At 38.5% G+C, this 72,089-nt stretch overlaps 1 protein-coding gene and 2 pseudogenes across 1 annotated transcript; all 3 read right to left on the reverse strand.

The window, feature by feature from the left end:
* Positions 1-6,586: 6,586 nt before the first annotated feature.
* On the reverse strand, positions 6,587-7,503 carry LOC126071010 (putative gustatory receptor clone PTE03). The gene has a single exon (XM_049875321.1). It carries the CDS (start codon positions 7,424-7,426, stop codon positions 6,587-6,589), a length of 840 nt encoding a protein of 279 aa, XP_049731278.1. The 5' UTR covers positions 7,427-7,503.
* Positions 7,504-29,786: 22,283 nt separating this feature from the next.
* Positions 29,787-30,724, reverse strand: LOC126074061 (olfactory receptor 7G2-like; annotated as a pseudogene).
* A 24,860-nt stretch (positions 30,725-55,584) lies between these two features.
* LOC126074066 (olfactory receptor 7G2-like) lies at positions 55,585-56,572 on the reverse strand (annotated as a pseudogene).
* Positions 56,573-72,089: the final 15,517 nt, after the last annotated feature.

Raw genomic sequence — 72,089 nt, forward strand, 5'->3', positions numbered from 1 at the left:
TCTATGTCCTGAGATCAGATAAGTGGTTTATGCCACTCTGTGACACTGACAGCATTCTGTCTCATAGTATCATAATTCACCTAAAAGACTGAGGCTTCCTTTCACCCAAGAGGGGCTGGTGTGTGCCCTATTGATGTAATTACTGATTCAATGAATTAATCTCAAGTATCTTCCTTCCTTGCACACCTAAGCTTTCACCTACTTACTTTGGCACTTCATGTCCTTTCACAGCTCTTAAGAAAACTTTTAGGTGTCAGGAACTGGCAGATTTAGTTGTTTACTTCATCTTATTGATGAGGCTCTACATAAGGAAGCATCACCCCTATCCCAGTACCCCCACAACTTGATGACCAGGGCCTGTCATAGCCTACAGAAATAAGGTGTGAATCTCTGTTCTTTGAGGAGCTCAAGTGAATCAGATACTAATAACTGTGTTACATATCATGGGCTTTGGAAAGGCCTGGCTGGCATCAGAGATCTTCCACCAGGGGCAACAGAGAGCTATAACTGAATCCAGGGAACGGAACTGGGGGAGCAGCACTCCATAATAAGTCCTGCTATGAACCCCAGAAGCCAGGGGGACTGGAGCCATCTTGAAGCCATCTTAGAAAACCGCTGCATGTGCACCTTAATTAACATATCCCCACCCAAATGGGCCACTTCCTGGAAAACCCCACCTATGCCCATGAATAAACATAAATCCTTTCCCCACTCAAAGACCTTTAAAAACCTATGCAAGTTCTTAGTTCAGGGAGATGGCAGTATGCGTTGCCTAGGCCCTCCTCATCTCCGCTTGCAAGCCTCTTTTAATAAAGCTTTGCTTGTATGGAAAATTCTCCATGCCTCACCTGTTCGTTCTTGATCCGTGAAAGGCAAGAACCTCCTTCAATTAAAGGTGAAGAGGTGCTGGCAACAATTTCACATTCCCATTAGGAATACACAAAATTTTTAATTTCTCCACATTTTCACCAACACATACTTTTTTCTTTTTTTTAAATAGGAGCTATCCTAGTGGGAATGAAGTGGTATCTCACTGAAGTTTTGATTTGCATTTCCCTGATGACTAATAATGTCGAGTATCTTTTTTCTTGTGCGTTTCTTCTTTGTAGAAAAGTCTATTCAAGTCTTTTATTCTCTTTTTAATTGGTTATTTGTTTATTTTGGAATAAAACTATAAGAAATATGTTTGATTTGCAAATATTTTCTCTAATTCTATGGGTTTTCACTTCTTTAATGTGATCCTTTGAAGCACAAAGTTTTCAAATTCAATTTATCTATTTTTTTTCCCTGGTTGCATGTGCTTTTGGTCTACATTTAAGAATCTTTTGCCAAATCCAAGGTCAAGATTTGTCCCTATGTTTTCTAAGCATTTCACAGTTTTAGCTCTTACATTCAGGCCCTTGATTCACTTTGAGTTTTTTTTTTTTTAAATCTCATTTGAGTTAATCGTCCTATTTTATCCTTTTGCATGTGGCTATCCATTTGTCCTAGCACCATTTATCAAAAAGACTATTCTTCCACCATTGGATGATCTTGGCACCTTTGGTGAGATGAGTTCTACATATATGTGTGTGTGTGTGTATATATGGAAACCCTGGTGGCGTAGTGGTTAAGTGCAACGGCTGCTAACCAAGAGGTCAGCAGTTCAAATCCACCAGGCACTCCTTGGAAACTCTACAGGGCAGTTCTACTCTGTCCTATAGGGTTGCTATGAGTCGGGACTAGGACGGCAGTGGGTTTTTTTATATATATGTATATGGGTTAATTTCTATGCTTTCAATTCTAATCTTTGATTTATATGTCTATTCTTGTGCCAGTACCACATTATCTTGATTACTGTTGCTTTGTAGTAGGTTTGAAATCAAGAAGTGTGAGTTCTCCTACTTTGTCCTTCTTTTTCAAGATTGTTTTGGTTATTCTCTGTCCCTAGTAATTCCATACGAATTTTAGAATCAGTTTGTCAATTTGTGTAAAGAAATAATCTGAAATTCTTATAGGGATTGTGTTTAATCAGTAGATCAGTGTGGAGAATATTGCCATCTTAAAAATGGTAATTTTTCCAATTCATGAACATGATGTATTTTTTCCAATGATTTAGATCTTAAAGTTATGTCAACAATAGTTTTTACTTTTCAGTATATGTCTTACACTTCTTTTCTAAAACTTATTCCTAAGTAGTTTATTCTGTAATTTTTGATGCTTTTGTAAATGGAATTATTTGCTTAATTTCATTTTTTGATTATTCATTGCAAGTATATAGAAATACAATTGATTTTGGCATATTGATCTTGTATCTTACAGCCTTGCTGAATGCATTTATTAGTCGAAATAGTGTTTTAGCGGATTAAGATTTTCTCTACATCATCTCTCATGTCATCTGCAAATATAAATAGTTTTACTTTTTCCTTTCCAGTTTGGGCACCTATTATTTCTTTGCCACATAGAGTTTCCAAGGAGCACCTGGTGGATTCAAACTGCCGGCCTTTTGGTTAGCAGCCATAGCACTTAACCACTATGACACTAGGGTTTTTTTTTTTTTTTTTTTTAACTTTTTAAAGAATCTTCTAGGTAGCATTAAAATTTAATCTTATAATTTGGAGGCAGTAATACACTTAGATCTAGACAAAAGGAGTCCCTATCCTGGGTCCCTGCTCTAGAGGCCCTCAGTATTTCATGTTATTTTTCCATCAAGTCGGTTCCGACTCATAGCGACCATATGAGTGACAGAACTAAACACTGCCTGGTTCTTACAATCGTTGTTATGCTTGAACTCATTGTTGCAGCCACTGTGTCAATTCATCTTGTTGAAGGTCTTCCTCTTTTTTGCTGACCCTCCACTTTACCAAGCATGACGTCCTTCTCCAGGGACTGATACCACCTGATAACATGTCCAAAGTAGATGAGACATAATCTTGCTATCCTTGCTTCCAAGGAGCATTCTGGTTGTACTTATTCCAAGACAGATTTGTTCTTTTTTTTTTGCGGTTCATGGTATATTCTTCACCAACACCACAACTCAAAGGCGTCAATTCTTTGGTCTTCATCATGCATATGAGGCAATTGAAAACATCATGGTTTAGGTCAGGCAGGCCTTAGTCTTCAAAGTGACATCTTTGCTTTTCAGGGCTTTAAAGAGACCTTTTGCAGCATTCCAATTCATGAATATGGTGTATTTTTTTCTAATTATTTAGACCTTCTCAAATTTATTTCTACAATATTTTGCACTTTTAAAAATGTGTCTTACAGTTCTTTTAATATATTTATCCCTAAGTATTTCATTGTATTTTTGATGCTTTTGTAAAGTGAATCGTTTCTCTTAATTTCAATTTTTGGATTGTTTATTTCAAGTATATAAAATTTGATTGGCTTTTGCACATTGATCTTGTATCCTGCAACCTCGCTGAGAGTGTATATTAGTCCAAATAGAATTTTAGGAGATTACTTAGGATTTTCTCTATGTCATCTCTCATGTCATCTGCAAATAGAGGGAGTTTTAACTCTTCCTTTCCAAGTTGGTGCCTTTTATTTCTTCTGCTTCCTCTTCTTATTCTTCCTTTTTTGCATAATTGCCCTATGTACAACCTCCACCACAAGCTGAACAGACATAGAATGAGTGGACATCCTTTTTTTTTCCTGATCCAAAAGGAAAGTATGCAGCCCATTAAGTACAACGTTAACTGTGGGTTTGTCATAGATTCCATTTATGAAGTGGAAGAAAGGGATATATGTGAGGTTCTAAAACTATTATGTTAAAATGAAAAAAAAAAAAGAGCAGTTTTATATGTCAAAAAGAGTGAAATGCTGGGAATTTCATAGGATTCAACCCAATATAAGGAATAGCTAAGAAAATGTTAAATACAAAATTCAGGATAGTGGTTATTTCTTGGCAAGAGGGAGGATGATTAGACTGAGAGAGTCTCACAGGAGGATTCTAGATGACTGTAAATGTCATTTTTCCATTTAAGTGGTAAACATATATGTTTATATTATATGAATATTCTATAAGAAAACAGTTAAATTACACACACTTTTTATGTGTGCTATAGTTCACAAATAAAATTTTTAAAAACTTTCATGTATCATATTTTAAATACATTCCAGCATTAAAGATATGTTTCCAGAATATAGAGCTCATCACTGTTTCACAAGGGTCTTTTTAACCATGTTTTCTCTAGGGGCTTATCCACAGGGTCCAGAGTCAGTGGTCCTTGAATGAGGGGCAGATAGCTGCAGATTTAACAAAGACCCAAGATGCTGCAGGTGGCTAAGGCCATCACTGGGTGAAATCCTGCCCTAGCAAATGCCATGGAGGCCTGTCCGGGAGCTGTCCCCAGAAGTGGTGCTGACAATAATGGAAGTCAGTGAGGATGAGAACAAAAGGCTCTCTGGCATTCAATTTTCCAGGGAGTCATCCATTCTCATCGTGAATTATCTCCTTAGATTAAAAAAGATCCTTGATAAAACCAAACTTTCTCCTTGCTTCCCTATAATGTCACATCCAACACCTCCCCTATATGGTTGAGTCCTTCAAAGACTACAGTGACCATATTGCCTTTATTCAAGCATATTTAATGTGTGGATTTCATCTGAAATGAATAAGAAACAACAGAAAAGGTGACACAAGGTATAAACAAGAAAGTCAAAGCCATTGCTCGCAGGTAATCAATGAGAAGGAATCAAAGCAAATTAACTCTCAGGGAAACATAATTCGCCTCAGCCTGTAAAACCCATAATTGTGTCTTTGATTATATTACTAGATTCACTCAAAATGCTGATACATATTTTTTATAAAATGAGGAAAACTAACTGCTAAAGCAAATGCTAAAAAATGTGTGAAAACAAAAGGATTGTAAGGTCCAAGAATAGATGGATATATATACAGAATACAATATTAGCTAAATTTCATTGAGTACTTACTGTATGCCAGGCATTGTGCCTATTGAGTTCCCAACAGTAATTACATTCTTGATCAATGTCACTCCAACTGTAATAGTTGGACTATCCACAGTGGAATCACCTATGATCTTGTCAGACATGCACATTCATGGGCCCACCTCACAGTAACCAAAGCCAAACCCATTGCCACTGAGCCAATTCTGACTCACAGCAGCTTTATAGGACAGAGTAGAACTGTACCTATAGGGTTTACAATGAGCATTTGTTGGATTCAAAATCACTACCTTTTGGTTAGCAGGTAAATGCTTAACTACTACACCACCAGGGCTACCAAAATCACTGAGGATGAGTCCAGGAATCTGTGAATTAACAAGTTCTCCAGTTCTCATACACATTAACATTGGAGAACAACTGCTGTAGGCGATATGTCAAATCCACTCATAATAATTCCATTCCCCTCACCAGAGAATGGTTTATGAAGGGTTCTGCATGTCCCAATTCAGGCATATCAGCTGTGAAAGGATGTTTTCTGAAAGAGTCATTGGAAAAGTAACCTCTTTATTAAAAAAAAAAAAAAAAAAGGCATAGTCAGCTTTCTGGTATACAATGCCTGTAAGTGATGCAGCCATCTGGTGACCTTGAGGGAAACCTGTCCTAGTACACAATCAGTCAAATATCACAAAGCTAGAGAGGAACAAAGTCAGTTTCCATACCTATTTTGCACTACTGTTAGTCACTAGGAGACCCCTGTGACGTAGTGTTTAATTGCTACAGATGCTAACCAAGAGGTCGGCAGTTCGAATCCACCAGGTGCTCCTTGGAAACTCTACCTGGGAGTTCTACTCTGTCCTAATGGGTCACTATGAGTCAGAATCAACTCGACGGCAGTGAGTTTTTCTGTGGATTAGTCACTATGGTATAAACCATTGTACCAAAAGAATTGAAAACAAGAACACAGATACTTGTAAACCAATGTTCATTGCAGCATATTCACAACAGCCATAAGGTGGAAACAGGCTAAATGCCCATCAACAGATGAGTGGGTCAGCAAAATGTCATAATACAATGGAGTACTACTTGCCATAAAGAGAAATAGCCCTGATACATCCAACAACATAGCTGAACTTTAAAATATTACGCAGAGTGAAATGTCAGTTACAAAAGGACAAATACTATATGATCCCTTATAAATGAAATACCTAGGATAAGGCAGTGTAGAGAGAACAAAGTTTATTGGTAGTTACCAGGGTCAGCAAGTAAGAAAAAAGAAAGGGAGACTCATTGCTTAGGGACACTGCTAAGGGTGATGGAAAAATTTGAACATGAATACTGGTGATGATTGAACAACATGAAGAAAGTAATTAATGCCACTAAATGGCACATGTAAAAAATATTGAAATGGCAAATGTGTCAGTGTATATATATAGTTACCAAAATAAACATAAATAAATAAATGCTTTAACACGCCTTGCTAATAAGGTAAAAATTATCACAAGAGAGAAGCATGTGTAAGTAAATAAATATACTCATAAGTAAAAATGAATTTGAATTGATAAACATATAAAGTTTTTTATCATCAAAATGAAAAAAAAAAAAGAACTTGTTAATAAAAGGGTCTAACATTCTCATTCACCCAGTATTCTTTCACTATGACTCCTCTAGAAGTCCAAGCCTAAGGCAGATAAAACAATCATGAAAAAGAAAATAGTCTCCACAGGAGTTTCTTCAAGGCTCCCTTCATGTCCCTGTTCCTCAGGCTGTAGACAAATGGGTCCATCATTGAAGGGACCACAGTGTACATCACTGAGGCTACTGCTGTCTTCTTGAAAGAACAAGTAAGTGCAGAACTAATGTACACCCCAAAAGCTGTCCCATAGAATAAGAAAACCACTGACAGGTGAGAACCACAGGTGGAGAAAGCTTTGTAGATTCCACCAGCTGATGGTATTCTCAGAATGGAAGAAACAATTTTAAAGTTAGAAAAAATAATCCCAAGGAGAGAAACACTACCCAGTACACTAGTTAGTAAATATGTCAGGATGTTATTGACAAGAGTATTGGAGCAGGCAAGTTTGATGACCTGAGCAAGCTCACAGAAGAAGTGAGGGATTTCCCTGTCTGTGCAGAAGGACAGCCTTAGTATCATGAGACTGTGGAGCAGGGCATCCATCAAACTAATGAACAAGGAGAGGAGAATCAGCAGGCCACAGAGGTGAGAGTTCATGACGACTGTGTACCTCAGTGGTTGGCAGATGGCCACATAGCAGTCATAGGCCATTGCTGCAAGGAGAAAATTTTCCATGCCTGCGAATATCATGAGGAAGCAAACCTGGGTGAGGCAGCCTGTGTAACTGATGGATTTGCTCTGTGTCTGGATGTTCATCAGCATCTTGGGGACCGTGGTGGTGTTGAAACAGATGTCAGTGAAGGACAGGTTGGAGAGGAAAAAGTACATGGGGGTGCGGAGGTGGGAGTCTGAGCTGATGGCCAGGATAATGAGTAGGTTCCCCAACACAGTGACGAGGTACATGGTCAGGAATAGTCCGAAGAGGAAGGGCTGCAGTTCCGAATCCTCTGAGAGCCCAGGAGGGAGAATGCTGCTACACCAGTTTGGTTTTCTGATGTCATGTTGTTGATGAGTCTGATGATGGAAGTGATAGGAAAGAGATCTAAAAGAGGTGCTTATTTCAGAGAAACTCTCACATCTGTATTGTGAAACGAAGTGAATACTACAAATCTTTCTACTCTCTGTCTCCTACTCCCTCCCCTTCTTTCTATTCCTTCATCTGTCTTTGTCCCATCCTTCCTTCCTCCCTCCTTCTGTTTCCTCTCTTATCCATTACCATATCTCCCCCCAAATTTCCACCTGGATAAAGACCCAAATAGTCTCCTTGATTTTTTTTTTCTTGTTGTTGTTCTGTGCCTTGAGTCAAATCAGACTCATAGCAACCCTATAAGACAAAGTAGAACTGCCCCCTAGGGTTTCCAGTGAGCAGCTGGTAGATTTGAACTGCTGATCTTTTGGTTAGCAGCCAAACTCTTAGACACTATGACACTAGTGCTCCTTGCTTTAAAAGTCTTCAACTCTCTGACCACATAGGTAGTATTTATGTGTTTATTGAATATCTATTCTTTATCCACATTGTGCCAAGTAATAGGAATAAAAGAGAAAATATACATGGCTTTTTCCTTGGGAATTTTCCCAAGCCTTTGAACTAGCAGAAAAACAAACTCTACATCCGTGTTTTAGAACAATGGTTCTCAAACTGCTTTTTGTCAGAACCAGTTGAAGGACTTGTTGAACCCCCACACTCAGACTATTGGCTTCAGAATTTGGGGTCTAAGGCTCTAAAATAGTTCTTTCTAACAAATTCTCAAGTGCTATTGCTGATGGCCTGGGACTATACTTTGAGGTCTACTCTTCTAGAATGTCAACCATTGTGGTTCATGTACAATCAACTCATCTGCAGGGAGGAAAAGATGTGGTGCACTTCATGAGGAGATGGGGACCTGGCTCACCAGGCTCTGCAGAGGGACTTGGGGAGGAGTTCAAGCCCTCGACTCAATCAAGCTTCTTCATTTTCATTTTTTCCTCAAAATTTGTCCTTTCAATTTTCTATTTCCATTGGAATGTCCCATCATTTAGGTTCTTATCCCTTGTTGTTATTGTTCTAATTAATAGTTGTATTATCAGAATTGATAATAATAAATGTCAAAATTGTCAAAACTGCTGCCATTACCACTACTAACACTTACTGAGCTCTGGCTATTCCAAGCCATTTTTAGGATTTGCTACAGATTCCATCACTTGCCTCTTGAAAAGTTCCAACTGAGTTAAAACCCAGTTGCTTTCCATGGTATTCAAAGTCACCTAAACTCTGACCATGTAGGTAGTGACAGCATCAAAACAAGACCCACAGTCAGGACCTGAGGTCAAGACAGAGTGTGCTACGTGAAACTTCATGCTATTATCCAATTATGGCAATGAGACTCTTTTCTTCCAATTATTTGAAGATGGAAACATTATTCCCATAAATGATATATACCCATTGCCATCTAGGCGATTCCAACTCATAGCATCCCTACAGAACAGAGTTACACTGCTGTATAGAGTTATCAAGGCTGAAATCTTTGCAAAAACAGACTGCCACATCATTCCCTGATGGAGAAGCTGGCGGATTGGAACCACCAACCTTTCAGTTAGCAACAGAGCTCTTAATCACTGCACCACAAGGGCACCAAGGTGATATGCGGGACATCTTTTTTTTCCCCAAAACAGAGGAATGGGGGGAAAAAGAAAATACGTGGTCTTCAAAAACTGGTGAAGAAAAAAGCGCAACAATTTGTTAGTGTGTCCTAAGCAGAATCTGGATATCTTTGCTTTTTAACACTTTAAAGAGGTCTTTGGCAGCAGATTTCCTCAATGCAATATGCCATCTGATTTCCTGCCTGCTGCTTCCGTGGGTGTTGATTGTAGACCTCAGTAAAATGAAATCCTTGACAACTTCAATATTTTCTCCCTTTATCATGGTGTTGCTTAATGTCTGAGTTGTGAGAATTTCCGTTTTCTTTATATTTAGGTGTAATCCATGGTGATGAAGGCTGTAATCTTTGATCTTTATCTGCAAATGCTTCAAGCTCTTTTAATTTTCAGGAAGCAAGCCTGTGTCATCTGCACATTGCAGGTTGTTAATGAATCTTCCTCCAGTCCTGATACCCTGTTCTTCTTCATAAAGTCCAGCCTCTAAGATTATCGCCACAGCATACATGTGGAACCAGCATGGTGAAAAGATAAAACCCTGACACACACTATTCCTGATTTGAAACCATGCTGTGTTCCCTTGTTCTGTTTGAACAACTGCCTCTCAGCCTATGTACAGGCTCTGCATGAGCACACTTGCGTGTTCTGGAATTCTGGTCTGTCTCAATGTTATCCATAATTTGTTATGATACACACAATTGAATGTCTTTGCATAATAAATAAAACACAGGTAAACATCTCTCTGGTATTCTCTGCTTTTAGCCAATATCCATCTGACATCTGCAATGATATCTCCCGTATCACATCCTCTCCTTTGTTCCACATCCTCTTCTGAATTATCTTCAGCAAAATTTTACTTACTTGTGATATTAATGAAATTGTTCAACGATTTCTGTATTCCATTGAATCACCTTTCTTTGCAATGGGCACAAATATGGATCTCTTCCAGTCAGTTGTCCAGGTAGCTGTCTTCCAAATTTCTTGGCATAGACAAGCAACCACTTTAAGCATTAAATCTGTTAGTTGAAATATCTCAATTGGTATTCCATCAGTTTCTGAAGACTTGTTTTTCACCAGTGATTTCCGTGCAGCCTGGACTTCTTCCTTCAATAGAAATGGTTGTCATCATATGCTACCTCCTGAAATGGTTGAGCATCGATCTTTTTTTTTTTTTTTTTGGTGTAGTAACTCTGTGTATTCCTTCCATCTTCTTTTGATACTTCTTGTATTGTTCAATATTTTGCCCATAGAATTCTTCAGAACTGCAACTCAAGATTTGAATTCTTTCTTCAGTTCTTTCAGCTTGAAAAATGCCAAGCATGTTCTTCCCTTTTGGTTTTATATTTCCAGGTCTTTGCACATTTCATTATAATACTTTGTCTTCTCGAGCTAACCTTTGAAGTCTTCTGTTCAGCTCTTTTACTTCCACATTTCTTCCATTTGCTTTAGCTACTCTGTGTTCAAGGGCAAGATTCAGAGTCTCTTCTGACATCCATTTTGATCTTTTATTTCTTTTCTGTCTTTTTAATGGCCCTGTGCTTTTGTAATGTATGATGTCTTTGATGTCATCCCAACTTGTCTGGTCTTCAGTCACTGGTGCTTAAAGTCAAAAATGAAAGATGTCACTTTGAGGATCAAGATGCGCCTGATTCAAACTATGGTATTTTCAATGGTCTCATACACATGGGAAATATTGACAAAAAATAAGAAGATTAAAGAAGAATTGATGCATTTGAATTATGGTGTTGGCAAAGAATATTTACAATACCTTGGACTTACAAAAGAACGAACAAATCTGTCTTGGAGGGAGCAGAGCCAGAATGGTCCTTAGAAGCAAGGTATGTGAGAATTTGTCTCAGGTCCATTGAACATGTTATCTCCAGTCCCTGGAGAAGAACATAATGCTTGGTAATGTAGAGAGTCAGCAAAAACTAGGAAGACTGTCAGCAAGATGGATTAACACAGTGGCTATAACAATGGGCTTAAGCATAACAAGGATCATGAGGATGGTACAGGACCAGGCAGTGTTTTGTTCTGTTATACATAGGGTCACTATGAGTCAGAGCTGACTCGCTAGTACCTAACAACAACAACAACAATCAGAATTGAGAATAAGAAAGACATACTCTATCAACACAACCATCTAGGCTTCTTACAGAAGGTCTCAATGGTAGTAGAAAAAGAAGAAAGTTTGCCAAGTCACCTTAAAGGAGAAGAAAGACACTGAGCAAAGTATAAGAGGACACATTAAATACTTATATAGTTGTAGGCCTTAAAAAATTTAATCAATACAAGTTGCTTAGCAAGGAGCCTGGCATCTGGTGAGTGTGAAGTACTATTTAAGACTATCATGATAATTGAATACAGTAACAGAACTTATTTTTAGTAATTCCTTACCTTCTCAAATGCAGCAATGTATGAAATAAACACATATACACTCTTTTCTGTTTAACTGCCACTCCCATGTTTACATGTAAATCAATGGAAAAAGAAACCACAGAATTTCAAATTTCAAATGGAATAATTAGTTTCTTATTAATAGATTTTTACTTCTAAATTTATTTTCCTCTTCCTTTCCTCTCTTTTCAGATAGCGTATTGTGATCTGTCATTCTCTTCCAGTTTATGCCAGAGGATTGGAATAATCCCTCACTGCTCAGTAGCTTCGTTCATCCCCTCTTCCTTTTGTGTTTTGACTCATAGTCTCCATAGTATAAGTAGCAGGTGTCAGGAAAAGAAATAGTGAAAATCGATCATGGAATTTTGGCTCTTCTTTCCTTCTGTTTCTGGCTGGGCCACATCAAACCTGAGTTAGGAAACATGGGCACTGGCTCTTATGAGAATCCTGAGGTTGTATACCAAGTTAAACTCTAGTACACTTCCATTTCTGATGTTAAAATGAGCCTCCTGAAAATACCTGGATCCCTAAAACCAGGTAAGAGTTGATTGACTACAACCTCGATGCATTTTCACATTTTTCTGATGAGCCAATGCTTTAGAAAAAGTCATGAAAGTGCCTATTTCTAGGGTGAACAACTCATTAGGAATCTTATATTTTTCTCTTAATTGTACAAGGCGAACAAACTCTGCCCCCTCAACACAAATATCCAGGCAGCTTGACAGGAGGGTCTGACCTTAAGCATGGGGTCCTGACAACAAGCAACCTTAATAGCATCAATTAATTGGTGTAATATTTGGACTCTGACAGACCCGACTTTCATCCAGTCTCTAGCACTTGCTTTATCAACAAGAATATTTCTAGAACTCTTTGAGAATCTTCCATTACCTCAGTGTATAGTGGGAACCATCACAAAACCTTACAGGAATTTTACAAGGATGAAAAATGAACAGGTAAAACCCTCAAACAAGATGTTCAGCATATGACACCCTCTCAGTATTTCCTGTTGTGTTTTGTTCTGCATGGGCACAACCTGATGGTTCATTACAGAAGTGAGTAATTGGTGCACCAAAATAAAAGAAGTATAAAGAGAGAAAAAACATCCGTAGCAAGATAACTACAAATTTTAGGGAGGAATAGATATGCTAAAACTCTCCTGGGACTCTTCCTCATGTAAAAAAGCATGGGAAAGAAAGAATCCGAGTGAATACGAATGATATCAGTGTTCATTTCTAATGATATAAAACGTATAGAAATTAAAATGAATAAAGTACACCTAGATGTATCCACACAAAGAATGAAAACCCAAAAGAGAAAAGTACCACATCTATAGTAAGGAAAAATTTAAATAAGTTTTAAAATTACATAGATATAAATTTACACTTTTTATTCTGAAACATTTCAAGGATCTGAGCAGTACAGAGAAAAACAATAAATGCCTAGTTTTTCACCACGCTCCACCATCAAATTAAAACCAATGTCACTGTATAATTTCTGTAGAAATTATTGAATGGGAACCTAAACCACCATGTAAATCTTCAGCAAAAACACAATAACATATTATTTAAAAAAATATGTTCCCATGCTTTCATTGTTTTCTTTAATAAAATAATGTGTACTTACTTGAAATACTCCTTTATTTTTCACATTCTCAATATTTTTCCCTCTTTCAGGAAAACTAACATAGAATTTGCATGTGTTAATCTCCTGTGTTTCCAATACATCTATTATGATTCTATCCATAAATAATATTTTAGTTTTGCTTTGATACTTTTATATACAGTAATTGCTTCTTAAAATGATACATTTAATGATTTATCAGTCTTGGTATACTTTGTTTTGGTTCATTAACTCCAGCTACCTTAAGATATTCCATTTTTGTTTACATCACAATTTATCCTTTCTGTAGCTGATGGACATTTTTATTGTGGTACACACACACACACACACAGTTTAAAATGCACCGGAGACCAACGAAATTCAAGACCATGGTTGTCTTTTAGGAAGGGAAGAAGAGAAATGAAAGGAAATATAAAGGATGTGTCTTACTCATGCACATTATTTTGTTACTTTTAAAAAAGAACTTTAATGGCAAAATGTCAGCATCTTTTAATTCTGGAAACATTGATACATGGGTGTTTGCCCTATTACTCTGTGCTCTGCTACATTTAAAATATTTAAGAGAACACTGGTTCACTTGGGATGTAGCTAGTGTAGGCTCCCTGGTTCTCCGTCTACTTTCTGAGTCCTCATATCATGGTAATCAGGTCAAGACCAAAGATCCCCCCTACTAAAGTGTGTCAAGGCCAAGGAACTGAAAGATATGGAGAAGCTGACCATATGCCCCAGCCCCCTGCCAAATAAATAAGAGAATATTTTTGAGAATTCTAAAACATTCATAAAATTTGAGCAAGGACAGTTTTGTTTTGGGGATGAAAAAAAAAATCTCTCCAACTTCAGGGTCAGAGTAGGTGATTAGGAGACTGAGAGCTGCTGAAGTACTTATGCAAAAGTACAAGGAATTATGTCAAGAAGATGATGAACAATTAGGCAGGGACCTCACAGATGATCCCATTTGGCTCCTCTTCTACCTGTACTTAACTCACTGCTGCCCCAAATAGGCTCATAGACAACCACATCTCCCTATTTGCAAAAGATAAACTAGAGGATACCAGATTACCTGGGTGTCGTCACTAAGGAATGACATTCAGTTCTCCCCTGAAGGTTGAAGGATAAAAATGGAAGCTCTGTATTGAGGGAGCACAGAAGACAGGGGAAGGACCAGGTAGGATCCTGTGGAAAGTGATGGCCCCTGGGAAGAGTTCCAGGTGTGCTGCCTACTGACCTGGGCCAGCAGTTGAGTGGGTGGTCACAGGCAGACTATTTATAGTCTCTGTGGCCCTTTGAGGGTTCAATATCCAAAGCTCCTCATTAGTCAAACTTGTTTGCAAATCCTTATGGAGCAAGTCTAAAAGGAGCAAGAGCATCACTTTGGCTGACTCCTTCATTCTGAAAGGCCAGGACTATGCGTTGGTATGCATCACTTCCTCTTCCCTCCACCTCCTTCTTCTCACATCCATCTCAAATACCTCACACACATGGACACACCTGCATTTGTAACTGATGCTAGTCTTGTTCCATTATGTACATTGAAAGTAATCGCTATGCTAACTACAACATCAGGAAGACTGACACCACATTTAGGCTAAAAAATATAGTGTATTTATATAGTGATATGAATTCCTAATAGAAATACAAGAGATAATATATCAAATGTATCCTAAAAATGCAAATACTAACAACTATTTCTGTATATATTGCTCACTGAAGTTTTATCTGGTTTCTACATATTATATTCAGCATTTTCTAAAATACTTTCAGGAATTAATATGGACTGAACATGTAATGGATATTTTATTCCCTTTTTTAAAGTTTTACTACCAACTTTTCCCAATGTCAAAGTAGTAGCTGCAATATACGTATGTTTTCCACGGTGGGTTGAGATTAGCACATTTTCTTATCGATAATGTTGAAGTAGATTACAGATGATCAGATAACCAGTCACTGTCATACAATGTAACTTGGTGGTTGTAAACTAACAGTTGTTTGGGGTGTGTTCCTTAAGACAGCAAACTTATTTTTTTCTGACTGGTATGCTACCATAATTAAGACCAGCAATTCTGATACAGGGATAGATAAAACAGGTCTCTTGGTTTGAAAATAGAGTCCTCTCAAAAAGATCAACACATAAATGGAGAGTTAATGTATGAAGTGGTGTTACAGAAAATGGATCCATTATTTAATAAAAAGAAAGAGCTCACTAGAAATACCATAAACATATACTTCCCAAAAGAGCTCTCAATCTCATAATAAATATTAGCATGTGAAAGATCTCTCAATCTCGTAATAAATATCATTATGTAACAATAGTTTTTTGAATAGTTATGGTGAAAGAATACAACCCTGGTGCACACCTTTCCTGACTTTAAACCAATCAGTATCCCCTTGTTCTGTTCGAACAACTGCCTCTTGATCTATGTAAAGATTCCTCATCAGGATTATTAAGTGTTCTGGGATTCCCATTCTTTGCAATGTTATCCATAGTTTGTTATGATCCACACAATCGAATGCCTTTGCATAGTCCATAAAACACAGGTAAACATCCTTCTGGTATTCTCTGCTTTCAGCCAGGATCCATCTGACATCAGCAATGATATCCCTGGTTCCACGTCCTCTTCTGAAACTGGCCTGAATTTCTGGCAGTTCCCTGTGCATATACTACTGCAACCATTTTTGAATGATCTTCAGCAAAATTTTGCTTGTGTTTGATACTAATGATATTGTTCTATAATTTCCACATTTGTTGGATCATCTTTCTTGGCAATAGGCATAAATATAGATCTCTTCCAGTCAGAATGGGGCATCAGGATTGGAGGAAGACTCATTAACAACCTGCGTTATGCAGATGACACAATCTTGCTTGCTGAAAGTGAAGAGGACTTGAAGCACTTACTAATGAAGATCAAAGACCACAGCCTTCAGTATGGATTGAACCTCAACAGAAAGAAAACAAAAATCCTCACAACTGGACCAATGAGTAACATCACGATAAACAGAGAAAAGATTGACGTTGCCAAGGATTTCATTTTACCTGGATCCACAATCAACACCCATGGAAGCAGCAGTCAAGAAATCAAAAGACGCATTGCATTGGGCAAATCTGCCACAAAGGACCTCTTTAAAGTGTTGAAGAGCAAAGATGTCACCTTGAAGACTAAGGTGTGCCTGACCCAAGCCATAGTATTTTCAATCACATCATATGCATGTGAAAGCTGGACAATGAATAAGGAAGACGGAAGAAGAATTGATGCCTTTGAATTGCATTGGCGAAGAATATTGAATACCCGGTGGACTGCCAAAAGAATGAATAAATCTGTCTTAGAAGAAGAACAGCCAAAATGCTCCTTAGAGGCAAGGATGGCGAGACTGTGTCTTATATACTTTGGACATGTTGTCAGGACGGATCAGTCCCTGGAGAAGGACATCATGCTTGGCAGAGTACACAGTCAGAGGAAATGAAGAAGACCCTCAACGAGGTGGATTGACACAGTGGCTGCAACAATGAGCTCAAGCATAACAATGATTATAAGGATGGCTCAGAACCGGACAGTATTTCGTTCTGTTATGCATAGGGTCGCTATGAGTTGGAATCAACTCAATGGAAACCCAGCAACAACAACAATAAACTTAGATTTAAGCAAAAGGAATCCCTACCCTGGCCCTACTCTAGAAGCTCTGCATATTTCATAAAGATTCAAAAAAATAGATTTATTAAAGAATACATGAGCCTTGAGCACTTCCAACACTTATAATCTTGTATGACTCATAACCTTGAACTTCCACTCTTGAGATTTACAATACCATGCAGGGCCCCAGCAAGAATATTTCATCATTTTTAGCCTAAATCATTGAGACAAAGGTGAGTACATCCAAATTCCATGAAGCTCTATGGGTTGTGATGCTGATGACATCAGTGAGAGATTAAGCTCCAGAAAGCAGGTAGAATTTGAATGGAGGAAGTACTTCATCAGAGAAAACACAAATTAGCTAATTTATCAAATCCTTCTCCTCAGATAGCATTAATGTTTAGTTTTTATGAAGTTTCTTTTCTCAGTATTGTGTAGTCTCTTCATGTTCCAAAAGGTATTGCAGTGTTAATCACAGCAAACTCAATACTTGCAACTGTTACACATTTTGCAATTCATTTTTAAATTTATATTTCAACATAAAATATATATATTAAATTATATTTATATTACAATTTATATTACTTTTAAATCTGTACCTATGCAGGATGTAATATATATGAAACATGATACTATGTTTACATTAAGAATCTATACAGTGCTTTAAAAAAGGTGTATGATAAAAGTAAAAGTGTTTATAATTTTTTTCTGCAATAAAACCATATATAACCTGTTGTAGGGTAAAAACGTCACAAAGTTTAATAAAGCAAAATGAAAATTTTATTCAGCATATATTCAAAAAGGCAAGAGCGGGAGGTGGACAAGCATGCTGCCAGAGCTCATGTCTACCCAGATCCAAGGAAATATTGCAGAATAGGAAAGAAGGGAAAACAAACAAGCATGTTGCTAGACTCATGTCTATCTGAGTCCAAGGAAATATTACAGAATAGGCAAGAATGGGAAAACAGACAAGCATGCTTCTAGAGCTATGTCTGCCAGAGTCCAAGGAACATTACAGAGTCATCAGTATATATTAACATTACAAATGGGCAAAACCATTGAAAAACCTTCATCTTTTCAGAAATTAGCTAGAAAATGTGATCTACAATCATTGGTACAGGTTTCACTAATGACAGTCAGAGGGTCTTCATTGGTCCAACAAATTTTCTATTCACTAAATGCTAACAGAAAAAAAGAAGAGTGGAAAGTCTTTTGTGTTCTGTTTGATTGGTTTATGTGAAAGGATCCCTAAAAGATAATTTCCAAAGTTGTCTTAACTATTGTCTTTATAACTCAGGGCCCAGTTGATGTGTCCTTGTGAGTCCTTGTGTGTCCAGGTCCAGCTGGGTCATATTCTGCATGCTCAAGAAAAGGGAATAATGATTCCAATAGTATTTCCTAAATCGATTCCATTACAATGTTTGCATGTAATATCCACATTTCATAGCTAATTTCTGGGTCGCAATATGGATTTAAAACTTCTTATTGGTAATTTCAAATACTGCTCTCTGAGCAGAAAGTTTCCTCTGAATAGATTCTAATTTTTTAACAACTGTCATGGATTCAATTGTGTCCCACCAAAAATGTGTGTATCAATTTAGACGGGCCATGATTCCTGGTATCATATGATTGTCCACAGTTTTGACATCTGATGTGATTTTCTTATGCGTTGTAAATCCTGCCTCTATGATGTTAATGAGGCAGGATGGGCGGCAGTTGTGTTGATGAGGCAGAACTCAAATCTACAGATCGGATTGTGTCTTGACCATGTTTCTTTTGGAATATAAAACAGAGAAGCAAGCAGAGACACAGGGGGACCTCAAATCACCAAGAAAGCAGTGGCTGGAGCACAGTGCGTCCTTTGGACTCGGGGTTCCTGTGAGGAGAAGCTCCTAGTCCAGGGGAAGACTGGTGAGAAGGTCCTTCCTCCAGAGCCCACAGAGAGAGAAAGACTTCCCCTGGAACTCATGCCCTGAATTTGGACTTCTAGCCTACTTTACTGTGAGAAAATAAATATCTCTTTTTTAAAGTCATCCACTTGTGGTATTTCTCTTATAGCAACACTAAATAACTCAGACAACAACTTCATTAAGGTATAAATCAAAGCCATACAGTTTACTCATTTAAAGTGTACAATTCAATGGTTTTTAGTAAATTCACAGATATGTGTAACCATCGCCTTAGTCAATTTTAGAACATTTTCATCATTTTAAAAAGAAACCCTGTACTCTTTTTACACTTAATTGTGCTCATGAGGAACCTGTATATAGACCAAGAAGCAGTCGTTAGAATAGAACAAGGGGATACTGTGTGGTTTAAGTCAGGAAACGTGTGCGTCAGGGTTGTATACTTTCACCATACCTATTCAATCTGTATGTGGAGCAAATAATCCGAGAAGCTGGACTATATGGAGAAGAATGGGGTATCAGGATTGGAGGAAGACTCGTTAACAACCTGCAATATGCAGATAACACAACCTTGCTTGTTGAAAGTGAAGAGGGCTTGAAGCACTTACTGATGAAGACAGAAGACCACAGCCTTCAGTGTGGATTACACCTCAACATAAAGAAAACAAAAATTCTCACAACTGGACCAGTAAGTCACATCATGATAAATGGGGAAAAGACTGAAGTTGTTAAGAATTTCATTTTACTTGGATTCACAATCAAAACGCACAGAAGCAGCAGTCAAGAAATCAAAAGATGCATTGCATTGGGAAAATCTGCTGCAAAAGACCTTTTCAAGTGTTGAAAAGCAAATATGTCACCTTGAAGACTAAAGTGTGCCTGACCCAAACCCTGGTGTTTTCAATCGCCTCATATGCATGTGAAAGCTGGATGATGAATAAGGAAGGCCAGAGCAGAATGGATGCCTTTGAATTGTGATGTCGGTGAAGAATATTGAATATTCCATGGAGTGCCAAAGAACAAACAAATCTGTCTTGGGAGAAGTACAACCAGAATGCTCCTTAGAAGCAAGAATAGTGAGACTAGGTCTCACACACTTTGGACATGTTATCAGGAGGGATCAGTGCCTGAAGAAGGACATCATGCTTGGTAAAGGAGAGGGTCAGTGAAAAAGAGGAGGACCCTCAATGAGATGGATTGACACAGTGGCTGCAACAATTGGCTAAAGCATAACCATTGTCAGGATGGCACAGGACCAGGCAGTGTTTCGTTCTGTTGTGCACAGGGTCGCTATGAGTTGGAATCAACTCAATGGCACCTAACAACAACAACAATCATCTCATTCCGCTCCCACTCCCAGCCCTGAGGAAACTCTATAGATTCCCCAGTTCTGGACATTTCATTTAAATAGAATCATATAATATACGGTCTCTAGTGACTGACTCGTCTCACTTGGTAAAAAAAAAAAAAAAAAATTTCTTTTTTTTTTAGTGACTGACTCTTCTCACTTCATGTAATATTTACAGGGTTCACCCATGTTGTAGCAGATAGCATTCCTTCATTCATTCTTATGGCCAAATAACATTCCATTGTACAGATATGTCACATTTTTTTATCCATTTGTTACTTCGTAGCTATTTGAGATGCTGCTGTAAACATTTGTTTACAATTTTTGCATGGATATATGTTTTCTTTTTTTAGATATATACCTAGGAATGAAATTACAGGGTCATATGGTAACTAAGTTTAATAATTTGAGGGACTACCAGAATATTTTCCAAAAGGGCTGTACCATTTTAAGACTGGGGATCCAGAGGCCCCTGAGGTCAGCTCTAACCTTGTAGTAACCCAAGCTGCAAATAGACAAGGGACAAACAACAACAGACAAAACACATCCTGGAACAATGAGTCAAAGCAACCTAATGATAGAGCTCACAGATTTCCTCAAAGCTGTCTTTTTTTCAAAAGCAGCCAGATGGAACCAACCTTAGGGACATGCGCAGAACATCCACCTCTGACTGCTATGTGATCTTCCACCAGGGGCAACAGAGAGCTACAGCTGAATCTGGGGAACCGAACTGGGGGAGCAGCACTCCATAATAAATAAAAAAAAAATTTTTTCTTTTTTTGTGAACCCCAGAAGTCCGGGGGACTGGAGCCATCTTGAAGCCATCTTAGAAAACTGCTGCAGTTGTACCTTAATTAACATATCCCCTCCCAAATGGGCCACTTCTGGGAAAACCCCGCCTATGCTCATGAATAAACATAAATCCCTTCCCCACTCAAAAACCTTTAAAAACTTATGCAAGTTCTTAGTTCAGGGAGATGGCAGTATGCGTTGCCTAGGCCCTCCTCATCTCCGCTTGCAAGCCTCTTTTAATAAAGCTTTGCTTGTATGGAAAATTCTCCATGCCTCACCTGTTCATTCTTGATCCGTGAAAGGCAAGAACCTCCTTTTAATTAATTAAAGTAATTAATTAAAGGTGAAGAGGCACTGGCAACAATTTCACGTTCTCATTAGGAATACAAAAAATTTTAATTTCTCCACATTTCACCAACACATGCTTTTTAATTTTTTTTAATTAGGAGCTATCCTAGTGGGAATGAAGTGGTATCTCACTGAAGTTTTGATTTGCATTTCCCTGATGACTAATAATGTTGAGTATATTTTTTCCTGTGCATTTCTTCTTTGTAGAAATGTCTATTCAAGTCTTTTATTCTCTTTTTAATTGGTTTTTTGTTTATTTTGGAATAAAACTATATGAAATATATTTGATTTACAAATATTTTCTCTAATTCTATGGGTTTTCACTTCTTTAATGCGATCCTTTTTTTTGGAACACAAAATTTTCAAATTCAATTTATCTATTTTTTTCCTTGGTTGCATGTGCTTTTGGTCTACATTTAAGAATCTTTTGCCAAATCCAAGGTCAAGATTTGTCCCTATGTTTTCTAAGCATTTCACAGTTTTAGTTCTTACATTCAGGCCCTTGATTCACTTTGAGTTTTTTTTTTAATCTCATTTGAGGTAATTGTCCTATTTTATCCTTTTGCATGTGGCTATCCATTTGTCCTAGCACCATTTATCAAAAAGACTATTCTTTCCCCATTGGATGATCTTGGCACCTTTGCTGAGATGAGCTCTACATATATGAGTGTGTGTATATATATATATATATATATATATATGCATATTATATATATATGGGTTAATTTCTAAACTTTCAATTCTAATCTATTGATCTATATGTCTGTTCTTGCGCTAGTACCACATTATCTTGATTACTGTTGCTTTGTAGTAAGTTTGAAATCAAGAAGTGTGAGTTCTCCTACTTTGTCCTTCTTTTTCAAGATTGTTTTGGTTATTCTGTGTCCCTAGCAATTCCATACAAATTTTAGAATCAGTTCGTCAATTTGTGTAAATAAATAATCTGGAATTCTTATGTTGTTATTGTTGTTAGGTGCCGTCGAGTCGCTTCCGACTCATAGCGACCCTATGCACAACAGAACGAAACACTGCCCGGTTCTGCGCCATCCTTACGATCATTGTTACGCTTGAGCTCATTGTTGCAGCCACTGTGTCAATCCACCTCGTTGAGGGTCTTCCTCTTTTCAGCCGAACCTGTTCTCTGCCAAGCAAGATATCCTTTTCCAGAAACTGATCCCTCCTGACAACATGTCCAAAGTATATAAGATGCAGTCTCGCCATCCTTGCCTCTAAGGAGCACACTGGCCACACTTCTTCCAAGACAGATTTGTTCCTTCTTTGGGCAGTGCATGTTATATTCAATATTCTGCGTCGACACCACAATTCAAAGGCGTCAACTCTTCTTCAGTCTTCCTTATTCATTGTTCAGCTTTCACATGCATTTGATGTGATTGAAAATACCATGACTTGGGTCAGGCACACCTTAGCCTTCAAGGTGACATCTTTGCTCTTCAACATTTTGAAGAGGTCCGTTGCAGCAGATTTGCCCGATGCAACACGTCTTTTGATTTCTTGACTGCTGCTTCCATGGGTGTTGATTGTGGATCCAAGTAAAATGAAATCGTTGGCAACTTCAATCTTTTCTCCATTTATCATGATGTTGCTCATTGGTCCAGTTGTGAGGATTTTTGTTTTCTTTATGTTGAGACGTAATCCATACTGAAGGCTGTGGTCTTTGATCTTCTGTTAGTAAGTGCTTCAAGCCCTCTTCACTTTCAGCAAGCAAGGTTGTGTCATCTGCATAACGCAGGTTGTTAATGAGTCTTCCTCCAATCCTGATGCCCCATTCTTCTTTATATAGTCCAGCTTCTCAGATTATTTCCTCAACATACAGATTAAATAGGTATGGTGAAAGAATACAACCCTGGTGCACACCTTTCCTGACTTTAAACCAATCAGTATCCCCTTGTTCTGTCCCAACAACTGCCTCTTGATCTATGTAAAGGTTCCTCATGAGCACAATTAAGTGTTCTGGAATTCCCACTCTTCACAGCATTATCCATAGTTTGTTATGATCCACACAATCGAATGCCTTTGCATAGTCAATAAAACACAGGTAAACATCCTTCTGGTATTCTCTGCTTTCAGCCAGGATCCATCTGACATCAGCAATGATATCCCTGGTTCCACGTCCTCTTCTGAAACCGGCCTGAATTTCTGGCAGTTTCCTGTCGATATATTGCTGCAGCCGTTTTTGAATGATCTTCAGGAAAATTTTGCTTGCGTGTGATATTAATGATATTGTTCTATAATTTTCACATTCGGTTTGATCACCTTTCTTGGGAATAGGCATAAATATGGATCTCTTCCAGTCAGTTGGCTGGGAAGCTGTCTTCCATATTTCTTGGCATAGATGAGTGAGCACCTCCAGCGCTGCATCTGTTTGTTGAAACATCTAAATTGATATTCCATCAATTCCTGAAGCTTTGTTTTTTGCCAATGCCTTCAGAGCAGCCTGGACTTCTTCTCTCAGTACCATCTGTTCCTAATCATATGCTACCTCTTCAAATGGTTGAATATCGACTAATTCTTTTTGGTATAATGACTCTGTGTATTCCTTCCATCTTCTTTTGATGCTTCCTGCATCTTTTAATATTTTCACCATGGAATCCTTCACTATTGCAACTTGAGGCTTGAATTTTTTCTTCAGTTCTTTCAGCTTGATAAACACCCAGCATGTTCTTCCCTTTTGGTTTTCTACCTCCAGCTCTTTGCACATGTCATTATAATACTTTACTTTGTCTTCTCCAGAGGCCCTTTGAAATCTTCTTTTCAGTTCTTTTACTTCATCAATTCTTCCTTTTGCTTTCACTGCTCGACGCTCAAGAGCAAGTTTCAGAGTCTCCTCTGACATCCACCTTGGTCTTTTCTTTCTTTCCTGTCTTTTCAGTGACCTCTTGCTTTCTTCATGGGTGATATCCTTGACGTCATTCCACAACTCATCTGGTCTTCAGTCACTAGTGTTCAATGTGTGAAACCTATTCTTGAGATGGTCTCTAAATTCAGGTGGGATACACTCAAGGTCATATTTTGGCTCTCATGGACTTGCTCTGATTTTCTTCAGTTTCAGCTTGAACTTGCATATGAGCAATTGATGGTCTGTTCCACAGTCGGCCCCTGGCCTTGTTCTGACTGATGATATTGCTCTTTTCCATCATCTCTTTCCACAGATGTCGTCAATTTGATTTCTGTGTGTTCCGTTTGGCAAAGTCCATGTGTATAGTCGCCGTTTATGTTGGTGAAAGAAGGTATTTGCAATGGAGAAGTCGTTGGTCTTGCAAAATTCTATCATTCGATCTCCGGCATTGTTTCTATCACCGAGGCCATATTTTCCAACTACTGATCCTTCTTTTTTGTTTCCAACTTTCTCATTCCAATTGCCAGTAATTATCAATGCATCTTGATTGCATGTTTGATCGATTTCAGACTGCAGCAGCTGATAAAAATCTTCTCTTTCTTCATCTTTGGCCCTAGTGGTTGGTGCATAAATTTGAATAATAGTTGTATTAACTGGTCTTCCTTGTAGGCATATGAATATTATCCTATCACTGACAGCGTTGTACTTCGGGATAGATCTTGAAACGTTCTTTTTGACGATGAATGCAACACCATGCCTCTTTAAGTTGTCATTTCCAGCATAGTAGACTATATGATTGTCCGATTGAAAAGGGCCAATGCCAGTCCATTTTAGCTCACTAATGCCTAGAATATCGATGTTTATGTGTTTCATTTCATTTTTGATGATTTCCAATTTTCCTAGATTCATACTTTGTACATTCCAGGTTCTGATTATTAATGGAGGTTTGCAGCTGTTTCTTCTCATTTTGAGTCGTACCACATCAGCAAATGAAGGTCCTGAAAGCTTTACTCCATCCACATCATTAAGGTCGACTGTACTTTGAGGAGGCAGCTCTTCCCCAGTCATCTTTTGAGTGCCTTCCAACCTGGGAGGCTCATGTTCCAGTATTATATCAAACAATGTTCTGCTGTTATTCATAAGGTTTTCACTGGCTAATGCTTTTCAGGAGTAGACTGCTGGGTCCTTCTTCCTAGTCTTTCTTAGTCTGGAAGCTCAGCTGAAACCTGTCCTCCATGGGCAACCCTGCTGGTATCTGAATACCGGTGGCATAGCTTCCAGCATCACAGCAACACACAAGCCCCCACATTACAACAAACTGACAGACACGTGGGGGGAATTCTTATAGAGATTGTGTAATCGGTAGATCAGTTTGGAGAATATTGCCATCTTAAATATGCTAATTTTTCCAACTCATGAACATGATGTACTTTTTCTAATTATTTAGATCTTAAATTATGTCAACAATGGCTTTTACTTTTCAATACATGTCTTACACTTCTTTTCTAAAACTTATTCCTAAGTAGTTTATTCTGTAATTTTTCATGCTTTCATAAATGGAATTGTTTGCTTAATTTCATTTTTGGATTATTCATTGCAAGTATATAGAAATAGAATTGATTTTGGTATATTGATCTTGTATCTTACAACCTTGCATTTATTAGTCCAAATAGTGTCTTAGCGGATTAAGATTTTCTCTACATCATCTCTCATGTCACCTGCAAATATAAATAGCTTTACGTTTTTCTTTCCAATTTGGGCACCTATTATTTCTTTGCCACATAGAGTTTCCAAGGAGCACCTGGTGGATTCCAACTGCCGACCTTTTGGTTAGCAGCCATAGCACTTAACCACTATGCCACTAGGGTTTTTTTTAAAGAATCTTTTAGGTAGCATTCAAATTTAATCTTATAATTTGGAGGCAGTAACACCCTTAGATCTAGACAAAAGGAGTCCCTATCCTCTAGAGGCCCTCCGTATTTCATGTTGTTGTTGTTAGGTGCCATCAAGTCAGTTCCAATTCATAGGGACCATATGAATGACAGAACTAAACACTGCCTCGTCCTGCACCATCCTCACAATCGTTGTTATACTTGAACTCATTGTTGCAGCCACTGTGTCAATTCATCTTGTTGAGGGTCTTCCTCGTTTTTGCTGACCCTCCACTTTACCAAGCATGACATCCTTCTCCAGAGACTGGTACCACCTGATAACATGTCCAAAGTAGATGAGGCATAATCTTGCTATCCTTGCTTCCAAGGAGCATTCTGGTCGTACTTCTTCCAAGACATATTTGTTCATTTTTTTGCAGTCCACGGTATATTCTTCACCAACACCACAACTCAAAGGCGTCAATTCTTTGGTCTTCATCATTCATTGTCCAGCTTTCCCATGCATATGAGGCAATTGAAAACACCATGGTCTGGGACAGGCACACCTGTCTTCAAAGTGACATCTTTGCTTTTCAGGGCTTTAAAGAGACCTTTTGCAGCATTCCAATTCATGAATATGGTGTATTTTTTCTAATTATTTAGATCTTCTCAAATTTATTTCTACAATATTTTGCACTTTTAACAATGTGTCTCACTTCTTTTATTATATTTATCCCTAAGTAATTCATTGTATTCTTCTTGATGCTTTTGCAAAGTGAATCGTTTCTCTTAGTTTCAATTTTTGGATTGTTTATTTCAAGGATATAAAATTCAATTGGCTTTTGCACATTGATCTTGTATCCTGCAACCTCGCTGAGAGTGTATATTAGTCCAAAGAGAATTTTAGCAGATTCTTTAGGATTTTCTCTATGTCATCTGCAAATAGAGGGAGTTTTATTTCTTCCTTTCCAAGTTGGTACCTTTTACTTCTTCTTCTTCCTCTTCTTATTCTTCCTTTTTTGCACAATTGCCCTATCTACAACCTCCACCACAAGTTGAATAGATATAGAATGAGTGGACATCTTGTTTTTTGTTCCTGATCCAAAAGGAAAGTATGCAGTCCATTAAGTACAATGTTAGCTGCAGGTTTTTCACAGATTCCATTTATGAAGTGAAAGAAAGGGATATATGTAGAGGTAGTAAAACTATTATGTTGAAATACATGAAAACAGTACTTTTATATGTCAAAAAGAGTGAAATGCTGGGAATTTCATATGATTCAACCCAATATAAGGAATAGCTAAGAAAATGTTAAATACAAAATTCAGGATAGTGGTTATTTCTTGGCAAGAGGGAGGATGATTAGACTGAGAGTCTCACAGGAGGATTCTAGATGACTGTAAATGTCATTTTTCCATTTATGTGGTGGATATTTATGTTCATATTATATGAATATTCTATAAGAAAAATAGTTAAATTACACACATTTTATATGTGTGCTATATTTCACAAAAAAATCTTTCATGTATCATATTTTAAATACATTCTAGTATTAAAGATATATTTCCAGAATATAGAACTCATCACTGTTTCACAAGGGTCTTTTTAACCATGTTTTCTCTAAGGGCCTATCCACAGGGTCCAGAGTCAGTGGTCCTTGAATGAGGGGCAGATAGCTGCAGATTTAACAAAGACCCAAGATGCTGCAGGTGGCTAAGGCCATCACTGGGTGAAATCCTGCCCTAACAAATGCCATGGAGGCCAGTCTGAGAGCTGTCCCCAGAAGTGGTGGTGAAAATAATGGAAGTCAGTGAGGATGAGAACAAAAGGCTCTCTGCCATTCAGTTTTCCAGGGAGTCATCCATTCTCATCGTGAATTATCTCCTTAGATCAAAAAAGATCCTCGATAAAACCAAACTTTCTCCTTGCTTCCCTATAGTGTCACATCCAACACCTTCCCTATATGGTTGAGTCCTTCAAAGACTACAGTGGCCTTATTAGCTTTATTCAAGTACATTTGAGGTGTGGATTTCATCTGAAATGAATAAGAAACAAAAGAAAGGGTGACACGAGGTAAAAAGAAAAAAGTCAATCTCATTGCTAGCAGGTAATCAATGAGAAGGAATCAAAGCAAATTAACTGTCAGGGAAACATAATTCATCTTAGCCTGCAAAACCCATAATTGTGTCTTATTATATTACTAAACTCAAAACACTGATACATATTTAAATAAAGATGAGGAAAACTAACTGCTAAAGCAAATGTTAAAAAATGTGCGAAAGCAAAAAGATTGCAAGGTCCAAGAATAGATGGCTATATATGGAATACAGTATTAGCTAAACTTCATTGAGTACTTACTGTATGCCAGACATGGTGCCAACTGCATTCCCAATGGTAATTGCATTCTTGATCAGTGTCACTCCAACTGTAATACTTGGACTATCCACAGTGAAATCAGCTATGAGCTTGTCAGACATGCACACTCATGGGCCCACTTCACAATAACCAAAGCCAAACCCATTGCTGTTGAGTCAATTCCGACTCATAGTAGCTCCATAGGGTAGAGTAGAACTGCACCCATAGGGTTTACAAGGAGCATTTGTTGGATTCAAACTCACTACCTTTTGGTTAGCAGGCAAATGCTTAACTACTGCACCACCAGGGCTACCAAAATCGCTGAGGATGAGCCCAGGAATCTGTGAATTAACAAGTTCTTTTCACCAGTTCTCATACACATCAACGTTGGAGAACAACTGCTGTAGGTGATATGTCAAATCCACTCATAATAATTCCATTCCCTTAACCAGAGAATGGTTTATGAAGGGTTTTGTATGTCCCAATTCAGGCACATCAGCTGTGAAAGGATGTCTTCTGAAAGAGTCATTGGAAAAGTAACCTCTTTATTAAAGAAAAAGAAAAGAAAAGAAGGCATAGTCAGCTTTCCAGTATACAATGCCTGTAAGTGATGCAGCCATCTGGTAACCTGGAGGGAAACCTGTCCTAGCACACAAACAATCAAATATCACAAAACTAGAGAGGAGCAAAGTCAGTTTCCATACCTATTTTGCATTACTGTTAGTCACTATGGTATACAGCCATCGTAGCAAAAGAATTGAAGGCAAGAACACAGATACTCGTACACCAATGTTCATTGCAGCATATTCACAATAGCCATAAGGCAGAAACAGGCTAAATGCCTGTCAACAGATGAATGATAAGCAAAATGTCATAATGCAATGGAGTACTACTTGCCATGAAGAGAAATAGTCCTGATACATCCTACAACATAGATGAACCTTGAAAACATTATGCTGAATGAAATGTCAGTTACAAAAGGTCAAATATTATATGATCCCACATAAATGAAATACCTAGAATAAGCGAGTGCATAGAGACCAAAGTTTATTACTGCTTATCAGGGTCAGTGAGTAAGAAAAAAGAAAGGGAGACTCATTGCTTAGGGACATTGGCTAAGAGTGATGGAAAATTTTGAACATCAATAGTGGTGAAGATTGAACAACATGAAGAAAGTAATTAATATCACTAAATGGCACATGTAAAAAATGTTGAAATGACAAATGTTTCATTACATATATAGTTACCAAAATAAACATAAATAAATAAATGCTTTAACATGGCTTGCTAATAAGGTAAAAATTGTCACAAGACAGAAGCATGTATAAATAAATAAATATACTCATAAGTAAAAATGCATTTAAATTGATAAACATATAAAGCTTTTTATCATCAAAATGTAAAAAACAAAAAGACTCTTGATACCACAAAAATGTAACATTCTGATTCCCCCAGTACAATTTCACTATGACTCATCTAGAAGCCCAAGGCTAAGGCACATAATACAATCATGAAAAAGATGTTCTCCACAGGAGATTCTTCAAGGCTCCCTTCATGTCCCTGTTCCTCAGGCTGTAGATAAATGGGTTCATCATTGGAGGGACCACAGTGTACATCACTGAGGCTACTGCTGTCTTCTTGGAAGAATGAGTAACTGCAGAACTAATGTACACCCCAAAAGCTGTCCCATAGAATAAGAAAACCACTGACAGGTGAGAACCACAGGTGGAGAAAGCTTTATACATTCCACCAGCTGATGGTATTCTCAGAATGGAAGAAACAATTTCAATGTAAGAGAAAATAATCCCAAGGAGAGGAACACCACCCAGTATACTACTTAGTAAATATGTCAGGATGTTATTGACAAGCGTATTGGAGCAGGCAAGTTTGATGACCTGAGCAAGCTCACAGAAGAAGTGAGGGATTTCCCTGTCTGTGCGGAAGAACAGCCTTAGTATCATCAGACTGTGGAGCAGGGCATCCATCAAACTAATAAGCAAGGAGAGTAGAATCAGCAGGCCACAGAGGTGAGAGTTCATGATGACTGTGTACCTCAGTGGTTGGCAGATGGCCACATAGCGGTCATAGGCCATTGCTGCAAGGAGAAAATTTTCCATGCCTGCGAATATCATGACAAAGCGCACACCTGGGTGAGGCAGCCTGTGTAACTGATGGATTTGTTCTGTGTCTGGATGTTCACCAGCATCTTGGGGACTGTGGTGGTGCTGAAACAGATGTCAGCGAAGGACAGGTTGGAGAGGAAAAAGTACATGGGGGTGTGGAGGTGGGAGTCTGAGCTGATGGCCAGGATGATGAGCAGGTTCCCCAACACTGTGACGAGGTACATGGTCAGGTATAGTCCGAAGAGGAAGGGCTGCAGTTCTGAATCCTCTGAGAGCCCCAGGAGGAAGAATGCTGCTACACCAGTTTGGTTTTCTGATGTCATGTTGTTGATGAGTCTGATGATGGAAGTGATAGGAAAGAGATCTATAAAGATTGCTTATTTAGAGAAATTCTCACATTTGTATTGTGAAATGAAGTGAATACTACAAATATTTTTTCTGTCTCCTTCCCTCTCCCACTCTTTCCCTTCATCTGTCTCTGTCCCATCCTCTCTACCTTCCTCCCTCCTTCTGTTTTCTATCACATCTGTTATCATATCTCCAAAAACATTTCCATCTGAATAAAGACCCAAGTGGTCTCCTTGATTTTGTTCTTGTTGTGTGCCTTGAGTGATATCAGACTAATAACAGCCCTATAGGACAGAGTAGAACTGGCCCCTAGGGTTTTTCAAGAAGGAGCTGGTGGATTTCAACTGCTGACCTTTTAGTTAGCAGCCAAGCTCTTAAACACTATGCTACCAGGGCTCTTTGCTTTAAAAGTCTTCAAGTCTCTGACCACATAGGTAGTATCTATGTGTTTATTGAATACTGTTTATCAACATTGTGCCCAGTAATAGGAAGGAAATTAAAAAAAATACATGGTTTTTACCTTTGGAATTTTCCAAAGGCTTCAAACTAGCAGAAAAACAAATTCTACATCCGCGTTTTACAGCAATGGTTCTCAAACTGCTTTTCATCAGAATTATCTGAAGGCCTTTTTGAGCCCCCACAGAGTATTGGCTTCAGAATTTGGAGTCTAAGGCTCTAAATTTGTTCTTTCTAACAAATTCTCAAATGCTATTGCTGATGGCCTGGGACCACCCTTTGAGGTCCACTCTTCTAGAACATCAACCATTATGGCCCATGTACAATCAGCTCATCTGCAGGGAGGAACAGATGTGGTGCATTTCATGAGGAGATGGGGACCTGGCTCACCAGGCTCTGCAGAGGGACTTGGGGAGGAGTTCAAGCCCTTGACTCAATCATTTTCAGTTGTTCCTCAAAATTATACCTTTCAATTTTTTATTTCCATTTAAAGTCCCACCATTTAAGTTCTTAATCCTTGTTATTATTGTTCTAATTAATAGCAGTATTATTAGAATGTATAATAATAAATATCATAATTGTCAAAAACTGCTGCCATTACTACTACTAACACTTACTGCGTCCTGACTATTTCAGGAAGTTTTCAGGATTTGCTGTAGTTATTCTCACAACAGAGATGTGAATTAGGAACTTCTATTTTCCTACATTATACCCATGACCTCAAGTGAAGGTAAAGGAGAAGTGTGGTGAATTTACAGATACAAAGTACATGGTACTCTGGAAAACAGCACTAACAGGATTTGAACTCAGGCTGTGAGATCTTAGAGCATACATCATACCACCACATGATACAACCTCTGTGTAGGGGATGACCAGGTATCCTGAAGGGTCAACAGATTCCATCACTTGCCTTTTGGAAAGTTCCAACTGAATTAAAACCCAAGTGCTTTCCCTGGTATTCAGGGTTATCTAAACTCTGACCACATAGGTAGTGACAGCATCAAAACAGGACCCACACTCAGGAACTGAAGTCAAGACAGAATGTGCTACCTGAAATCTCAAGCTGTTATCCTATATGTCAATGAGACTCTTTTCTTCCATTTGTTTGAAGATGGAAACATTATTCTCATAAATGGTATATATTCATTGCTACAGAGTTGATTCCAAATTATAGCATCCCTATAGAACAGAGTGACACTGCTATATAGTTTCCAAGGCTGAAATCTTTGGGAAAATAGACTGCCACATCATTCCCCCACAGAGAAGCTGGTGGGTTGGACAGCCAACCTTTCAGTTAGCAACAGAGCTCTTAATCACTGCACCACCAGGGCAACAAGGTGATATGTAGCACATCCTTTTTTCCCCAAAACAGAAGAATGGGAGGAAAGAGGAACTACATGAGTCTTCAAAAACTGGAAAATAAAAAAAAGCAACAATTTGTTAGTGTGTCCTAAGCAAAATCCTGACATCTTTGCTTTTTAACACTTTAAAGAGGTTTTTGGCAGCAGATTTGCCCAATGCAATGTCACCATATTTCCTGACTGCTGCTTCCATGGGCACTGATTGTGGATACAAGTAAAATGAAATCCCTGATAACTTCAACATTTTCTCCATTCATCATGATGCTTATTGGTCCAGTTGTGAGGATTTTTGTCTTCTCTTTGTTGAGGTCTAATGCATACTGAAGGCTGTAGTCTTTGATCTCCATCTGTAAGTGCTTCAAGTCCTCTTCACTTCCAGCAAGCAAGGGTGTATCATCTGCATATTGCAGTTTGTTGATGAGTCTTCCTCCAATCCTGATGCCCCATTCTTCTTCATAAAGTTCTGCTTCCGAGATTATTTCCTCAGAATACAGATTGAATTAGCATGGTGAAAAGATAAAACCCTGATGCACACCTTTCTTGATTTTAAACCATGCTGTATGTCCTGGTTCTGTTTGTACAAACTGCCTCTCAGTCTATGCACAAGTTCTGCACGAGCACACTTAAGTGTGCTGGAATCCCCATTTTTCACAATGTTATCCGTAATTTTTTATGATCCACACAACTGAATGTCTTTGCATAGTAAATAAAACACAGGTAAACATCTTTCTGGTATTTTCTGCTTTTAGCCAATATCAATCTGACATCTGCAATGATGTACCTCATTTCAAATTCTCTCCTTTGTTTCACATCCTCTTCTGAATCCTGTTTGAATTTCTGACAGTTCCCTGTTGATGAACATGCTACAACCATTTTTAATTACCTTCAGCAAAATTTTACTTACTTGTGATATTAATGAAATTTTTCAATAATTTCTATATTCCATTGAATCACCTCTCTTTGCAAAGGGCACAAATATGGATCTCTTCCAGTCAGTTGTCCAGAAATTTGTCTTCCAAATTTCTTGGCATAGACAAGCAACTGCTTTCAGCATTAAATCTGTTATTTGAAACATCTCAATTGGTATTCTATCAATTTCCAGAGACTTGTTTTTAACCTATGACTTCAGTGTAGCCTGGACTTCTTCCTTCAATACAACTGGTTCTTCATCATCTGCTACCTCCTGAGATGGTTGAACATTGATCAATGTTTTTTGGTGTTGTGACTCTGTATTCCTTCCATCTTCTTTTGAGACTTCCTGTGTTGTTCAATATTTTGCCCATAGAATTCTTCAGAATTGCAACTTTATGTCTGAATTCTTTCCTCAGTTCTTTCAGCCTGAAAAATGCCAAGCATGTTCTTCCATTTTGGTTTTATATTTCCTGGTCTTTGCACATTTCATTATAATACTTTAATATTTCTTCTTTAGCTGACCTTTGAAATCTTCTGTTCAGCTCTTTTACTTCAACATTTCTTCCATTTGCTTTAGCTACTGAAGTTCAAGACCAAGATTCAGAGTCTTTTCTTCATCCATTTTGCTCTTTACTTCATTTCCTGTCTTTTTAATGACCTTTTTCTTTCTTAATGTATGATGTCCTCGATGTCATCCACAACTCATCTGGTCTTCAGTCACTGGTGTTTAAAGTCTTAAAAATGAAAGGTGTCACTTTGAGGACAAAGATGCACCTGGTTCAATCCATGGTATTCTCTATCATCTTATATGCATGGGAAAGATGGACAGTGAATAAGAAAGATTGAAGAAGAATTGATGCATTTGAATTATAGTGTTGGCAAAGAATATTTACAATACCATGGACTTCCAGAAGAATGAACAAATATGTCTTGGAGGGAATACAGCCAGAATTGTCCTTTGAAGTGAGGTAGGTGAAAATTTATCACACTTACACTGAACATGTTATCTCCAATCCCTGGAGAAGAACATGATGCTTGGTAATGTAGAGGGTCAGCAAAAACAAGGAAGAACCTCAAGCAGATGGATTGACACAGCAGCTGAAGCAATGGGCTCAAGCATAACAAGAATCATGAGGATGGCGCAGTGACTTGTTCTGTTGTATGTAGGGTCACTAGGAGTCAGAACTGACTTGTTAGCACCGAACAACAACAACGAGCGGAGCCAAGAATAAGAAAGACACACTCTACCAACACAAACATCTAGGCTGCTTACCGAAGGATCTCAATGGTAGTGGAAAAAGAAGAAAAATTGTCAAGTCAGCCTTAAAGGAGAAAAAAGACACTGAGCAAAGTATAACTGGACACCTCAAATATTTATGTAGTTGTGGGACTTAAAAAATTCAATCAATACAAGTTGCTCAGCAAGGAGCCTGACATCTGGTCATTGTGAAGTACTATTTAAGGCTATAGTGATAACTGAATAAGATAATGGAACTTATTTTTAGAAATTCCTTACCTTCCCAAATACAACAATGTATGAAATAAACACATATAAACTCTTTTCTGTTTGACTGCCACTCACATTTTTACATGTAAATCAATGGAAAAAGAAACCATAGAATTTCAAATTTCAAATGGAACAGAACTCATAATTAATCTTTATTAATAGATTATTACTTTCAGATTGGTTTTTTCGTTCCTTTCCTCTCTTTCCAGATAGCACATTGGATCTGTTCCTCCCTTCCTCTTTCCCTTTTTATGACAGAGTATTCGAATAACCCCTACCTGCTCAGTAGCTTCATCCATTCCCTCTTTGTTTTGACTCATAGTCTACACTGTATAATTAGCATATGTTAGAAAAGGTAATATGAAAATCAATTGTGATACTTTGAATCTTCTTTCCTTCTGTTCCTGGCTTGGCCCCATCAAACCTGGGGTCAGGAAGCATGGGCACTGGCTCTTCTGGGAATCCTGAGGCTGTGTACCGAGATCAACTCCAGGACACTTCCATTTTTCCGAATTAAGATGAGACCCCTGAAGATATCTCGATCTCTAAAACAGGTGACGGTTGATCGACTACATCTTTGATACATTTCCCCTTTATTTTTATAAACCAATGCTGTAGAAAAAGTCTGTGAAAGTGTCTATTTCAAAGATGAACAACTCATTAGGATTCTTATTTTTTTAGCTTAATGGCACAAGGCAAACAAACTCTGCTCTCCCAACACAAACATCCAGGCTGCTTGAAAAGAGGCTCCGGTCGTAAGCATGAAGTTCTGACAACAAGCAACCTTAATAACCAGAAACCACCAAACCCAGAGCTGTCAAGTCAATTCTGCCTCATAGGAACCCTATGGGACAGAGTGGAACTGCCCCATAGAGTTTCCAAGGAGCGCCTGGTGGATTTGAACTGTCGACCCTTTGGTTAGCAGCCGTAGCACTTAACCACTATGCCACCAGGGTTTCCAGCAACCTTAATAGCATCAATTGGTTTAACATTTGGTCACAGACACTCCTGACTTTAATCGAGTCTGTAGCACTTGATTTATCAACAAAGATATTTTTAGAACTCCTTGAGAATCTTTCATCACCTCATTGTATGATAGGAATCATCATAAAACCTTACTGCAATTTTGTAAGGATGAAAATGAATAGACAAAACCATCAAGTATGGTGTTCAACAAATGACATCGTCTCAATATTTCCTGTTCTGATTTGTTCTGCATGGGCATAACCTGATGGCTTATTATAGAACTGAGTAATTGTTGCACAAAAATCAGGGAAGAGTAGACAGAGAAAGGACATACCTAGCAAGATAATTACAAATTTTACGCAGGAATAGATATGCTAAAAGTCCACTGGGACTCTTCCGCATGTAAAAAAGCAAAGGGAAGAAAGAACCCCAATGAATATGAATGATATCAATGTTCATCTCTAATGATATATTGTAAAATATATAGCAATTAAATTGAATAAATTAGATCTAGACGTATCAACACAAATAATGAAAACTGAAAAGAAAAAAGTACCTTGTCTAAAATGACATGTATAAGAAGGGAAAATTTAAATAAGTTTTAAAATAACATAGATATAAATTTACATTTTTTTATCACAAAACATTTCAAGCATGCTGAGAAGTACAGAGAAAATAATAAAATCCTGGTTTTTCACCACTCTGCACCGTCAAATTAAAATCAATGTCACTGAACAATTTGTGTAGAAATTATTGAATGGAAACCTAACCTGCTATGTAAATCTTCATCAAAAACACAATATTATCTAAAAAATATGTTGCCATGTTTCCATTGAGTATTTTTTAAACAAAATAATGCATATTTATTTGAAATCCTCCTTTATTTTTCACATCTCAATATTTTTCCCTCCTCCAGGGGAACAACACAGAACTTGTATGCATTAGTCCCCTGTGTATTCAATACATTTATTATGATGCTATCCATAAGCAATGCTTTTGTTTTGCTTTAATACATTTATGTACTCTAATTACTCCTTAAAAATAATACATTCAATAATTTATCAGTCTTGGTATTCTTTGTTTTGATTCATTAACTCTAGCTACCTTAAGATATTCCACTCGTTGATTACATCACAATTTATGCTTTCTCCAGGTGATGGGCATTTTTACTGGGGTATACACACACACACACACACACACAACTTAAACTGCACTGGAGGCCAACCAAATTCGAGACTGTGGTTGCCTCTTAGGAAGCAAAGAAGGGAAATGGAGGGGACGATAAAGAGTATGTCTTCTTTATGTGTACCATTTTGTTATTTTAACAACAACAAAAAAAATGGCAAAATGTCAACATTCATTAATTCTGGAAGCATTGGTACATAGGTGTTTATCCTATTACTCTGTGCTGTATTTTCTTTAAAATATTTAATAGAACACTGGTACACTTGGGATGTAGCTTGTGGAGTCAACCTGGTTCTCCAACTCCACTCTGAGTCCTCAGAGCCCAGTACTGGGGCCAAGGCCAAAGATCCCCCCCTACGAAAGGGTGTCAAGACCCAAGTACTGAAAGATAAGGAGAAGCTGACCACATGCCCCAGCCCCCTGCCAACGAAATAAAAGAAAATTTTAAAGAATTCTAAAACATTCATAAAAATTGAGCAAGGACAGGTTTCTTTTGAGGTTGGAAAAAAATTCATGGAGCTTAAGGGTCAGAGTAGGTGATTAGCAGAATGAGACCTGCTCAAGTATTGCTGCAAATGTACAAGGAAGTATGTCAATAAGGTGATGAACAATAGGCAGGGACCTCACCTATGATTCCACTCTGCTCCTCTTCTACCAGAACACAACTCACTGCTGCCCCAAATAGGCTGATAGACAAAGACCTCTCCCTATTTTCAAAGGATAAACTAAGTGTCAAATTACCTTGGTGCCAGCACTAAGGAATGACATTCAGTTCTCCCAGGAAGTTGAAGGATAAAAATGGAAGCTCTGTATTGATGGAGCACAGAAGAGAGGGGATGGGCCAGGAAGCCTCCTGTGGAAAGTGATGGTCCCTGGGACAAGGCTCAGATGTGCTACCTACTGGCCTGGTCAGGCTTGTTGAGTGGGTGGCCACAGGCAGACAATTTATAGTCTCTGCAACCTTAGAGCGTTCAATATCCAAAGCTCCTCATTAGTCAAATTCTTTTGCAAATCCTTATGGAGTAAGTCTCAGAGAAGGAAGAGCTTCACTTTGGCTGACTCCCTCATTCTCAGAGGCCAGGAATATGCATTGATGCCCATCACTTCCTCTTTTCTCTATCTCCTTCTGCTCACATCCATTTCAAGTACCTTACACACATGGACACACCTACCTTCTGTAATTGACTCTAGTCTTCTTTCATTAGGTACGTTGAAAAGAACTGCTGTCCTAACAACATCAGGAAGAACGATACCACATTTAGGGTCAGAATTACAGTGAATTTATATGGGTGTATGAATTCCCAATACAAATACAAATATAGCAAATGTATCCTGAAAAATGCACTAACGACTATTTCTATACATTACTCATTAGAGGTTTATCCGGCTTGTACATATTATATTTAGCCCTTTCTGATACATTTTCTGTAATCAATATGGACTGAACATGTAACAGACATTTTACATGCTTTTAAATTTTTTCTACCAAATTTTCTCAATTTCAAATTAGTAGGTTCAATATACATTTCTTTTCCACTATAGTTTGAGATCATGGCTCTTTGTTACCAATATTGTTGAAGTAGATTACAAAGAATCAAATAATCAGTCTACCTCTCATATAATGTACCTTGGTGGTTATAACTGACTGTTGCTTGGGGTATGTTCCTTAAGACAGCAAACTTATTTTTAGGTGAGAGATATGTTATAATAATTAAGACCTGTGATCCTGATGCAGGAATAGATATAACAGACCACTTGATCTGAAAAGAGAGCCCCTCAAAAATATCAACATGAATGGACAGTGTATTTTCTTTTTAATTTTTTTGTGCTTTAAGTGAACGTTTACAAATCAAGTCAGTCTCTCGTGTAAAAATTTATGTACACCTCGCTATATACTGCTAGTTGCTCTCCCCCTAATGAAACAGCATACTACTCCCCTCCACTTTCTATTTTCATGTCCACTTGGCTACCTTATGACCCCTCTGCCCTCTCTTCTCCCCTCCGGACAAGAGCTGCCCACATAGTGTCATGTGTCCACTTGATCCAAGAAGCTCACTCCTCACCAGTTTCATTTCCTATCCCATAGTCCTGTCTGAAGAGTTGGCTTTGGGTATGGTGCCTATCTTGGGCCAAGAAATGGTCTGGGTAACATGACCTCAATGGTCCTTCTAGTCTCAGTCAGACCATTAAGTCCGGTCTTTTTATGAGAATTTGAGGTCGCATCCCACTGCTTTTCCTGCTACCTCAGGGTTTTTTTGTTGTGTTCCCTGTAAGGGCAGTCATCAGTAGCAGCCGGGCAAGATCTAGTTCTTCTCGTCTCAGGCTGATGCAGCCTCTGGTTTATGTGGCCCTTTCTGTCTTTTGGGCTAGTAATTATCTTGTATCTTTGGTGTTCTTCATTCTCCTTTGGTCCAGGTGGGTTATGATCAATTGATGCATCTTCGATGGCTGCTTGCTAGCATTTAAGACCCCAGATGCCACTCTCCAAAGTGGGATGCAAAATATTTTCTTAATAGATTTTATTATGCCAATGGACTTAGATGTCCCCTGAAACCATGGTCCCCAAACCCCCGCCCCTGATACACTGGACTTTGAAGCATTCAGTTCATTCTGGAAACTTCTTTCCTTTTGGTTTAGTCCAGTTGTGTTGACCTCACCTGCATTATGTGTTATCGTTCCCTTCACCTAAAGTAGTTCTTATCTTCTATCTAATTAGTGAAAACTCCTCTCCCTCCCTCCTTCCCCTTTCTCGTAACCATCAACGAATATTTTCTTCTCTATTTAAACTGTTTTTTCAGTTCTTATAATAGTGGTCTCTTACAATATTTGTCCTTTCGCAACTGACTAATTTCACTCAGCATAATGCCTTTCAGATTCCTCCATGTTATGAAAGGTTTCACAGATTCCTCATTTTTCTTTATTGATGCATAGTATTCCATTGTGCAAATATACCATAATTTATCCTTTCATCCGCTGATGGGCACCTTGATTGCTTCCATCTTTTTGCTATTGTAAACAGTACTGCAATGAACATGGGTGTGCACATATCTGTCTGTGTAAAGGCTCTTTTTTCTCTAGGATATATTCCAAGGAGTGGGATTGCTGGATCGTATGGTAGTTCTATTTCTAGCTTTTTAAGGAAGTGCCAAATCAATTTCCAAAGTGGTTGTACCATTTTACATTCCCACCAGCAGTGTAGAAGTGTTTCCATCTCTCCACAACCTCTCCAACATTTATTATTTTGTGTTTTTTGGATTAATGCCAGCCTTGTTGGAGTGAGATGGAATCTCATTGTAGTTTTGATTGACATTTCTGTAATGGCCAATGAAGAAGACCACTTCCTTATGTATCTGTTAGCTACCTGAATGTCTTCTTCAGTGAAGTGTCTGTTCATATCTTTTGTGTATCTTTTAATTGGGTTTTTTCATAGTTGAGTTTTTGCAGTATCCTGTAGATTTTAGACATAAGACACTGATCAGAAATGTCATAGCTAAAAACTTTTTCCCAGTCTGTAGATAATCTTTTTACTCTTTTGGTGAAGTCTTTGGATGATCATGTTGCTGTTGTTAGGTGCTGTCGATTTGGTTCCAACTCATAGAGGCCCTATGCAAAACAGAATGAAACACTCCCCAGTCCTGAGCCATCCTTACAATTGTTGTTATGCTTAAGCTCATTGTTGCAGCCACTGTGTCTCTCCACCTCCAAAGTATGTAAGATGCAGTCTCACCATCCTTGCTTCTAAGGAGCATTCTGGCTGTACTTCTAAGACAGATTTGTTTGTTCTTTTGGCAGTCCATGGTGTATTCAATATTCTTCCCCAACACCACAATTCGAAGGCATCAATTCTTCTTCGGTCTTCCTTATTCACTGTCCTGCTTTCACATGCAAATGATATGATTGAAAATACCATGGCTTGGGTCAGGCACACCTTGGTCTTCAAGGTGGCATCTTTACTCTTCAACACTTTAAAGAGGTCGTTTGCAGCACATTTACCCAATGCAATGCATCTTTTGATTTCTTGACTGCTGCTTGAATGGCTGTTAATTGTGGATCCAAGTAAAATGAAATCCTTGAAAAGTTCAATCTTTTCTCTGTTTTTCATGATGTTGCTTGTTGGTCCAGTTGTGAGGATTTTTGTTTTCTTTATGTTGAGGTGAGTAAAGAATGAGCATAGATGTTTGATTTTTAGGAGCTCCCTGTTATCTAGTTTTTCTTCTCCATTTTTAATAATGTTTTGTATACAGTTTATGCCATGTATTAGGGCTCCTAGCATTGTTACTATTTTTTCTTCCATGATCTCTATTGTTTTAGATTTTATATTTAGGTCTTTGATCCATTTTGAGTTAGTTTTTTCAATGGTGTAAGGCATGGATCTTGTTTCTTTTTTTTTTTTTTCCAGATTGATACCCAGTTATGCCAGCAGCATTTGTTAAAAACACTGTCTTTTCCCCGTTTAACTGACTTTGGGCCTTTGTCAAATATCAGCTGCACCTATGTGGTAGGATTTATGTCTGGATTCTCAATTCTGTTCCATTGGTTTATGTATCTGTTGTACCAGTACCAGGCTGTTTTTACTACTGTGATGGTATAATATGTTCTAAAAACAGGTAGAGTGAGGCCTCCCACCTTGTCGTTTTTCAGTAATGCTTTACTTATCCAGGGCCTCTTTCCCTTCCATATGCAGTTGGTGATTTGTTTCTCCATCTCATCAAAAAATTGTCATTGGTATTTGGATCAGAATTGCATTGTATCTATAGAAAGGTTTTGGTAGAATAGACATTTTTACAATGTTATATCTTCCTATCCATGAGCAAGCTATGTTTCTCCACTTACATAGTTCTGTTTTGGTTTCTTGCAGTAGTGTTGTAGTTTTCTATGTATAGGTCTTTTACATCTCTGGTAGGATTTATTCCTAAGTATTTTATCTTCTTGGGGGCTACTGGAAATCATATTGATTTGGTGATTTCCTCTTCAATGTTCTTTTTGTTGGTGTAGAGGAAGCCATCTGATTTTTGTATGTTTATCTTGTATCCTGATCCTCTGCTGAACTCTTCTATTAGTTTCAGTAGTTTTCTTGAGGATTCTTTAGGGTTTTCTGTGTATAAGATCATGTCATCTGCAAATAGAGATACTTTTATTTCTTCCTTACCAATCTGGATGCACTTTATTTCTTTATCGAGCCTAACTGCTCGGGCTAGGAACTCCAGCACGATGTTGAATAGCGTGGTAATAAAGGGCATCCTTGTCTGGTTCCTGATCTCAAGTGGAATGCTTTCAGACTCTCTCCATTTAGGATGATGTTGGTGGTTGCCTGTTGGCTTTGTATAAATTCCCTCTATTCTGTTGAGGAATTCTCCTTCTGTTCCTATTTTGCTGAGAGTTCTTATCATGAATGGGTGTTGAACTTTGTCAAATGCCTTTTCTGTATCAGTTGATAAGATCATGTGGTTCTTGTCTTTTTTTTATTTATATGATGGATTACATTAATTGTTTTTCTAATGTTGAACCATTCCTGCATACTTGGTATGAATCCCACTTGGTCATGGTGAGTTATTATTATTTTTGATGTGTTAATTCTATTGACTAGAAGTTTTTTGAGGATTTTTGCATCTAAGTTCATGAGGGATATATTTCTGTAATTTTCTTTTTATGTGGTGTCTTCACCTGGTTTTGGTATCAGGGATATGCTGACTGCATAGAATAAGTTTGGGAGTATTCCATCCTTTTCTATGCTCTGAAATACCTTTAGCAGAAGTGGTGTTAACTCTTCTCTGAAAGTTTGGTAGAACTCTGCAGTGAAGCTGTCCAGCCTAGGGCTTTTTGTTGTTGTTGTTGTTGGGAGTTTTTTGATTACCTTTTCAATCTCTTCTTTTGTTATGGGTTTATTTAGTTGTTTTACCTCTGTTTGTGTCAGCTTAGGTTTTTTTTTTTTTTAGGTAGGTAGTGTGTTTCTGGAAATTCATTCATTTCTTCTAGGTTTTCAAATTTGTTAGAGTACAATTTTTTCTAGTAATCTGATATGATTCTTTTAATTTCAGTTGCGTCTGTTGTAATATTGCCATCTCATTTCTTATTTGTGTTATTTGCTTCCTCTCCTGTTTTTCTTTTGTCAGTTTGGCCAATGGTTTATCAATTTTGTTGGCTTTTTCACAAAAACAGCTTTTGGTCTTCTTAACTCGTTTGATTATTTTCTATTTCATTTAATTCTGCTCTAATTTTTATTACTTCCTTTCTTCTAGTGCCTGAGGGTTTCTTTTTTTGTTCCTTTTCAATTTGTTCAAGTTGTAGGGATTATTCTTTGATTTTGGCCCTCTCTTCTTCTTGTATATGTGCATTTATTGACATAAAGTAACCTCTGGGCACTGCTTTCACTGTGTCCCAAAGGATATCATAGGATATGTTTTTGTTTTCATGGCATTCTATGAATTTCTTTATTCCATCCTTCATGTTTTCTATGACCCAGCCATTTTTGAGCAGGATATTATTCAGTTTCCAAGTATTTGATTTCTTTTCCCTGCTTTTTCTGTTATTGATTTCTACTTCTGTGACCCTATGGTCAGAGAAGATACTTTGTAATATTTCAGTGTTTTGGATTCTGCTAAGCCTTGCTTTATGACTTAATATGTGGTCTATTCTAGAGAATGTTCTGTGTGCACTAGAAAAGAAAGTATACTTGGCTGCTCTTGGGTGGAGTATTCTGTATATGTCTATGAGGTCAAGTTTTTTGTTGTGACATTTAGATCTTTCATGTCTCTAGTGAGCTTCTTTCTGGATGTCCTGTTCTTCACCAAAAGTGGTGTTCTGAAGTCTCCTTCTATAATTGTAGAGCTGCCTATCTCACTTTCCAATTCTGTTAGAGTCTGTTTTATGTATCTCGCAGTCCTGTCATTGGATGCATAAATATTTAATATGATTATATCCTCCCAGCATATTGTCCCTTTAATCATTATTTAGTGTCCTTCCTTATCCTTTGTTGTGGATTTAACTTTGAATTCTATTTTGTCACAAATTAATATTACCACCTCTTGCTCTTTTTTGATTGTTGTTTGCTTGATACACTGATATATTCTTTTCCATCCTTTGAATTTTAGTTTGTTTGTGTCACTAAGTCTAAGGTGTGTCTCTTGTACTCAGCATATAGACAGATTTTTTTTTTTTAAATCCAGTCTGCCACTCTCTGTCTCTTTATTGGTGCATTTAGTCCATTTACATTCAGTGTTATTATGGATAGATATGAGTTTAGTGCTGTAATTTTGATGTTTTTTTGTGTGTGTTGTTGACAGTTTCTATTTTCCACTTATTTTTTTGTGCTGAGTAGTTTATCTTTATGTGTTGTCTTTTCCTCTTATTCATTCTTGGGTTTTTTTCTGCTTAGTCTCTATTTTTTTCTTGCATTTTATTTTGATGAATAGGATAGTCAGTCACCTTTGTGATTACCTTAATACTTACCCCTATTTTTTAAAGTTTAAACCTGACTTTTCTTTCCTTATATCTCCTTGTCTTCCTCTCCATGTGAAAGATCTATGAGTATATGTCTTAGTCCCTCTTTATTGTTGTGTTGTTGTCCTCTTTTACACAATGACATCGCTGTGTCCTTGTTTTGAACATTTTCTTTAATCCTGATTTACTCCTGTCCTTTCCCTGTCGGGATGGACATCTGATTGCTCCGTCCAGTTTCCTAGTCTTGGGTTGAGATCTGATATTATTTTCCAACCAAAGAAGTCCCGTTAGTATTTCTTGTAGTTTCGGTTTGGTTTTTACAAATTCCCTAAACTTCTGTTTATCTGGAAATGTCTTAATTTCACCGTCATATCTGAGAGACTGTTTTGCTGGGTATACGACTTTTGGCGGGCAGTTGGAAGTCATCCCATTGCTTTCTTGCCTGCGTGGTTTCTGCTGAGGAGTCCAATTTTATTCTTATGGACTCTCCTTTGTAGGTGACTGTTTATCTCCAGCTGCCCTTAAAGTTCTCTCTTTATCTTTGGTTTTGGCAGATTTGGTTATAGCATGCCTTGGTGACCTTCTTTTGAGATCTGCCTTATGTGCTGTTCAATGAGCATCTTGGACAGAAATCTTTCATGATATCGGGGAACATTTCTGCCAAAAAATCTTCAACAATTCTCTCTGTTTTTTCTATTATCCCTTCTTGTTCTGGTACTGCAGTCACTCATGGGTTATGTCTCCTGATAGAGTCCCACATGATTCTTAGGGTTTCTTCATTTTTTTTAAATTCTTTTATCTGATTTTCCTCCAAATATATTGGTGCCAAGTGCTTTATCTTCCATCTCACCAATTCTGCCTTCCAGTTGCTCAGTTCTGCTCCTCTGTCTTTCTATTGAGTTGTCTCATTCTGTAATTTTATTGTTAATCTTCTGAATTTCTGATTTCTGTCTCTCTATGGATTCTTGCAGCTTATTAAATTTTTCATTATTTTCTTGAATAATCTTTTTAATTTCAAGTGCTTTACCGGTGTGTCCCTTGGCTTGTTCTGCATATTGCCTGATCTCCTTCCTGATCTCGTTCCCGATATCTTGAAGAGTTCTGTATATGAATCATTTGTATTCTGCATCTGGTAATTCCAGGAAGGCACCCTTCATCCACAAAATCCCTTGATTTTTTGTTTTGAGAGCTTGTTGAAGCAATCACGGTCTGCCTCTTTATGTGATTTGGTATTGACTGTTGTCTCTGAGCCATCTATAAGTTATTGTACTAGTTTCTTTTATGTTTGCTTACTGTCTCCTAGCTTCTTGCTTTGTTTTGTTTTGTTGTGCCCAAATAAGTTGCTTGAGTGAGCTACCTTGATTGTTTTTGCCTTTGAAGCTCTAACGTCCTGTCACCAGATGGCTAGAGCTTTTATCAGGTGTATCAGTCTAGGAGTCCATGCACCCTTCTTGTATGGATTCGGCTCATGTGTCCAGGCAGCTGATCATCAAGTGTGTGGTACAGGCTCTGTCCTACAGTCTTACAGGGGAAGGGGTGGTTGGTGTATTTACCAGTATCTGGTTGAAGCAGGGGGACACTCTAAATAAGGCAGAGGGCTGACAACCATCCCCTGAGGGTCTGTGAGGAAAGTGCATCCCTGTTCCCTAAAGCACATATGTGGGTGGGTTCTGCAGAAGGACCACAGGCACCCAATGCTTTTGGTTGTAAGAACTGGGAGGTACCAATTATCTTTGGACCCCTGTCATGGGTGGCTGGATTTCCTGAGTGGAGCCACCTGTCCTTAAGCCCCTGATGTGGGTAGGTGAGGAGGCTGTTTATTAGGCAAAGTGGTGTCAAACATCAAACGCCCACCTCTCCACCACACGGCTGAAACAGTTGCAATCTGCCAACAAGGGCCTGTTCTCCTGAAATAGCCCCACACAAGTCTATGCAGGGTGGAAAGGTGTTCAAAGTCCATGGATCATTTATGCTTGGACAGGAGCTGCTGCTGTCCTGAGTTCCCCAGGTTAGTGGAGCTGGCAGATTATCTTTTTTCCCAGCTGGGAATTTATTCCTTTTCCAAGGCTGAGAGAATGGCTCAGGTCACTCAGCAGGCCCTATCTCAGGCCCAGGGAAATCAACAGCCGCTGAAAGAGGCTTGGAGCCTGGGGGGATGGTAAAATATATGCAAGTACTTAGCTTTTGCTGAGAACACCATTATTCTCTGGTTGCGGACATGCGAGTAGGCTCTGAGGCTGGCTGTTTCTTCTTGAGGAAACTGCTGCTGGTACCCTACCACCAGCCTGGTGTTGTCACTCCTGGGAATGGTGTCTGTGGGTTCCCAGTAATTCAAGTCTCGCAACTCCTCCCGCTTCCGAACCATCTCTCCCTCCCCCTGCCACTCAGTCCATTTTCTAACTTTGCTTTTGATGTTCAGGGCTCCTAGCTTGTCAAAAATATAATTGTTTCACTTGCTTTTTCAGGTCTTTGTTGTCAGAGGATCACCAGAAGGTTCTGACTACTCCACCTTCTTGGCCCCCAACTCATGGACAGTTTTATTTATAAATAAGTTGTATTACACAGAATGGGTCCATATTCAATAAAAATAAAGACCTCGTTAGAAATACCATAAACATATACTTCGCAAAGAAGGGAAAATAAATGGAATATAGTGTGTGAAAGAGCTCTAAACCTCATGATAAACAGTATTATGTAATAATAATTTATTCCCTCTAAATTGCCATAATAAAAGAAAATGTGTTGGTGACGACATGAAGCAACACGGACTTCTAATGGGGGCTTAAACTAGCTCATTGACTTAGGAAAACTCTTTGGAACTACATGGAGAATAGGCTCAATGTTATAGCCAACAAGGCCATCCCAGTATAAAACTCTAGCTCATTTGCACCAGGAACGTGTACAAAAATACTCAACTTTATTCACAATAGCAAAACGTTAGTTACCAAAAGTTTCATTTACATCAGAGAGGGAACTATTTTTTTTTTATATCATCCTACATAATGTCCCAATGCATCTGTTAATTTTGTCATACTGTGATGGCTGAAATGAACTGGTATTGGCCATTTTGAATCAGAAAATAATATGGTCTACCATCTCAGGAATGGCAAATTGAAGAGGAATGGCATTGCATTCATCATCAAAAAGAACATGTCAAGATCTATGTTGAGGTGCAATTCTGGTAGTGATAGGATAATATCCATATGTCTACAAGGAATTCCAGTTAATATGACTATTATTAATTTTACCCATCAACCTCCAAGGCCAAACTTGGAGAAATTGAAGATTTTTACCAATTTCTGCAGTCTGAAATTGATCAAACATGCAATCAAGATGCATTGGTAATTACTGTTAATGGACTGTGAAAATTGGAAACAAAAAAGAAAGATCCACAGTTGGAAAATATGATCTGTGTGGTAAAAGTGATGCCAGAGAAGGCATGAAAGAATTTTGCAAGACCAATAACTTCTTCATTGCAAATACCCTTTTTCAACAACATAAATGGTGACTATTCACATGGACCTCGTCTGATGGAATACACAGGAATCAAATCGACTACATCTGTAGAAAGGCATTATGGAAAAGCTCAATACCATCAGTCAGACCAATGTCAGGGGACTGAGAGCAGAACAGATCATCAATTACTCATATACAAGTTCAAGTTGAAGCTGAAGAAAATTAGAACAGGCCAGTGAGAGACAAATTATGACCTTGAGTATATGTCACCTGAAATTAGAGACCATCTCAAGAAAAGATTTGATCCATTGAACACTAATGACTGAAGACCAGATGAGTTGTGGAATGACATCAAGAACATCATACATGAACAAAGCAAGAGGTCATTAAAAAGACAGGAAAAAAAGAAAAGACCAAAATAGATGACAGAAGACACTCTGAACTTACTCTCGAGCGTAGAATAGCTAAAATGAATGGAAGAAATGATGAAGTAAAAGAGCTGAACAGAAGATTTCAAAGGGTGACTCAAGAAGACAAAGTAAAGCATTATAAGGAAAAATGCAAAGACCTGGAGTTAGAAAACCGAAAGGGAAGAATAAACTCTACTTTTCTCAAGCTGAAAGAAGTGAAGAAAAAATCCAAGTCTTGACTTGCAATATTGAAGGATTCTATGGGTAAAATAGAAGCAACGATGGGAGACTATGTTTCACATACTTTGGACATGTTATCAGGATAGATCAGTCCCTGCAGAAGGACATCATGCTTTGTAGAGAGTCAGTGAAAAAGACAAAATCCTCAACGAGATGGTTTTGAAATAGTGGCTGCAACAATTCGCTCAAGCATAACAACAATTGTGAGGAAGGTGCAGAACTGGGCAGTGTTTTGTTCCATTGTACGTAGGGTCGCCAAGAGTCAGAACTGACTTGACAGCACCTAACAACAACAATGATGGGGAAAATATTAAATGACGCAGGAAGTGTCTAAAGAAGATGGAAGGAACACACAGAGTCAGTGTAACAAAAAAAAAAAAATTGACATTCGAACATTTCAGGAGGAAGCACATGATCAAGGACCAATGGTGCTGAAGGAAGAAGTCCAAGCTGCACTGAGGACATTGGTGAAAAACCAGGTTCCAGAAATTGATGGAATACCAAGTAATGTTTCAACAAAGGGGTATAGTGGAAGAGGTGCTCACTCGTCCAAGCCAAGAAATTTGGAATACGGCTACCCTACCAATGGACTGGAAGAGATGCATGTTTGTGCACTTTCCCAACAAGGATGATCCAACAGAATGTGGACATTATCAAACAATATCATTAATAAAACACACAAGTAAAATTTTGCTGAAGTTCATTCAAATGCAGTTAGAGCAGTACATGGACAGGGTACTGCCAGAAATTCAAGCCAAATTCACAAGAGGATGTGGAACCAGGGATATCATTGCTGATGTCAGTTCAATTCTGGCTGAAAGCAGAGAATACCAGATAGATGTTTACCTGTGTTTTATTGACTATGTTAAGGCATTTTTCTACGTGGATCATAAATTATGGATAACATTGCGGAGAATGAGAATTCTGGAACACTTAATTGTGCTCATGAGGAATCTGTACATGGATCAAGACGCAGTCATTCAAACAGAACAAGGGAATACTGCATGGTTTAAAGTCAGGAAAGGTGTGTGCCAGGGTATCCTTTTATCATACCTATTCAATCTGTATGCTGAACAAATAATCCGAGAGGCTGGGCTATATGAAGAAGAAGGGGGCATCAGGATCAGAGGAAGACTCATTAACAACCTGTGTTATGCAGATAGCACAACCTTGCTTGCTGAAGGTGAAGAGGACTTGAAGCACTTACCGATGAAGGTTAAAGACTACAGCCTTCAATATGGATTACACCTCAACATAAAGAAAACAAAAATCCTCACAACTGGACCAATAAACAACATTGTGATAAGTGCATAAAAGATTGAGGTTGTCAATGATTTCATTTTACTTGGATCCATAATTAACAGCCATGGAAGCAGCAGTCGAGAAATCAAAAGATGCATTGCATGGGGCAAGTCGACTGCCAGAGACCTCTTTAAAGTGTTAAAAAGCAAAGATGTCACCTCGAGGACTAAGGTGCACCTGACTCAAGCCATGGTGTTCTCAACTGCCTCATATGCATACGAAAGCTGGACAATGAATATGGAAGACTGAAGAAATGACAGTTTTGAATTGTGGTGTTGGAGAAGAATATTGAATATACCATGGACTGCCAAAAGAACAACAACAACAAAAAATCTGTCTTGGAAGAAGCACAACCAGAGTGCTTCTTAGAAGCAAGGATGGTGAGGCTTTCTCTCACATTCTTTGGACATTTTATCAGGAGGGACTGAACCCTGGAGAAGGGCATCATGCTTGATCAAGTAGAGGGCCAGTGAAAAAGAGGAAGACCCTCAATGAGATGGATTGACACAGTGACCGCAACCGTGGGCTCAAGCCTAGCAACAATTGTGAGGATGGCGCAGGGCTGGGCAGTTTTTCATTCTGTTGTACATAGGGTTGCCATGAGTCAGAAACGACTTTACAGAACTTAAGAACAACGGGGTACAACAGTGATAAAACTATACTATTGAATACTTTGAAAATGCCAGATTATAAGGTGGAAATGATCAACTTTGAAATTTCATAGAATCCAACCTAATAGAAAAACATCAAAGAAAATGATAAATACAGAATTCAGGATAGTAGTTATCACTAGATATAGGAAGGGTGATGTGATTAGCTGTTCTAATGGTATCTACGTGATGGTAATGCTTTCTTTCTTAACCTAGTGATGAGTATATGTGTTTTTACTAGATTGCTACACTGTAAGAACTACAGATACATTTTATATACTACATTATATATAATGTTTTTTAATTAAAATAAACAACAAAACTTACACCATCTCAATAATTTCTGTATGTACAGTTCAGTGACATTGATTACATTTTTCAAGTTGTGCAACCATTCTCTGTATCCTTTTCCAGTTTATTCCACCACCTTTAACATAAATTTAACAGGCTGCTAAGCAAAACTTTCCCCTTCCCCTTCATGCCTGGTATCAACTAATAATTCTTCCTTTTCTGTATATTTGCTTGTTTCATATACATGAGATCATACAGTATTTGTCTTTTTACAATTGACTCATTCTGCTCAACATGGTGTTTTCAAGATTCATCCATATAATGGCATGCGTCAAAACTTCATTTCTCTTTATGGCTGAGTCATAGTCCACTTTATGGGTATATCCCATTTGGTTTATCCATTCATCTGTTGATAGACATTTTGTTTTTTTCCACCTTTCGGCTATTGTGAAAAGTGCTGCAATGAACCTTGGTGTACAGTTTATATAGACATCATACCAAGTAAAGTTGAGGAAAGTCCTTTTATATTCTATATTACAAATACATTCTCCCATGTTCTTCTAATATTAGTGCCTCCCTTCTCAGACTTCAGAGTTCATAAGAATTTCCAGAAGTGTTTATTTAAGCATCTCATCCTTCAGGCATCTCCCCAGAGATTCAAAGTCAGTATTTTTTTGGATAATGTCCATGACCCTGCAGTATGAACAAGGGTCTCAGGTGATGCATGCCTGAAGGTGCTCTATGGATGTCCATGGAGGAAGGTCTACACTAGAACATACCTTGAGTCAGGGTAGGGATTAGTCCTCCAGCTTGCTGAAAACAATCTCCTCTTTTGCCCCAGTGATGACCAGAATAGAAGGCTCTCAAGAGCTTCTTGATTCTCCTACAAGACCTTCATTATTCTCCTCCCACACCCTTAGAGATGATTCTCACTGATGGCCCCCCTTTTTGTGTGTGTGCGTTTGTGGAAAATGTGATCTCCCTAGCCCTGCCAACTTCCCTTTTCTCCCACCATATTCACAACTCCTTTTCAAAGTAAAGTTCTTCTTCAAAGAAAAACTGTTTTCTTCCCGAAGAAACATTAAAAGGTTTTCTTGAGAGACCTAAGACTACAGCCAACCCTCTAAGACATCAGCAATGTGTTATTATTCAACTATGTTTCTGTGTGTAGCTTCCACATGAGTAAGAACACAGCAAGATGAGATGACTAAGTAGAAAAGAAAAAATTCAGATGTATTCTTATCAATAAATCAGCGAGAAGGAATTGAAGCAAAAAAGTACAAGAGAAAGATTATCAAACTTTACAATGCCTACCCTACTCACTTGATTATGTTACTCAGATTTTGTTGTTGTTTCTGTTAGGTACCTTCGAGTTGGTTCTGACTCATAGCAACCCTATGTTCAACAGAACAAAACACTGCCCAGTCCTGAGGCATCCTCAAGATCATTGTTATGCTTGAGGCCATTGTTGCAGCCACTGTGTCAATCCATCTCATTAAGGGTCTTCCTCCCTTTCACTGGCCCTCTACTTTACCAACCATGATGTCCTTGCTGATAAGGTGTACAAAGTATGTGAGATGAAGTCTCACCATCCTCAATCCTAAGGAACATTCTGGCTGTACTTCTTCCAAGACAGATTTGTTCCTTCTTTTGGCAGTCCATGGTATATTCAACATTCCTCGCCAACACCATAACTCAAAGGCATTAATTCTTCAGTCTTCCTTACTCAGAGTTCAGCTTTTGCATGTCTATGAGGTGATTGAAAACACTATGGCTTGGGTCAGGTCCACCTTAGTCCTTAAAGTGATATCTTTGCTTTTTAACAGTTTAAAGAGGTCCTTTGCAGCACATTTGCCCAATGCAAAATGTCTGTTGATTTCTTGACTGCTTGTGGATTCAAGTAAAATGAAATCCTTGACAACCTCAAACTTTTCTCCGTTTGTCATTCTGTTGTTTATTGTTACATTTGTGAGGATTTTTGTTTTCTTTATGTTGAGGTGTAATCCATACTGAAGCCCATAGCCTTTGATCTCCCTCAGTAAGTGCTTCAAGTCCTTTTCACTTTAAAAAAACAAGGTTGTGTCACCCCTGCATATCGCAGGCTCTTAAAGAGACTTCCTCCAATCCTGATGCCCAGTTCTTCATATACTCCAGCTTCCTGGAATATTTGCTGAGCATACAGATCGAATAAGTATGATGAAAAGCTATAACCCTGATGCCCACCTTTCCTGACTTTAAAACTTGAAGTATCCCCTTGTAATGTTTGAATCACTGCCTCTTATACGTGTACAGATTCCTCATCACCACAATTAACTGTCCTGAAATTCCAGTTCTTCACAATGTTATCAATAATGTGTGATGATCCACACAATAGAATGCCTTTGCGTAGTCCATAAAACACAGGTAAACCTCCTTAGGATATTCTCTGCTTTCAGCCAGGATCCATTTGACATCAGCAATGACATCCCCAGTTCTATGTCCTCTTCCGCATCCAGCCTGAATTTCCGGCAGTTCCCTGTCAATATGCTGGTGTAGCTGCTTTGGAATGATCTTCAGCAAAATTTTACTTATGTGTGATATTAATGACATTGTTTGATAATTTCCGCATTCTGTGGGATCACCTTCCTTGGAAATAGGCATAAATATGGATCTCTTCCAGGCGGTTGGCCAGGTAGCTGTCCTCCAAATTTCTTGGTGTAGACGAGTGAGCACTTCCACCACTGCATCCATGTGTTGAAACATCTCAGCTGGTATTCCGTCAGTTCCTGGAGCCTTGATTTTCACCAGTGCCTTCAGTGCTGCTTGAACTCTTCCTTCAGTATCATCGATTGTTGATTAAGAAACGGTGGTTATTCAGATTAGAGGAATAAAAGCTGCTGAGAATTATTACAATGAGGGTAAACAAATACAACCACTGGAGCAAGTGGTAAAAATATGTGAGAGCCAAATGATTAGAATACTTATGAATACAGACAAGACATGGACTACAATGACCATTTAAAGCTTTATTGAACATTTACCATTGTGCCAGGCATTTTTGGTAGGTACTCCTTTTGGTCATAGGGGTTAACATCCCAGCAGGAATTATACTTCAAATCGTCAGTCTAAGGTTCTCATGGTAATTTTTTTTTTCCCCACACCAGGAATTAGATTAAGTAGGGGCCTGTGATTCTATTCTCGGTAATGAGATGGGAAGGAACGTCACTTGATGACTCCATGGAAACACGTGCGTTAATATAAGATCCAGGGAAGGACAGTAAGGATTCTCTCTCTGGGCGTCACGTGTGGATATGACACCTGCATTTGTTGTAGTAATCAGGAGACCACAAGGGGAAAAAGTTCTAGGATGAAGCCACTTATGGGAGACTAAATAAAGTATTTCTGTCCTGTTCTTGTGCCTTCTCTACCTCTGAAGTCTGTTCCTTATAATGAAAAATAACTTTATGGTTTGAGCATATTAGAGTCAGAGTTTATATTTTCTTATTAGAACTGAAAGCTTCCACACTTAGGAAGCTCAAATATCTCAAAATTATCTCAAGCCAATTGAGATAACCTAACTAGGCATTTCTGTAGATGTAAGTATTGTGGATACTGATGCTGCTTTGAACAAATACGGCTTACCAGTGATATGTCTCAGTAATTACTAAATTGGGACATGAAAAAAGAGCTCTCTTGCCTCACAGGCAGGCTAAGTCTGGATTTCCAATCGCATTTCTCTATTCATAGAATCAGGCTGAATCTAGTGTCTAGCTATGACCACAACTCTGTTTACATAATTTCCCTGCCCTATCCACGTTCTCCTGTTTTCCTTCTTTCCTAGACCACTGCCCCAAAAATCGTGTAATAAGAACACCTGCCTCAGGCTCTGCTTTTATGGCACCTGACCAAAAAAAAAAAACTGAGCTTAGAGAGTTTACCAAACAGCACAGAGCTACATAAAGAGAAAAGCCAAGTTTCAACTTCAAGTTGAAACGTGTTGTTGTTGTTAGGTGCCATCGAGTCAGTTATGCACAACAAATAAAATACTGCCTGGTCCTGCACAACCATCACAATTATTGCTATGTTTGAGCCCACTGTTATAGCCACTGTGTAAATCCATCTCATTGAAGGTGTTCCTCTTTTTCACAGACCCTACTGGAAACCCTGATGGCATAGATGTTAAGTGCTATGGCTGCACTTCTTCCAAACAGATTTGTTCATTTTCTGGTAGCCCATGGTGTATTCAATATTCTTCACCATCACCACAATTCAAAGGCATCAATTCTTTTTCAGTCTTCCTTATTTATTGTCCAGCTTTGGCATGCATATGAGGTGATTGAAAATACTCTAGCTTGGATCAGGTATACCTTAGTCCTCAAAGTGACATCTTTGCTTTTTAACACTTTAAAGAAGTCTTTTACAGAAGAATTCCCCAATGCAATATGTCATTTGATTTCTTGACTGCTGCTTCCATAGGCGTTGATTGTGGATCCAAGTAAAATGAAATTATTGACGACTTCAGTATTTTCTCACTCATCATGAATAAGTTGAAATGTACATAGCCATTATGTTATCTAATCATTTTAGAAGAAGTTGCTCACGAAACAGTAAGACATCCTTGATCAGCAGTATTCTTTCCAATTTGACCCATCCTAGAGCCCAAAACAGGTGACACAATCACTAAAATGACAGTATTCTACTGATGAATGTCCTCAAGGGTCCCCTTATGTCTCTGTTCCTCAGGCTGTAGATAAAAGGATTCATCATTTGAGGGACCACACTGTACATCACTGAGGCTACTGCTATCTTCCTGGGAGAATGTGTAAACGCAGAACTGATGTACACGCCAAAGATTGTTCCATATAATAAGGACAACTGAAAGGTGAGACCCGCAGGTGGAAAAAGCTTTATATTTTGCACCCACTGATGGCATTCTCAAAACAGAGGAGAAAATTCGAGTGTAAGAGAAAATGATTCCAGAGAGAGGAACACCACCCCATACAGTAGCCACAAAATACACTAGGATGTAATTGATGCGGGTATCAGAACAGGCGAGCTTGAGAATCTGAGCAAGTTCACAGGAGAAATGAGGGATTTCCAGGTCTATGCAGAAGGACAAATGCAGCACCAACAGACTGTGAAGTAGGGCGTTCACAATGCTAGTTAGTAAGGAGAGTAGGGAGAGCAAGCCACAGCAGTGGAGGTTCATGATGATGGTGTACCTCAGTGGGTGGCAGATGGCCACATAGCGGTCATAGGCCATTACTGCAAGGAGACAATTTTCCGAACCAGTAAATATCATTACAAAACAGGCCTGGGTCAGGCAGCCTGCGTAAGTGATGATTTGATTCTGTGCTTGGATGTTCACCAGCATGTTCGGGATTGTGGTTGTGCTGAAACAGATATCAACGAAGGAGAGGTTGGAAAGAAAGAAGTACATGGGGTTGTGGAGGTGGGAGTCAGAGCTGACAACCAGAACAATGAGTAGGTTTCCCAGGAGGGTGGCCAGGTACATAGATACAAACAAACTGAATAAGACAGGCTGCAGTTCTGGATCCTCTGTAAGTCCCAGAAGAAGAAATTCTGAAACATCTGTTTGGTTTCTAGGTTCCATATTGTTGGTGAATCTGATGGAAAAGATGGGATGACAGATAATCAAATGTGTGGCTCCTGGATGCCCAGCAAGAGCATCACCTGGGATCTTTTCAGAAATATAAGTTTTTCAAACTCACTCCGGACTGACTGATGATGAACTCTGGGATGAAGATTAGCCATTTGTGTTTCAAAAAGTCTTCCATGTATTTTGATGTATGCTAAAGTTTGAAAACCACCCCTGGTACAGTGTTCAGCATATGGGGCCCTCACAATGACATGTCCTATTGTGATTGTGTGTGTGTGTGTGTGTGTCATGGATTAAATCATATTCCCTAAAAAATGTGTGTATCAATTTGGCTGGGCCATAATTTCAAGCACTGTGTGATTTTCCTGTATATTGTAAATCCTGCCTCTATGATGGTAATGAAGGCGGATGGGTGGCAGTTGTGTCAGTGAGGTAGGACTCAATCTAAAGACTGGATTGTGTCTTAAGGCAATTTCTTGAGATATAAAAGAGAGAAGCAAGCAGAGAGACAGAAGGACCTCATACCACCAAGAAAGCAGTGCTGGGAGCAGAGTGTGTCCTTTGGACCCAGGGTACCTGGGCAAAGAAGCTCCTAGTCTGGGGGAATATTGATGAGAAGGCTGACAGAGAGAGAAAGGCTTCCCCTGGAGCGGACACCCTGAATTTGAACTTCTAGCCTACTTTACTGTGAAGAAATAAATTTCTCTTTGTTAAAGCCATCCACTTGTGGTATTTCTGTTATAGCAGCACTAGATGACGAAGACAGTGTGTGTGTCATGAACAATAGCACCTGGCATCTTTTACTTCTGGTACAGTGCTCGGCGTATGGGGCCCTCACAATGGCATGTCCTGTTGTGATTGTATAAGTGTGTGTGTGTGTGTGTGTGTCATGAACAATAGTACCAGGCATCTTTTACTCCTAGGACAGAAGTGGTGAACAGTGCAGTTGAGGAAAGACAAAATGAGAGAACATTCCTAGCATAATAAATGCTAACTTCAGGGAAGAATTTATATGGTGAAACTCCCACTGGGAATCTTGCGCATGTAGAGAAGCAGAAGGAAGAAACACTCTAAATGAACATCAGTGATATCAATATTCATTTGGTATGGATGAAATGATGAAATATATAGCAATGAAAAACAACAAATTAGGTCTAGATGAATCAACACACATAATCAAATCCTTGCAGAGGAAAAAAAAATGTATGACAAGAAGTCTACAGCATGAATTTTTTTTATTATTATTTTTAAAAGTGTACTTGAATGTCACGGATTGAACTGTGTTGCCAAAAAATATACGTCAACTTGGTTAGGCCATGATTCCCAGTATTGCATGATTGTCTACCATATTGTCATCTGGTGTGATTTTCTTGTGTGTTATACATTCTATCACTATGATGTTAATGAAATGGATTAGTGGCAATTATATCAATGAGATCTACAGGATCAGATAACATTTTAAGCCAATCTCTTTTGAGATATAAAAGAGAGAAGGAAGCAGAGAGACAATGGGACCTCATATCACCAAGAAAGCAGGACCAGGAGCAAAGCGCATCCTTTGGACCCAGGGTCCCTGAGTCTGAGATGCTCCTCCACCAGGGGAAGATTGATGACAAGGACCTTCCTCCAGAGCTGACAGAGAAAGAAAACCTTCCTGTGGAGCTGGTGCCCTGAATTTGGACTTGTAGCCTACTAGACTGTGAAAGAATAAATTTCTCTTTGTTTAAGCCATCCACTTGTTATATTTGTTATAGCAGCACTAGATGACTGAGACACCTAGTGAGTTTTTTTATTTTTTAGTGGATAATGCAAGCACAATGAAAAATAGAAAGAATAAGAATGAAGGGTTGGGCACCCACCAGTCCACTGGCAATTCCTACACGTCACCAACCATGCTTTAGATATTTTTATTGCAACAAAATAATGCAGGATTATTTGAGGCTCCCCACATCATGTATTTTGCACAATATTGATTCTTTTCCTTCTCCAGGGCTAAACACTACATTAACTTGATCGAGCTTATTCCTCTGCACTTTTTACTACATGTAGTATAATTCTTCCATAGAATTGCACAGTTCGTATTTTTTAAAGCTTTATATAAACAGAACTGTACTGTATATGTCATTTTACATTTGGCTTTCTTGGTATGTTTTGTAATGAATGTTGATACCTTTAATTTTACTGCATTAATTTTGACTACAATAGAGTATTCCACTATATTATTACACCACAATATATTTCTTCATTCTCTCATTGACAGTTATTTTACTAATTGCCTTCTATCTGTCTACCCATCTACTGCCTTATGTATATACATATACATGTATAAATATATATGCTTGTCTGTGTGCATGTGTGTGTGTGTGTGTATGTACATACATATACAGAGAGAGAGAAATATACATGTAGAATATAAAACCATGACTGGGGGATACCATCACATCCAAGATGCTGCTGATTCCGGGAGGAAAAAAGAGCAACAGAGAGGATTACAAAGCAGATGTTTTCTGTATATATATTTTGTTACTTAAAAAAAATACTTGAAGCTGCTACAGCAAAACATGAACAATATGAATTCTGGAAGGTGTAACAGGTGTTTTTGTTTGTTTGGTTGGTTGTTTCATTATACTGCCTGTAGTATTCTAATTTCAAATATTTGGTAGTTTTATAAAGAGAAAGAAATAACCTAGTGAGGCAGCCTGCTAAGTCTGCCTGGGTCTCTGCTTCTTTCCCCATAGCTCTCAGAGCCTGGCACCAGGGATAACACCAAAACTTTCCTAAAGATGGTATCTCAAGTACCAGGGATAGGAAGATAAAGTGAAGCTCAACAACTCTCCTCACCACCACCAGCACAAGAATACAATAAGGGAATTTTGTAATACTCAATGTTTGAGAAGGGGCAGGTTTCTGCACAGAAAGAATTTGATCCTTGCCATTGTAGAGACACAGTAAGAGACTAGCTGAGTAAGAGCTGCCTGATTTGGGTACAAAGACACAAGGAAACATGTCAGGAAGATGGGAGACATGTAGGAGTCCATGGGTGACTTGGCTCTAATCATTTCATGCATGTACTGTCTTCACACCTTCCCCTGCATGAAGCTACAGAGAAACACTTGTCCTCATTTCCAAACATTAACTAAGGGATTTAGGTTACCTGGCTGGCACCATGGAGGAATGATGCTTGACATCTGCCCTGGTTGTTGGATGATGTAGCCAGAAGGTCAGTACTCAGGAAAGGCAGAGGTACCAAGGAAGGCACCAGGCTCCTGGGCATGAGAACCATCTCTGAACGGAGTCTCAGGTGCATTGCTTTTTGACTGGAGAAGGACTTTTGAGTAAAGTGGTCACAGGTAGACTACTTACAGCCTCTGTGTCTCTGGGGACTCAATATCCAAAGCTCCTCATTAACCAAACACTTTTATTATCATTCTATTCCCAAGGTAGTGTAAATCCTGAAAGACCAAGCCAATGCAAACCAAGTGAATGTACTGCTGACAAGTCAATTCCAACTCATAGCAACCCTGTAGGACAGAGTAGATTTGCCCCACAGGGTTTCCAAGGCTGTGATCTTTAAGGAAGCAGACTGCCACATCTTTCTCCTGTGTAGCAGCTGGTTGGTATGAACACCAACTTTTCTGTTAACAGCTGAGCACTTAACCACTGAATCCTCAGGGCTCCCTGACCAAGAAAATGCTGTTCATGTTGTTAGGTGCCGTCAAGTCAGTTCCAACTCATACCGGCCCTATGCACAACAGAACGAAACACTGCCCGGTCCTGAGCCATCCTTACAATCGTTGTTATGCTTGAGCTCACTGTTGTAGCCACTGTCTCAATCCAACTCATTGAGGGTCTTCCTCTTTTCCACTGACCCTGTACTCTGCCAAGCATGATGTCCTTCTCCAGGGACTGATCCCTCCTGACAACATGTCCAAAGTATGTAAGATGCAGTCTCCCCTTCCTTGCTTCTAAGGAGCATTCTGGTTGTACTTCTTCCAAGACAGATTTGTTTGTTCTTTTGGCAGTCCATGGTATGTTCAATATTCCTCACCAACACCACAATTCAAAGGCATCAATTCTTTTTGGTCTCCTTAATCATTGCCCAGCTTTCATATGCATAAGATGGAATTGAAAATACCGTGGCTTGGATCAGGCGCACCTTAATCTTCAAGGTGACATCTTTGCTCTTCAACACTTTAAACAAGGTTGCCCATCTGCATATCTCACTTTGTTGATGAGTCTTCCTCCAATTTTAATGCCTAGTTCTTCTTCATATAGTCCACTTACTTGGATTATTTGCTCAGCATACAGATTGAATAAGTATGGTGAAAGGATGCAACCATGATACACAACTTTCCTGACTTTAAAGCACACATTATCCCCTTGTTCTGTTCGAATGACTGTCTCTTGATCCAATTAACCATTCCAGAATTTCCATTCTTCACAATCTTATCCATAATTTGTTATGATTCTCAGAGTCAAATGCCTTTGCATGGTGAATAAAATACAGGTAAACATCTTTCTGGTGTTTTCTGCTTTCAGCCAGGATTCATCTGACATCAGCAATGATATCCCTGCTTCCATGTCCTCTTTTGAATCTGGCTTGAATTTCTGGCAGTTCTATGTTGATACATTGCTACAACCACTTTGGAAGGATCTTTAGCAAAATATTACTGGAGTGTGATATTAACAATATTTTTCTATAATTTTTGCATTTTTTTGGATCGCCTTTCTTTGGAATAGGCATGAATATGGATCTCTTTCAGTCATTTGGCCAGGCAGATGTCTTCCAAATTTCTTGACATAGACAAGGAAGTACTTCTAAAACTGTATCCATTTGACAGGCCCCCACATGTCTGTCAGTTTGTAGTACTGTGGGGCTTGCCTGTTGCTGTGATACTGGAAGCTAAGCCACTGGTATTCAAATACCAGCAGGCCACCCATGGTGGACAGGTTTCAGCTGAGCTCCTGGACTAAGACAGACTAGGAAGAAGGACTGAGCAGTTTCCTTCTGAAAAGAATTGCCTAGTGAAAACCTTTTGAATAGCAGCACAACAATGTCTGATATAGTGCCAGCAGATGAGCCCCTCGAATTGGAAGGCTCTCAAAATACAACTGAGGAAAAGCTGTCTCTTCAAAGTAGAGATCACCTTAACAATCTGGATGGAGCCAAGCTTCTGGACCTTCATTTGCTGATGTGGCACAATTCAAAATGAGAACAACCACAAATATTCATTTATAATAAGAACATGGAATGTACGAAGTATGAAACTAGGAAAATTGGAAATCATCAAAAATGAAATGGAACATATAAACTTAGGTACGCTAGGTACTAGTGAGCTGAAATGGACTGGTATAGGCCATTTTGAATTGGATATTCATATGGTTTACTATGCCAGGAATGATGACTTGAAGAGGAATGGCATTGCATTCATTGTAAAAAAAAAAAAAGAAATAAAAGAACATTTCAAGATCTATCCTGAAAGACAATGCTGTCAGTGATAGGATAATATCCACATATCTACAAGGAAGATCAGTTACTACGAAAATTATTCAAATTTACACACCAACCACTAAGGCCAAAGATGAAGAAACTGAAGATTTTACCAACTTCTGCAGTCTGAAATTGATCAAACATGCAATCAGGATGCATTGATAATTACTGGCGATTGGAATGCAAAAGTTGAAAACAAAGAAGAAGAATCAGTAGTTGGAAAATATGGCCTTGATGATAGAAACAATGCCAGAGATTGCATGATATAATTTTGCAAGACCAACGTCTTCACCGAAAATAACATTTTCAGCAGCATAAATGGCGAATATACATGTGGACCTCACCAGATGGAATACACAGGAATCAAATTGACTGCACCTGTGGAAAGAGAAGATGTAAATACTCTATATCATTAGTCAGAATAAGGCCAGGGGCTGACTGCAGAATAGACCACCAATTACTCATATGCAAGCTGAAGGTGAAACTGAAGAAAATTAGAAAAAGTCCATGAGAGCCAAAGTATGACTTGCGTATACCCCACCTGAACTTAGAGACCACCTCAAGAATAGATTTGATGCATTGAACACTGGTGACCAAAGACCAGATGAGTTGTAGAATGGCATCAAGGACTTCATACACTAAGAAAGCAAAAAGTCATTGAAAAGACAGTAAAGAAAGAAAAGACCAAAATGGATATCAAAAGAGACTCTGAAACTTGATCTTGAATGTCGAGTATCTAAAACAAAAGGATGAAATGGTGAAGTAGAAGAGTAGAACAGAAGACTTCAAAGGGCAGCTTGAGAAGACAAAGTATTATAATGAATGACATGTGCAAGGACCTGGAGATAGAAAACCAAAAGAGAGGAATACACTTGGTGTTTTTCAAGCTGAAAGAACTGGAGAAAAAATTCAAGCCTCTAATTGCAATACTGGTGGTTTGTATGGGAAAAATATTAAATCATGCAGGAAGCATCAAAAGAAGATAGAAAGAATACACAGAGTCACTAACTGTCACCTAATTGGTAGACTTTTAGCCATTTTAGGAGGTAGCATACAATCAAGAACTGATGGTATTGAAGGAAGAAGTCTGAGCTGCACTGAAGGCATTGGTGAAAAACAAGCTACCAGGAATTGATGGAACACCTTTTTTTTTTTTTTTAATTGAGAGATAGCAAGTGGGAAGTTGGATATATAAGTCTGGCATTTGGGGAAGTGCTCCTTTCTAAGTACAAATTTAGGATTCATTTGTCTTGAGATGAATTTTAAATCGATGAGTCTGGATGTTGTTGCAAAGCATTGAATGTAGTTGGAGAGGAAGATGTCTGAGGACTGAAACAGGGGGCCCTCCAGTGTTTACAGATTGGAAAGATGAGAAGACACATCAAGGAGACTGAGAAATAGTAGCTAGTCAGGTAGGAATAAAGTCAAAATAATATACGGTGCTGAAAGCCAAGTGAAGAAAGTGTGCCAATATGTAATAATCAGAGACAATGTGGTTGAAAAGAGAAGGACAGAGAATTAACTGACCTGAACTGGGTTGGACTTGTTAAGGTAGAGAACATTGGCAGCTCTTCAAAAGGACTCTCTGTAAAGTGTTGGGGCAACAGCCTGATTGCATAGACTTCAGGAGTAAACAGAGAGAGAAGAATTGGGGAGAGTGAGTGGAGACATCTGTTTTGAGGAGTTTTGCTATATGAAGAGGGCAGAGAAATGAGTCTACTGGTAGAGCAAAATGAGGGGTTCAGGGAAGGTTATTTTTTCTTTCTTTTTTGTAAGATTTGAGGAATTCAAATATATTGCATGCTATTGAAAATGAACAAGTCAAAGGGAGAAACCTGATGATGCAAGACAGAGATGGGGGAATTACCAGAGCTATGTCCTAACACAGACAGGAGAGGTTGAATTCTATGCACAAGTGGAAGTGTTGGTCTTGGTTACATCCACCTGACTATAATTCTTTCAAGCAGAAACAGAAAGCAAGTAATCTTGGAAACATTAAACAAATAAAGTACTCAATGATATAATTTGTCACAAAACACAAACTGAGATACACAGTTTTATAGGCACATTCTTCAAAGCACTCGAGGGAGTTAATTTAAAGATTAAAGGAAGGTTTCAGAAAATGTTAGGGATCAGATATTATCTCCCTTTATAAGGCTAGCACGACCTTAGTGCCCAAACCAGACCAGGTTAGCACAAGAAAGAAAAATCCCAGGGTTTAAAAATTTTATACAAGAACAAGGAGAAACAACATCTACCTTGATGGCAAATAAGAACAATGGGGACTATCTGCCTTACCAACTATCAAGATATATCATGGAACTATAATGACTAAAACAGGATGGTTCTAGTACTATATTGAAAGATAGAACTAATAGGATCTTCATCTATGTGAACACTTATCAAAGACAGAAGCATCAAACATTTTATTTATGACAACAGGGCATTGCAGAGAAAAGATGCAATCATCCAGGAAATAGTGCTGAGATCATTTTTTATCCATATGGAAAGCAAACGAAATTGGTTTCTCCATCACATCATATTCAAAGATAATTCCAATGCCTTTTAAACACAAAAGTAAAAGTGATTAAATGTTTACAAGACAATATAGGCAGACATTTTTATGAGATTGGAGGAGTTAATCACTTCTTAAATGAAAATACAACCTGCACAGTCCAAAAGGGAAAACACTGATCAATCCAACCAACTTAAAAATAAGCCACTAAAACAAGTCACTTGAGAATGAAAATTTCAAGTTTTTCTTTCAGGATAAGAAAGAGAACACAGCAGGACAAATAAACATCCAATCAAGTATTTCCAAATACGGCATTGCCTACAACACAAGTATCAATTGGTAATATATATTCAAACTAGTAAACTAGGATAATGGCTGAAGTAAGTGCTTCAAATATAGGAAACAGAAGGAATACAAAAGGAGAGAGCGCTACACTTGTAAATAAATTGTTCTGACTCGCATTCATTAGGTAAATTAATTTAATTCTACATGGCAGGCATTGTTCTAAACATTTGTAATCATTGTAGCACTTAACCACACTTCACACTTTTCTAATCAAAGCATTCATTTAGTCCTTCCAAGGTAATGAAATTTCTCTTGACAGTAACTATTTTTAGAAGGGGCATATGCCCCAATTCAGGCTGATGATATAGGATGTTCTCTTAATGATTCCTAGGAAAGATTATCTCTTGATTGTTACTCTTGCTGTTAGGGGTCATCAAGTCAATTCAGCAGAATGAAACACTGCCCAGTCCTGTCCAATTTTCACAATCATTGCTATGAGTTGGAGCCCATTGATGCAGCCACTGTCAGTCCGTCTCTTTCAGTGGTGACCTATTTCTCCCTGACCCTCTGTTTTACCAAGCATAATGTCCTCCAGGGACTGATCCCACCTAATAACATGTCCAAAGTACATGAGACGCAGTCTCTCCATCCTTGTTTCTAAGGAGCATTCTGGCTCTACTTCTTCCAAGACACATTTGTTTGTTCTTCTGGCAGCCCACGGTATGTTCAAGGGTCTTTGTCAACACCATAATTCAAAGGCATCAATTCTTCCATCTTCCTCATTTATTGCCCAGCTTTCATATGCATATGAGCCAATTGAAAATACCTTGGCTTCGGTGAGGTTCATCTTAGTCTTCAAAGTGACATCTTTGCTTTTTAACATTTTAAGAATTATTTGCAGCAGATTTGCCCAATGCAGTACAGCATTTGATTTCCAGACTGCTGCTTCCATGGGTGTTGATTGTGGATCCAAGTAAAATGAAAGTCTTGACAAGTTTAATATTTTTCTCCATTCATCATGAAATAACTGAAATGTACCTAGCTGTTGTTTTACCCAGTTGTTTTAGAAGAATATACTGATTGAACAGTCAGACATCTTGGATCACCAGTTGCCTTAGTTATCTAGTGCTGCTATAACAGAAATACCAAAAGTGGGTGGCTTCAACAAACAAAAGTTTATTTTCTCACAGTATAGTAGGCTAGAAGTCCAAATTCAGGGCATCGGCTGCAGAGTAAGGCTTTCTCTCTCCACAAGTTCTGGAGGAAGGTCCTTCTTGTCAATCTTCCCTTGGTCTAAGAACTTCTCTGCTCAGGAACCCCAAATCCAAAGGACATCCTCTGCTCCCAGCACTGCTTTCCTGCTGGTATGAGGTAGCCCTGCCTCTCTGCCAGCTTCCCTCTTTTATATTTCAAAAGAGATTTGATCAAGACAAATCTAATATTGTAAATTGAGTCCTGCTTCATAAACACAACTGCCTCTAATCCCATCTCATCAACATCATAGACATAGATTTTACAACACATAGGAAAATCACATCAGATGACAAAATGGTGGGCAATCACACAATACTGGGAATCATGGCCTAACCAAATTCATACACATATTTTTAGGAGATAAAATTCAATCCATGTCAGCAGTATTCCTTCCCCATTGACCCATCCTATCCCAAGCCCAAAACAGAAGACACAGTCACTAAAATGATGGTATCCTACTGATGATTTTCCTCAAGGCTCCTTTCATGTCCCTGTTCCTCAGGCTATAGATAAAAGGGTTCATCATCTGAGGGACCACACTGTACTTCACTGAGGCTACTGCTGTCTTGCTGGAAGAGTGTGTAAATGCAGAACAGATGTACACACCAAAGCCTGCCTGAGAGATTAAGGAAACAACTGAGAGGTGAGACCCAGGAGTGGAAAATGCTTTATACTTTGCACCCACTGATGGCATTCTCAAAATAGAGGAGAAAATCCGAGTGTAAGAGCAAATGATTCCAGAGAGAGGAACAGTACCCCATACAGCAGCCACAAAATACACTAGGATGTAATTGATGATGGTATCAGAACAGGTGAGCTTGAGAATCTGAGCAAGTTCACAGGAGAAACGAGGGATTTCCAGATCTGTGCAGAAGGACAGATGCAACACCATCAGACTGTGAAGTAGGGCATTCACAATGCTAGTTAGTAAGGGGAGTAGGGAGAGCAAGCCACAGAGGCAGGTGTTCAAGATAATGGTGTATCTCCGTGGGTGGCAGACGGTCACATAGAGGTCATAGCCCATTGCTGCAAGGAGAAAATTCTCCAAACCAGTAAAAACCAGGACAAAACAGACCTGGGGTGAGGCACCCTATGTAAATGATATTATGATTCTGTGCTTGGATGCTCACCAGCATGTTCAGGGTCATGGTTGTGCTGAAACAGATGTCAGTGAAGGAGAGACTGGAGAGAAAGAAGTTCATGGGGGTGTGGAGGTGGGAGTCAGAGCTGACAGCCAGGATGATGAGTAAGTTCCCCAGGAGGGTGACCAGGTATATGGACAGAAATAGGCTAAAGAGGAGAGGCTGCGATCCTGGATCCTCTGTAATTCCCAGAAGAAGGAATTCTGAAACACCTGTTTGATTTCTGGGTTCCATATTATTGGTGAATCTGATGGAAAAGATGCGGTGACAGATAATCAAAAGTGTGGTTCCTCGACACCCAGCAAGATCATTACCTGAAATCCTGTTAGAAATGCAAGTTTTGGGGACCCACTCAAGACTTAGTGATGATAAACTCTGGGATGAGGACTAACGGTTTATGTTTTAACAAGACTTCCACGTGATTCTGATGTATGCTGAAGTTTGAAAACCACTACTTCAGAAAGAAATGTTCTTGTCTACATTATGAACCTAAGGAAATATTCAAATCTTTCTTTCCACTTATGCCTCTTTCTTTGTCTCCCTCCAATCCTTCTAAAGGTTCAAATTTTATTTGAGCACCCACTCTATTTCAACACACTGTACCAAGTTATGAAGATGAAGTAAAGAATAAGCATGGCCTTCTCCCTTCAGAATTATTCCATGCCTTCAAATGGATTAAAACAATGAAATCCATTTGCAGAGCAGCGGTTGTCAAACTTTGGAATCCTTCAGAATCCCCTGAAGAGCTTGTCAATGATGAATTAGTTCATACTGTCACCACCATCAACCTGGGCGTACACTTGGGAAAGGTGGTGTTATGTCATAGACACAATGTGCAAAGTGAGTGAGTAGCAGTGATTGTGTCTGAGCTCAGATTACCTAACTGCCAAGTTGATTCTCTTGATGTCTCTCTGTTAATGTCTCCAAATAGTACACAATTAATACCCCTAGTCACTCAGATTTCATAATTTCCCTTAAAAAATTTTAGTATCTCCTTCAAATAAAGTCTTCAGGGTATTTCCACCTCTGCCTACGAAGTTAGTATGTAACAGATGGAATGGCATCCAACCAGATCCACACTTTGGATCTGAGGTGAAGATTAGAAAATGTTATCTATAAACCTGAAGCTCAAAAGACTTCCTCATGGAAACATATGTCATCTGCATTAGTGACTGAATCCAAGAAAAGCTAGGCAACTAATAGATGAGATTCTCTGTTCTCCCAATTATATGAAGCATTAAAAAATTCTTCCCTGGACATGATAGGTGACATATCATTCTTTTAAAAGCCTATTTCATCAAAGAGGTCATTCAAATGGCAAACAACCACATGAAAGGATGCTCAAAGTCATCCATTAGGGAGATGTAAATCAAAACCACAACGAGATATCCCTTCGCCCCATTATAATGACGAGGATAAAAAAAAGAAAACAATAAACATTGCAGAGGATGTGGAGAAATTGGAAACCTCATCTATTCCTGTGGAAATGCAAAATGGTATAGTTGCTGTGGAAAACAGGTCGGCCATCCTTCGAAAGGTTGGACATGGGACAACCACGTGACCCAGCAACCCCAATGCTAGACCAATTGCTATCAAGTCAATCCAACTATATTCCCAGAAGAAGTAAAGGTAGAAATGCAAACAGATACCTGTACACTAATGCTCCTTGCAGGACTTTTCACAATAGCCAAAGGTCACAGAAAGTGCTTTTGTAAAAATCCTAAAATGATAGTGGCTTGGATCAGGGTGATAACAGTGAAGGTGGTGAGATTTGCCTGAATTCTGGATATATTTAATCGGTATAGATAACTGAGTTTTCTGAAAGGTTGGACACAGGTTATAAGAGGAATAGAAGAATCAAAGATGGTGCTCAATGTGAGAAAACTACTTAACACCTGAAAGAATAGAGTTGTCATTCACTGTGATAGGTAAGGTCACTGTGTGGTGCAAAAGTTTACATGCTCAGCTACTAACAAAAGCCTTGGTGGTTCAAATCCACCCAGAGGAATCTTAGATGCATGGCCTGGTGATGTACTTCCAAAACATCACCGCTACTGAAAACTCTATGGAAGACATTTCTACTTCACACATGGGGTTGCCCTGAGTTGGAATCAACTTGACAGTAAATGATTTTGTTTTGGTTTTGGTTTTCTTGTTTGTTTTAGTTTTTTTTTTTTTTTGAGATAGGTAAGACTGTATGATGAGCAAGTAATTAGCAAAGCCAGATGATGTGAAGAAGAATGCAGCATCAGGTTTGGAGGAAGACTCATTAACAACCCATGATATGCAGATGGTGCAACCTTGTTTGCTGAAAGCTAAGAGGATTTGAAGAACTTACTGATGAAAATGATAGGCAAAGGCCTTCAGTATGGATTACGTCTCAACATAAAGAAAACAGAAATCCTCACAACTGGATCAATAAGCAATATTGTCCTAAATGGAGATAAGATTGAAGTTGTCAAAGATTTCATTTTATTTGGATCCATAATCAATGCCCATGGAAGCAAAAGTCAAGAAATCAAACGAGTTATTGCATTACCACCTTTTCTGCAAAACAGATCTTTAAATTGTTTAAAAAAAAAAAAAAAAGCAAGATGCCATTTTCAGGACTAAGGTGCATGGGACCCAAGCCATGGTGCTTTCAATTGCCTTATATGTGTGTGAAAGTTGGACAATGAATGAGGAAGACTAAGAAGATCTGATACCTTTGAGTTTTGCTGTTGCCAAAGAATATTGAATATACCATGGACTGACAGAAGAATTGCCAAAAAAAAAAAAACTGCTTTGGAAGAAGTACAGAGAGGATGCTCCTTAGAAGCCAGGATGGCAAGACTTCATCTCACATACTTTGGACATGCTATCAGGAGGGTCAGTCCCCAGACAAAGACATCATGCTTGGTAAAGTAGAGGGTCAGTGAAAAAGAAGACCCTCAACAAGATGGATTGACAGCATGGCTGTAAAAATGGGCTCAAACATAACAATGATTGTGAGGATGGTACAGGATTGGGCAGTGTTTTGTTTTGTTGTACATAGTGTTACTATGAGTCAGAACCAAGAAGACGGCACCTAACAACAAAAATAACAACAAGAAGGCTGGGGGCAAGGTATACTGAGGAATAGCAAGTGGAAAGTTGGATATACAAGTCTGGGATTCAGAGGAGAATTCCTCTCTAAATATTAATTTGGGGCTCATTTGTTTTCAGATGACTTTTAAATCAATGAGTCTGGATGCTATCACAAAGGAGTGAAGTTAGCTGGAGAAGAAGAGGTCTGAGGACTGAAACAGGAGACCCTGCAGTGTTTCAAGATTAGAAAACACATTAAAGGAGACTGAGAAATAGTAGCTAGTGAGGTAGGAGTGAAACCAAAATAATATGTGGTATTGAAATCCAAGTGAAGAAAGTGTTTCTGTAGGTAATAAACTAAGTCAATGTGGTTGACAAATCAAGTAAGAGAGAGACAGAAAATTAACTGACCTGGATTGGGCTGGACTGGACTTAATAAGGTAGATAATGCTGGTGGGTCTTCAAGATCACCCTCCATGAATTGTTGGGGAAAAGGCCTGATTGTATTGACCTCAGGAGTAAATGGAAGGAGAAAACTTGAAAAGAGTGAGTGGAGACATGTCTTTTGAAGAGTTTTATGGTAAAGGAAGGAGATAAATGAAGATACTGGTAGGGCAAGATGAGGGGGTCCATAGAGGTTTTTTTGTTTGTTTGTTTTTTAAGATTTGAGGAACTCAAATATATTGGATGCTATTGAAAATGAACAAATCAAAGGGAGAACCTGGTGATGCAAGTGAGACATGGGAGAATTACCAGAGTTATGTCCTAAAGTAAGCAAGAAAGATTGAACTCTATGCACAAGTGGAAGTGTTGGTCTTGGTTAAATCCAAGAGGCCACGCTTCTCTCAAGAAGAAATAGAAAGCAAGTAGCCATGAATACTTTAAATAAATTAAAATCCTCAATAATATAATTTGTCATGAAACACAACCTGAGATATACAGTTTTACAGGCAAGTTCTTCCAAGCACTCATTGGAGCTAATTTCAAGATTAAAGGAAGGATTTCAGAAAATATAAGTGAAGAGATATTCTTTATCTTATTTTATAAGGGCAGCACAAACTTAGCGTCCAAACCAGACCAGGTTAGCACAAGAAAGAAAAATTCCAGTGTTTAAAAATTCTATGCAAGAACAATGGACAAACAATATTTACCCTGATGGCGAATGAGAGCAATGGAAAGTATTTGTCTTACTGTCTGGAGGTATAATATCTAAAATGGCATGGTTCTAGTATATGACAGGAAAATAGAACTAAGAATATCTTCATTTATATGAAGAATTATTAAGTACAGAGGAGGAATCAGTCATTTTATTTATAAAATGTAGCATTTCAGGGAATAAAAACAAAAAATCGAACCCATTGCCATCATCAATTTTGACTCATACCAACACTACACAACAGAATAGAACCACCCCATAGCGTTTTCAAGAAGCAGCTGGTGGATTTGAGCTGCCAACCCTTTGGTTAGCAACAGAGCTCTTAACCACTGCACCACCACGGCTTCATGGATGATATCATTCAGAAAATTCTGCTGAAATCATTGTTTATCTATAGAGAAATAAAATGAAATTGGATTCTCCATCACACCATATTCAAAAATTGTTCCAACATCTTTTAAACACAAAAGAAAAAACAATTTAATGTTTATGAACCATATAAGAAAACATCTTTATTAGATTGGAGGAGTTGATCAGTTCTTGAATGAGATGTAACACACACAGTCCAAAAGGGAAAAAATAGATCAATCCAACCATTTAAAATTAAGTCACTGGAAAATGAAAATCCAAAGTTGTTCTTTCAATGTAACAAAAAG

The sequence above is a fragment of the Elephas maximus genome, chromosome 3 (genome assembly GCF_024166365.1).
Source record: "Elephas maximus indicus isolate mEleMax1 chromosome 3, mEleMax1 primary haplotype, whole genome shotgun sequence".
NCBI lineage: Eukaryota > Metazoa > Chordata > Mammalia > Proboscidea > Elephantidae > Elephas > Elephas maximus.

Coding starts and splice junctions, on each gene's coding strand:
- LOC126071010 (XM_049875321.1), bottom strand. CDS start 7,426: ATGTACCTCGTCACTGTGTTGGGGAACCTACTCATTATCCTGGCCATC.